Here is a 72,089-nt window from a genome sequence, read left to right on the forward strand (position 1 = left end):
TTATGTCCTACCATGGTTACGCCTTTGGATAAGGCAATTGAAAGATACATCGATGGCCTTCCTGATCCAGTTCAGGATATTGTTACTGGTAGCAACCCTACTACCGTCAGACAAGCCATTGAACTATCTGCCACCCTGACTGAATCTCAAATCAGGAAGGGTAAGCTTTTCCGAAAAGGCGATCCAAGACCATCTGACAAGATAGCACAAGATAAACCAAAGGATAAACAGACCGAGTCCTCTAAGAAGTCGAAGAAGCGTAAGGCTTCACAAAACTTCGCAGTGGTCGCTCAGAATGATCAGGTTGCACCAAATCAATTAGCACAGCCTCGTGCTAGGAAGAACTATATTGGTACTGCACCTTTGTGCAACAAATGCAACCGTCATCATGTGAATCAGACACCGTGTCAGAAGTGTACCCACTGTGGGCGTTTGGGACACTTGGTCAATACATGTCGCCATGTTATCCAAAACCAAAATGCTGCAAATCCTGCTGTTGTTCGAGCACAGTTTCCACCTGGATCGTGCTATAACTGTGGTGATCTTACTCACTACCGGAACAATTGCCCGAGACTTATTAATGCAAATCCAGCGCGCGGACGAGCATTTAACATAAACGAGGCAAATGCAAATGACAATGCAGCAGTGAACAATTAGTCTTTTGTATTTCCTTTGTTTGTTATCTTTTGACATTTGAGACAATTCAGTTATTATAAATAAAATGGTTGTTCCAATTTTATTTCCAAAACTGATACGATTGTGTGTATGTGTCGACATACCCCTACAATACCGACACCAAAGAACCATGTTCTTTCCAGAACAAACTTCTCGTGTGATTCCTTTATTCTATGATCATTTGTAATCTCCCCAAAAATCCTAAGTACTAGTTTCTTTTAAGAAACAAAGTACAGGTGCAATTCTTAATCAGATACTTGAAGTACCATTTCAAATCTTTGATTTGATAAAGGTGCTATCGTAAATCCTTAATTGGATTCTTTATTTATCCTAATACGAATGTTATAACATGACAGAAACAAATTCCAAATCCTTATAAGATCTTCCTATCTTCATAGTTAGATTCTTGAGGACATTTTAAAGTACTAATTGAAGTCCGTGATTGGATTTCTAGTGTACTTCAAATTCACAAACGAGCTAATAACTAAATTAATGAATACACAATTTGGTGATTTTGTGTTTATGTGTAACTCCAAAGCTTGTTATCTAAGTCCTGGTGGAATCTTCCGTATTTTCATATGTTAGATTCTCAGAAGGATACTCAAAGTACTGTCTTAAATCCTTAAGGGGCTTCTATGCAAATAGTAAGAACCTTGGATTCCAAAGTACTGATTCAAAACGATTATTTGGTTCCGAGTTATAAAGATCCCTTAAATGGTCTATTTAAAAAGATCATACGACGATCTAGATAAGAAGATCATGTGTTGATCTGGTTAAAAGGATCGTTCATTGATCTAGTTAAAAAGATCCTTTGGTGGTCTAGTCAAGTCATTTCATGGTTTTTTGATTGATTTTACCCTACACATTATGAGATGAACTGTGCGGACTGTGCAAGGAATTACGTAATTATGGATGCATACGTAATTATGGAATTCAGTGCACAGAAACCACAGCAAGTTTTGTCATGTGTTAAGACCTATAGTGATAAGAATAACGAGACGGGAACAATGTAAAAAGGGCATGGTGGATACGCCGCTGGTACTTCCTATATATAAGTGTTCCTTATTACATTGCGAAAGTAGCGTTATATAAATTACTAGAAGTCCTGGACCTTGACCAATGTCAATCTTATTTTGCATTCTCCGACTCTGATTTCGAGCACACACAAGTTTCCTATAATAGTCTTCATAGGAAACATCCTCCTATCCGTCATTCGAAACCCCATGTGTTTGTTACTGCAACATTTTGGAAGTTAACAGATTCGCTAATAATCCAAACGTGACCTAGAGTTCTACTCGGGAAACGAAGGATTCACTTGAAAGCAAAACGATCACAGTTACCTTCACAAGTTTCCTCTAGAATTAAATTTCGGGACGAAATTTCCTAAAGTAGGGGAGACTGTGACACCTGTGTCACCACGAACACCAAACAAATGCCAAACCTATGAAACATTGTGTTTCATACCTGGGATTTGTATAAATATGTGTATCCTTTGCACATATCAATTCTTGTTCAATTCCGAGCTTTAAATCGCTTTCTGGAAAGTTATATGCGCACTGGTGCGTAAACGTAATCAGTTTAGCGCGACAAACACTCCGGAATAGTGAAATAGGCTTAACATACCTTAAATGACCTTTACATAACTTAGAAATAAGTTTTGGAAGGTTTGGTATGGCAAAAACAAGTTTATTCGATCGCAGGGACTATTTGCGTCAAACTGCGAAACTATACCGATTCGTAAGGTAACGAATAGTCCGGAACTTGATCATAAGTTAAACATACCATATATAACCTAATCATAGCTTAGAAACAAGCTTTGAGTGGTTCGGTGTGCGAAAACATGCTTATGTGATCTTTCAGGGACTAAAAGTGTCAAAAACGGCGTAAGTTTGCATTTTCGCGCATATCTTACGTTCTGGACACATCTGGACATCCAAAATTTTTGTACACACTAAAATATTTTTATTTTAGTGATCGCCATGCAAAAATTCCATTCGTCGCTTAATTTGGATCGATTTTTGCGTTCGTTACGACTTCCGTCGTAATTAACCGAACAACGCGATCGTACGACCAAACGAACCGACATCCGAGATATTTTTGAACATGTTTTGAGTCCCCTATGCTTTAACTTCATTTTAGAGCCTTGAAATGAGGTTAACGGGGTTTAAACGCATCGAAAAAGGCTTTAAACGCGTGCAGGGACCATTTCTGTCAATTTTGAAACTTTGCTGAACCTGATACACGCTAGCGTAGCGCGAGCCCTAAGGCCTATGCCCTAGCGCTACGCGAGTGCCTCATCTGGGCAGAAACATCATTTTCAGCAACAGTTTGCAAATTCAGGGGCTGTTTGTGCAATTTCTTTGTGTGGTGAGCAAGTTTGTGTGTTCACCAAGGCTTCTAATCAGCTTGTAACACTTGTATGGCTAGGATTTATGCTTAATGACTAAGAAAAACACATGTCTTGATCTTGTTCTTCATCAACAAGTATAAATAGCTAGCTAAACCTCCTCATTCTTTGCTCATTTCCTCTTATTCTCTTCTCTAACCTGCTTTGGGGAGCTTTCTCATCTGATTGGGAGCTTGTTTTCTTGTAGAAAAGATAGCAAGGACTTTAGTGAGCCTTCTTTCATTCTTTTATTTGCTTTTTCCTTATGTAGTGCAGAAAGTCAAACGTTTGGCCAACAGTTTGACTTTCGGTTTTGACCATCAATTGGTCAAGTCAAGGTTCAATTGAACTTTGAAACGTGATTGTAATCACGATAGTTATAATCCTTCGTGATTATAGCCGCTGATTACCACGTTAACTAGTTGTAGTGTCGAGTCAAAGTTTCGGTCAAAATGCGTTTTAGCACGCATTTTGCAACGGAACTACTTTAGGGTATCAAAACGCTTTGTTTTGATACCAAATCAGTAGGTTAGACATGTTTTGACATGTCTAACTCGACACTATTAGTTTGTGCTTGTTTAGGGTCGTAAGATAAGCGGTCTAAACAACCGCTTATACTTCCGAACCCGACCCGTTTGGTCGATCTTTGGATCCGACCAAGCTTAGTTAGTAATCATAAATTCATAGGGAATAACCACTGAGGTTATAACCTTATGATCACATAGGATTGGTTAGTCGTATGCTAGTTAGCTTGTATGCCCATAAGAAATGACCAAAATGCCCTTTTGAAGCTAAAATCCGTATTTTGATTATGTGAACATATTTTCAACATATGATCTGAATTAGTAACATGTTTAGGGATAATTGGGCATGTAAGACTTGACATAGCACATAGTTAACCATCCGAACCTAGTTTTACGCAAACGACGCATTATAGTGGCTTATGTTACCATAATGTGTCGAAACGGGTCAAAAGCACTTAGGTAGGCCTTCCAATCAGAATGTTAGGTCTATTAAATCATGCCATATGAGTTGCAATACTCATTTGATTTATAGAACGTCATTCTATCCTATCTTCCGATTTAGGATCCGATTGTTTAACATAGTGATCCATACTAGGTGCCACTTGATTCCTTGATTTCCCGAGCTTTGTTAGGACACTTAATCAAGGATACTTGCAATCTCAAGTGAGTACATAGTCCCCTCTTTTACTGTTTTCAATTGTTTTGGGGTGAAACATATATGCCTATTTGTTATTTTCCTGATTTTAAACTATATGATTACACATGCTTAATACATATTCTTTTGACAAATTAAACAATTACCTATGGTTTAAACACTGATTTTCCAAAACTTAATAAACAAATTGTTGGATTGTACCATTTTTATACATTCACCCAGCCGATTGGTAGTATGATATAGCGCTATAGGACTAGACACCCCATTCCTGTTGTATGGAATGTCAGAAACCAAATTTAAACCAAATAGAAATTGCCTTCGTGGTATTTCTATAGTCTCCAAAGTGTAGTTTGATACACTAAGGCTTTGTTGAATACCAAATCACACTCTCTTTGTATATGTTGATATACTACAAAAGTACAGTTTGATGTGCTCTCAAATGTGATCTACCAAAGTATATTTTGATATACTAAGTACAAAATCCAACATATGTTTTAACATACTACTTTGTTATTTACCAAAGCATAGTTTGATATGCTACTGTTTACCAAAGTATAGTTTGATATACTACCAACCTTGTTATTTTTAAACCAAAGTATATTTTGATATACTATCCAAAGCATAGTTTGATATGCTACTGTTTACCAAAGTATAGTTTGATATACTACCAACTTTGTTATTTTAAACTGAAGTATATTTTGATATACTATCTAAAGCATAGTTGATATGCTACTTTTAACCAAAGCATAGTTGATATGCTATTTACAAACTAAAGTATAATTTGATATACTACCAATACTTTTATTCTTAAACCAAAGTATATTTGAGATATACTACCGAAACTATTATTTTAATTACTAAAGTATATTTTGATATACTATCCATTTAACTATTTCAAAACTAAAGTATACTATGATATACTATTTGTACAAACTTTTCAAAACCAAAGTATATTTTTGTCTATACTATAAACCCGTTTTCCAAAAACGACACATTTTCAGAAACAAAACTTTTACATTAGATTCATGGCTATTTTGAAAAACATAAAACTTTTTTTTCATATTATCTAAAGCCATGAATCTAATACACAAAATCCTATGTTACTCACAGGCATTTTTATGCTGACGTACCATATTTTCATATATGTTTCAGGTACTGCTATGTGATGATTGTTGATGCACGCTACATAGGATGGACTTGTGCCTTAGCGACTTAAAACTGAGAAACAATTATTTGTTTTATTTTAAATTGTACCAAAACATTGAACTCAATAATTCAATAAAACAAAACTATTTGATCCATGGTTGTGAAACAATGATTCTGTTACAACACTCCCCGACGTTTCCGCCACGTTTTGTTGTTTTACGTGGTCGGGGTGTGACAAATTAGCTAATACCCTAACAGATGAGTTGGTACGAACAAGAGAGGAAGATCGCAAGAAGGAATTAGCTCAAAAGATTACCCAAGGATTTCGTGCGGGTAATACCAAGAAAAGAGGAACAGGGCAATCCTCATCATCTCCTTTCTGCAAAATTTGCAAAAAGAAGCATTATGGACAATGCAACATGGTTTGCAATTTTTGCAAAATGAAAGGACATCAGGAAGAAGACTGCAGGAAGAAAACAAGAGTTTGTTATAATTGCAGAGAAAGGGGACATTTTCAATTTGAATGTCCTAAGTTAGCTAAACCTGTAGTTAACCAAGCCAAACCCGCTGAAGGAGCAACCAAGAGAAATGCGCGAGCATTCCAGCTGACCACTCAAGAGGCCGAACTCATTCCAGATGTGATAGCCGGTACGTTCCTAGTACATGACGTATTTGCAAAAGTATTATTTGACTCTGGTGCGAACCAAAGTTTTATTAATACTTCATTTTGTCAAGCTCTTAAGTTACCGTTAACCACTCTTAGGCAAATTTTCACAGTTGAAACTGCAGAAGGAAATTCTGTGAACATAGATAAAATCTGGCAAGAAGGAAAAATAGAACTATTAGGCCATAAGTTTTCTGCAAATTTGTTACCAATGAATTTAGCAGGATTCGATGTAGTATTAGGAATGGATTGGTTAGTAGCCAACCATGCACGAATCATATGTGACAAAAATGTTGTAGAAATTCAAACCTCTACAGGAGAAGTAATTTTGATTACTGGAGATAAACCTCGAAAGCCACTGAAATTTATCTTAGTAATGAAATTGGCTAGTTATTCGAGAAAACAGGAAATGGTGTATATGATTTCCGCAATCATTAACACTAAAGATAAGGAACTCCAGGACATCCCCGTAGTCTCAGAATACCCAGACGTTTTTCCAGAAGAATTACCCGGATTACCACCTGATAGAGAAGTAGAATTTAGAATTCATTTACTTCCAGGTATTGCACCAATAGCCAAAGCACCATATAGATTAGCACCTACCGAAATGCTAGAATTGAAAAAGCAATTAGATGAATTACTAAGCAAAGGATTCATACAACCGAGTTCATCCCCTTGGGGTGCACCGGTACTGTTTGTGAAGAAGAAAGATGGATCGATGAGAATGTGTATCGATTATAGAGAATTGAATAAGGTTACGATTAAGAATCGATACCCACTACCTAGGATTGATGATCTTTTTGATTAATTACAAGGAGCTAGGTATTTCTCTAAGATAGATTTAAGATCTGGATACCATCAGTTGAAAGTACAAGAAGAAGACATACCTAAAACTGCTTTCAGAACTAGGTATGGGCATTATGAGTTTACAGTCATGCCCTTTGGATTAACGAATGCCCCAGCAGCATTCATGGACATGATGAATCGCATCTGTAAACCATATTTGGATAAATTTGTAATCGTTTTCATCGACGATATACTTATTTATTCCAAAAGCCAAAAAGAACATTGTGAGCATTTACACGTTCTCTTAACTCTGTTAAGAAAAGAAAGGCTTTATGCCAAATTCTCAAAGTGTGAATTTTGGCTACAAGAAGTACAATTCTTAGGTCATGTGGTAAATCATGAAGGTATCCATGTAGATCCTGCTAAGATAGAAGCCATTACGAAATGGAAAGTTCCACAAACAGCAATGGAGATAAGAAGTTTTCTAGGCTTAGCTGGATACTATAGACGATTTATCAAAGATTTTTCTAAGATAGCCGTACCTTTAACTAAGTTAACCTGTAAAGCCGCTAAGTTTGAATGGGGACCTAGACAAGAAGAAGCCTTTAAGATTTTAAAGCATAGGTTGACGAATGCACCAATCTTAGCTTTACCCGAAGGAACAGAAAATTTTGAAGTATATTGTGATGCTTCAAAATTAGGCTATGGATGTGTGTTAATGCAACGCAAGAAGGTAATTGCGTATGCTTCTAGACAATTGAAAAAGCACGAAGAAAATTTTACGACTCATGATTTAGAATTAGGAGCCATAATCTTTGCCCTTAAAATCTGGAGACATTATCTGTATGGAAGCAAGTTTACTGTCTATACAGATCATAAGAGTTTAAGATATATATTTGGGCAAAAAGAGTTAAACATGAGATAAAGAAGATGGATGGAGATGTTAAGTGATTACGACTGTGATATCCAATATCACGAAGGAAAGGCAAATGTAGTGGCAGATGCCTTAAGTCGTAAGTACCATGAGAAACAGAAACGAGTCCGTGCTCTGAGGTTGAATCTACAAGTAGATTTAATGGCACACATTAAAGAAGTTCAGAAAACAGCAATCCAAGACGATGCTGAAGGAATGAAAGGTTACCTAAAAGAATTAGAACAAGGAAATGATGGAATTTGGAAATTCCATAAGAAATGAATTTGGGTACCTAAGCAAGGAGAGTTAAGAAATAAGATTTTAGAAGAAGCTCATAAATCTAGGTATACTATGCATCCAGGAAACAATAAGATGTACCAAGATTTAAGAAATAATTTTTGGTGGATAGGAATGAAAAAGGATATAGCCGAATACGTATCCAAGTGTTTAACTTGTTCACAAGTTAAGGCAGAACACCAGAAACCTTCAGGATTACTTCAACAATTAGAAATGTCTGTATGGAAATGGGAACTCATAACAATGGATTTTGTTACTAAGTTACCCAGAACCAAAAGAGGTAATGATGCAATTTGGGTAATTGTAGACCGATTAACCAAATCAGCTCATTTCTTACCAATGAAAGAAACCTTTAGCATGGAAAGGTTAGCACAACTGTACGTGGACGAAGTAGTATCCCTACATGGAGTCCCACTCTCCATTGTATCGGATAGAGATAGTCGTTTTACTTCTCATTTCTGGAAAAGTTTTCAGAAAGCAATGGGAACTCGACTAAATCTAAGTACTGCTTATCATCCACAAACAGACGGACAGAGTGAAAGGACAATACAAACTCTAGAAGACATGCTCCGAGCATGTGTAATTGACTTTGGTGGTAATTGGGATAGCCAATTGCCATTAATTGAATTCTCCTATAACAATAGTTATCATTCAAGTATCGAAGCTGCACCATTCGAAGCACTGTACGGACGTAAGTGCAGAACTCCAGTATGTTGGGCAGAAATCGGAGAAAGTCAATTATCAGGACCTGAAATTGTACAAGAAACTACTGACAAAATAACTCAGATCAAGGAAAGACTGAAAACAGCTCGAGATCATCAGAAAAGCTATGCAGACAATCGTCGCAAGCCGCTTGAATTCCAAGTAGGAGATAAGGTACTTTTAAAGGTTTCTCCTTGGAAAGGGGTAGTACGATTCGGTAAGAAAGGAAAGTTGAGTCCCAGATACGTAGGACCATTTCCAATAAGCCAACGAATAGGACCAGTTGCTTATCGTTTACAACTACCAGAAGAACTAGCCGGAGTACATGATGTATTTCATGTATCCAATCTCAAGAAATGTCTATCTGATGAGTCCCTGGTAGTACCTCTTCAAGATATAGAGGTAAATGAAAATTTGAAATTCGTAGAGAAACCATTAGCGATCGAAGATCGAAAAGTCAAATTCCTCAAGCATAAAAGACTGGTATTGGTCAAAGTCAAGTGGAATTCAAGGAGAGGACCAGAGTATACTTGGGAACTGGAATCAGAAATGAAGCGAAAGTACCCTCATCTATTTCAGTAAATCTCGAGGACGAGATTTTTCTTAAGGTGGGGAGGATGTAACAACTGTCACAAAAATCCATAATTAGGATGGTAATTAGCTATTAAGGAAACCCTAATTGAGAAACCCAAGTGATTCCGCATAAACCCTAAAATTTTCGTAACAATCGGAATCAGGATCAGGGCCCCTAAAACTCAGGGGGGGTTAAACCCTAGTGATGTTTATCTTCTAAATTGGCTGTAGAAACGAAATTTATTCGTTTAACTTACTCACCAAGGCTAGTTTGGACACAAAACAACCTAGGCTAAGAAATAGACCCGTCGCGCCACGCAACGGGTACACCCGTCTCTCTCGCGTGGCGCGAGGGAGTGCGTTTTTCAGATATAAATAGATGGGATTGGCACTCGAAGTTCGGTGTTAATTCGACGTCCCAACTCTTAATACTCTCTGAGTTATAGACGAAATAGTTCACAAACACACACGATTATCGAAACGCTGCCGCAATCAGGGTAATAACTCGATCGCTATTACGATTCAACGTCCGATTGATTATAACTATCCAACGATAGTCTAGGTGCTGCTCAATTGAGCTTGTACTTTGATTATTCGTCGTGATTTCGACTTGAATATTAGAGTGCTGTTCGAATTCGGACTATGCTCTGTTATTCGTTGTGAATCCGATTGAATTATCGAGTATTGCACTGATTAATCGTTGTGAAGGTTTAATCTCGTGAATTGACGTAACTACTGTATTAGTTACTAACCTGCCTGTGTGTGCATTGTGTTAAACTAGGTGTAATCAAGGCTAATCAGTAGGCTTATATCTATTGCTCGTTAATCTGCAATGTGAGTCATTCTTCTTTTTAAATTGTTTTCTCACAGTTTGTGAGTAAGTATTACAATACCTCAAATTATTTTCAAGGTTATAATTACAGGGATTAAGTCTTTGTAATCACCAAATTACAGCTGGTATGTGGGGTATTGTGCACATTACTATTATTATCACTCTATGTGAGTGAATATTACTCTATGTGAGTGATTATTACTCTGTGTTAGTAAACCGTCACTATTAGGGCAACGGGACCAATAGTGATATGACCACAGTCACAGATCCGGTCGAGTGACAAATACCCATTCTTGATAATTGGTTGATAGAAACATTGTAATCGCTCTTAATACTGTAAATTAATAACTAACGGGTCGTTTTAGAAAACAGAATGATTCACTCAGTATTTCCCCGCTGACAAAACCTTTTTCAAACATGTTTCAGGTGATCTATGTGATCCAGGAAAAGTGCAGTAAAGCACTATCAAGCTCAGAGAAGTGGCTCAGTGTAAATAAATGAATAAAACATGTCTTGAAAAATAAAGATTTCTGTGTGAAATCAACTTATTGTAAATTATGGGATTTATCCCTTAAACTTTGTGTAATATATTAAACGAGCATTTTCCGGTGAAAAGATCCTGTTGTAAAAAGACTTCCGCTGTCGCATAAATTAAGTACCACGGGTACCACTGAAATCTGCATCGCGGGCCCCGACTCCGTCCAGGGTGGGTCGGGGGCCGCGACACGCAAAATATCTAACTCATCAAAGAAATCTTCTTCTTCTTGTTGTTCTTCCATCATGTCAAACGAATCCCACAACTTGTCGTAATGATAACGCCATGAATCTCCAGGATTTTGTGGCGGCATTGTATAACCTTGACATTCAACATTTGGAGCTTCAATAATCCACTTCAAGCTTGGAACGAAGACACGTCGTAATGGACTTGCATAACCAATGAATATCCCTTCAATACTCTTCGGACCAAACTTTCCAAAAGGCTCTAGAACTGTACAGGGTGACCCGAACGGTTCAAGATACTTCAGATTCGGTTTGCGGTTATTGATCAACTCAAAGCACGTTTTGTTGAATTTCTTGACAGTGAGAACTCTGTTGAGCGTACAACATGCGGCGGAAACTGCTTCTGCCCAAAAATTTATCGGTAGCTTTGAATCAGCAAGCATTGTTCTAGCCGTTTCGATTAGCATCCTGTTTTTGCGTATCTGTTGAGTTGCTTTTACAAAGACAGTGGGTTAGTTATTATTTGTTCTCACATAACCCAAACCCTCTCCTTTGTTCTTTGGAGTGGACTCTAAGAAATTTATGAATTCTTTTGCTTCTTGAAAACCTCTTACATTAATTTCTTTATCATTGATTTTCTTGTAAAGATCTCTTCTTTCATTTTCATAGAACTCAATTTTAGCTCTTTGATCTAAACTTTGTTCTATAAGTAATTGATTTTCAAGAATGATTTTATTCAAGGTCCTCTGCAACTCATCAGATTTTTTACCATCTGATTGATGTTTAACTTGCAAGTTTAAAAAATCTGACATGAGCTCATTTAGCTTGTGTTCAAGATCAAGATTGTCTAAACTTACCTGTTGTCCTGAAGTCTCTGGTATGTTATCAGAAAGTGCCATGAGACAGAAGTTGGCCATTTCTTCTTCTTCTTCATCAGAAGAACCATCAGATAGCCATGTATCTGTCCCAGCAATTAAGCTGACTTGCTTTTGTTGCTTCTTAGCGTCCTCAAGCTTCTTTTCATAGTAAGCAACATCTTTCAGCTTCTTGGTCTTACACTCAGATGCATAATGACCTTTTTGCTTGCACTTGTAACACACCACCTCAGCCTTTCCTTTATCCTTAGATCTAACTTCTTCTTTAGATCTATCATCCATCCTCCTTCTATCACTCCTCTGGTACCTCTGGCCTCCTCCTCTCAACCTCTGCTCAAATGTTTTGGTGAGCAGTGCTATTGCATCAGCAAAAGCTGAAAAATCTGATGATGAATCAGAAGTTTCAAAACCCTAGCTGTTTGACGGTTGTGGATCATTGGAGGTTGTTTGTCTTTGTGAGTTTGAGATAAGAGCTAAAGATCCCCCTCTTTGAATGGTTTCTTCAAATATTTCTTCCTCTCTGGGAATCAAGATGCTATATAAGTCATGAAGACTCATGTTTCCTAGTTTTAAGGTTGAGGACAAAGTCATTGTGAGACTTCTCCATTCTCTAGGCAAAGCATCAAGAAATTTTATGTTTCTTTCATCATTTGATTTAGTTATTCCAAATTTCTTTAACTCGTTTAAAAGTTTTGTGAACCTTTGATATGTGTCATTTAACTTTTCATTAGGTAAACTTTTAAACCTTTCATAGGATGAGACGTTGTTTGTTCTCATATTTCTTTTCATCCTCTCTCCTCCTTCACAAAGATTTTCCAATTGATCCCATATTTCCTTGGCTGATGCACAAGCATCAACTTGTGAAAATATGTCATTGGGGATGGCCATTATTAAGAGTGATTTTGCTCTTTCATCCCCTGCTACCAGTTCCTTGTCTTCCTCACTCCAAAGTATTTCACTTTTGGGAGCTCGGGAGGCAGGGATAGCATGTAGTTGGTCAGTTGCTGGAATTGCTGGTATTTCAGTCATTGGTATATGTGGACCCCTTTCAATGGATCGAAACAGAGCTCGGTCATGACCATTAAGGAAATTGACCATCCTGATTTTCCATTGGGGGTATTCCTCTCTGACCAAAGTCGGAGGTTTGGACATAGAACCAATATTGAAAGCATTATTCCAGGTTTGAAAGCTGGCCATATTTAGAAAAAAGAAGAAGAGCGATTGATCGTTTGAAAATAATTTGTTCAATCTGCTCTGATACCAATTGTTGGACCCAGTATGGCCTTAACAACTTCTTTTTACGTAATATGGCAAGTGATTTCAGTATATGTGAAAAAGATGTGCGGAAATGGAAATCAGACTTTCAAGAAACAAGACCTACAGAATTATCAAGTTTATATCACTTTGAAACAAATTAGTTTAACAAGGTGATTGTAAGATTATTATCTAATACAGATGAATCTTGATTTCTGTGGGTGAGAAGAGCAGTGGAGTTTGGGTGTTTGTATATGAATGCTAAGCTTCAAACTCAAGTATCTTCTGCCTCTCGAGCCTTCTATTTATAGACGGCTGTGGACATGAATAAACAATTGTTTTTTCATGCAATAAGTCCTGCGTAAAGTAGCAATTTGACATATTCATTGAATCCATCATTCAAGTTGCATTTGTAATCATGATAACCAATAATGTCATGCTTCGGTCATGGGTGGCAGGATAGAGTTGTGATTTTTAGACAAGTGGGGCTTTCATAAGAATTTCTGATAAACCACTTCATCAGAAATTCTAGTGAACAAATCATCAGAAAGTCTGATGATCAGAATTGTCAGAGACTGATGATATTTCATCAGAAATATCATCAGATCCATCAGAAATGACCTTCTCTGATAATCCAAATCAACTCTTGATCAACTTCTGATTCTTTATAGTAGATACTTTGCATTTCAGTTGTCCTATCTGATTTTCTTCATCTTGTTGTGATCTTCAGGACTGTTATCTTCTTCAGATATCCAGTTGATTGAGATTTTCTTCAATACTTACAAATAAAGTTTCCTAACATCGAGCATATCTTCAAGTAGAAGGAATTAAACATGCGACAACGACGATGGGTCGAACTCTTGAATGATTACGAATGTGCGATCAAGTATCATCCGGGCAAGGCCAATGTTGTGGTTGACGCCCTCAGTCGAAAGGACACTATACCTAAGCGTGTACGAGCGTTACAGCTCACCATTCACTCTAGTCTTCCAGCCCAAATACGAGATGCTCAGGTTGAAGCATTGAAAGCAGAAAACATCAGGGCTGAGTCCTTACGAGGATCGAGGCAGCGGCTAGAACAGAAGGAAGACGGTGCCGACTATGTTAACGGACGCATCTGGGTTCCACTTTACGGAGACTTACGCGAGCTTGTGATGGATGAAGCACATAAGTCTCGTTACTCAGTACATCCTGGTTCGGATAAGATGTACCACGACCTAAAGTCTATATACTGGTGGCCTGGTATGAAAGCCAGCATAGCAACCTACGTCAGCAAATGTTTGACTTGTGCGAGAGTCAAGACTGAATATCAGAAACCATCAGGCCTCCCCTGAAGTCTTCCTCGAAGACTAGCCAGAATTATCTCCTCAACGACAAGTCGAATTTTTGCATCGATTTGATTCCAGGCGTCGCGCCTGTAGTCAATGCACCCTGAGCGACTTACACCTTCGGAAATGCAAGGATTGACAGTGAAGTTTTAGCAGTGGATAGAGAAGGAAGATAAGAGACCAAGATGTCCCTTTTGGGTAACCCCATTTCTGCTCGTCAATAAGAAGGATGATGATTTTCAAATAAACATCAACTACCAGGAGCCGAACGAGCTAACGCACGAGTGTCGGTGACTCTTACTAAGGGTTAACGAACCTCTTACATAACTGACTATGAGGACCCAACTACTACTATACGACTGGTCGACGATCGAGCGTCGTTAGCGGTGAAATTCAGGAAGAAAGTATACCAGGGCGAAATTGTGGGACAATGACTTGTTCTAGACGTAGACAAAATGGTGCTTCCTACACAATGTACAAACCGGATCCACACGGGATACAAAATCTTGAGAATCTAGAAAACTTATATCTAGGACCTTTGGGAACCCAGGACCAAACTCGTAAGGGTTTTACTTAGGAACCGCATCTGTCAACTCAATCAAACATCATTAACTTGACAAACTTGTCATATTAGTTAACAAAACCGAAAGTACTTAAATTTTCTTCCGTTGAAGTCTTCACTTTTACTTCTAACGAGTAGATATTTGCATTTCTACTCCCCTCAAAGTAGTTGCATCACGTTGATTCCTTCGCTGAGAGCGAACACACGTTTGCTTCGAATACTTGGTCACTTCTCCCTGTTGGTAGAAACACATTGCTTCATCACTTGAAAACTTATATATAACCATGCACCTTTTGCTACGCATGCGGTTTCATTTCGAATAAACGCTTCATTAAAGTTCAAATATTGCGTTGCTAAATAAAATTACTGCTTTGTGATTCGAGTAACCTACGTTATTGAAATAATTGGCTCTTTTGCTATCAAGTCAACACACTCTCTTGAAACTTCTTTTATTACAAATTACATTCATGGTTTATTTTGTACCATGCCGATACTTCCTTTGTTGATATGTATGTTTATTGCCGGGCTACACTGAGATTAAGTTTGATTGCTTGAACTTATCCACTTCGCATGTCTAGTTTCAGACTTTATATGATGTATTGAGAGCATCATATTCGAATATTTTCGCAAAGATCTTTTCATTTTGAGTCATAGTAGATTCGGTTGGTCTATGACTCCACTAAATCATTGATTGATTTCGATATCTTGCACTGATACTTTCACAGAATTGAAGCTTGCGCTAATTGGGTTACTCATTTCATACACGGATTAATTGCCTATTTATTTGTTAACAATCTATTTTGATATCCACGATCGAAGCAGTCTTAACACAATTGTGTGTTGAGGCAATGGTACATATATTCATTTCATAAGCACAAAGTACCTCCTAACGATTCTTTCGTTGTCAATCAAATGCCTTATAATACTTAATACTTTTTCATCTTCGATCAAACAGTGGCCCTTTGATGATTCCATATTCAACCGAAAACTTTTTGACATGGTGTAAATCAAATCTTCCGGCTTGTTTCGGTACACTTTCATCTGGTCTCAAACATGGTGAACTTGTTCAGTCACCGCTATTATGGAATTATGTCATTGTTACACATTGTGATGTCATTACAAACTTGTAGCTTGTGCTAATCATGGTCAACCGTTTCACACAGGACTACATATACTTTTGCTTAACTCATCATTCAAACATTTCTGATGCAACTACTAATTAAGGCAAGGATACACTAGATTCGCTTGTTTTTCACTCGGCGTATTCTCACAATTCAAAATTTTCAACACACTAAACTTTACCATTCATCTACTCGGGAGTTGACAGATCATTTTACTATTTCATTTGAGTTGTTAATTTTGAATTCATATTGCGGATGCAATGTTTCGTGAAAACTCGCTTGAATATTGGGATCGACCGTTTGAGAGTCTTATTAGTCAGATCTCCTCTTTTTCTGAAACCCCTGCTAGCTGGATCACACTAGACTATACGTCAAATACGACTTGTACCTTTGACAACAAATGCTAAAAGCACACACCTTTTAACCCTAGGATTCGGGTTGATATATATTCTTAGACTCGCCAAATGTGAGTAAGGTTCGATTCGGTTTGAAGATTATCTACCTTGATATTATTCATATGCATACACGTGTGACGAAACCATAAGGGGTTAAGGTAGTACAAATTTCGAGGACGAAATTTTCTTAATGGGGGGAGAATGTGAGAACCCTAAAAATTACAGGTATCCGTACAATTAATTTATATTTAATTTGTGCTTAATGATTGTGCTGATTACAACTGTTGATTTAACTGCTTACTGATTTCTGTTACATACATACACATGCATCACCTTCATACTGTCACTCCATTTACTATATACAAACTTTATTGACAAACTTGATGCACAAAGCACAGTTAGCACACTGAGCGGATAACCCAGAAAACATGCTGACAATGCCAGCACCTAAACAGACAATGTTTTTGAGGCCAGTATGAGCCGGGAATAGATTACTACACTAGTAGGGAGTGTAGGGAGGTGAGGATTGTAAAACTGCGCACTAGGTGATAGTTATAGTGACTTGATGTGCCTAAAACATGCTTTAATTAAAAAATTCTGCACTTTGTGCAAAAAAATCAGCATTTAACATAACTAGTAAAGTGCAAAAACATGCAAAAATAATACTAGACACTTTCCAAAGTGTCGGGAATTTATTGTGTCACTAAAAACAATATAAGAGACACTTTAAAGCTTTACTTGATACTTTAACGGATCAATATCCAACCTAACAACCGGACTTTACCCGGAACATAAAAATATTGTCAATGACATTGTTGTTGGATCGTCGTTGACCCTGAATGAGTCGATCAGAAGAGTCGTTTATCTAATTCAAAGGCGGAATCGATGAATCAGACGCTCAAACTAAATATAATGCTTCTTATATTGATTCTTGACAATGTTTACAACCTGGAAGCAATTTGGCAGCACTTCGTTACACTTTCAGATCTGTTGCCAAATGAACTAACTTGTGCACTATTTATAGTGATTGTGGTTCGCTTATGTGGACGACCATATAAGCGGACCTGCTTGATTGATACTGGTTCGCTTATATGGTCAATGTCTATATAAGCGGACCTACATGCTATTCCACCATATTTCAGTTCTCGAACCTCGTGCACTGGATATTCTATCCTATCCTATTCTATTACATGATACAAGACGAAGTCAATAGACGTAGTGCACTAACAATTGTTTATACTTTTCTGAGCTAGTTAGGGACCCCGAACACCCTAACACCCTTTATATTTCATAACACACTAAAATACACTAACTTAATCATTCTAAGCTAACTAATTAGTAACTAAGGAATTGAAATCCAACCCTTACCCCCCCCCATCCGAACGGTTCCCATGAGTGGGGACACACCGCACAATTCTTTGATTAATTAAATCAAACATGTTGGATATCTTGAAAGCATATTATATGATGGATAATACACTAGTTTGGATTATAAATTTACATACAAGACCACTAGTCTCTCACTTCAAACACAACACCAAACAAACTTTCTCCTTCCCTCTTGCTTGAGTTCGGCCGATCACCAACCACCATACATCCACCATTTTCGTTTCATGTTCAACCATTTCCTACATATACAAAGGTGCAAGGTGACATACAAGGAGGCCCGGTGCAATCGGAAGCTCAAGAACCTCTCTATATTTCTTTTATCCACCTTGTTTACGCCTTGTTTCTTTCCTAGCCTTGTGCTAGTAGTAAGTGCTTCTAATCAGCATCTTGATCTTGTTTTTAGGGGATAATAGGTGATTTAATGGTTAAAACTTAAGAACACTCATGAACATAAACTAAAGGTTTGAACATAATGAATAAAAAGTGGATAAAGAGAAGCTATGTGGGTAAATCATGTAAATCTTGTTTAGTTGTGATCATTTGATGTTGTTTGATGTTAGAAGCAAGATGGATCATCATCTAACCATATTAGTTCATGTTTGAGAATATGAACTAGAAGATGTAAAAGATAGAAAGTTGAAAGATGATGAAGCCTTCCATCCATGAAACATGAACTTGTGTAAATATAAATTTTCTTATAAAATAAGGTTCTAAACTAGTAGATCTAAAGAACTACAAGTGGTTTTTCGGAAGAACCAAGTGGAAAATGTTAGTCTTGTTAAAAACCCAGATCTTACAGAAACTAAAATGGAATTTCATAAAGAAATATTTTTGTAAACCTTGACTAGAAGTTGTAAAACTTCAAGTTCCTCAAAAATAAAGTTTATAAGGAACTAATTTTATTTTTAAAGATAACAAGATCTATTAAATATGTTGGAAAGCTACTACATATATTACACAACTTTCAAGTTCATGAGTTTGCGATTTAGACTTATTTTGACAAGTTTGATGCTTAAATAATATTGGTTGTTGATTGGTAAATTGTTTGATTGAATTTTTAAAAGAAAATGATATGCTTGTAAGCGTGGACACCTCTAGTTACAGAGGAAACTCTGGCGAAATTTTTCTAGAAATATAACACTTAGAAATATTTTTGGTGACAAGTGTTTACAAATATATTTTTAACTTGTTTTCAAAATATAAATTTTTCCATGATTTTTATTACAAAATAACCAAGTGTCGGAGGTGGATTTTCGTAAATGAAAACTTGTTAAATATATATTGAGAATATATATTTCATAATAAAACGCTTGTGTGCTTACGTGATTATTTTGTGAACTAGAGATATATTATTTTTAGGGTAAAAATAATATTACTTGGAAATATCATGAAAATACGACTCCAAAATAATACCAACGCCCTCACAAATAAATATTTAAGTTACATTGGTATTGTTTTTACGACGCGAACTCTAAATGTAACTTGCGTATTTTCGGAAAATACTCTTAAATGTGTATCTTGATAAAGTATTATTTTGGAAAAACTGTATGAGGTAAAATATAATATTTTTGGGAAAAATATGTATATTTTGGAATTAAAATATTTTAGACTATTGATCAAAATATATTTTTCAAGTGAGACTTAAAAATATATTTTCCGGAATTATAACGTATACGTATATTTTGGTAAAATATTATTTTGGAAACTGTAGAAATAAAAATATGTTATTTTTGGGAAAAATACATATATTTTGGAAATACGTTATTTTTGGACAAATGAGTTGAACATATTTTCCAAGTGGGAGATAAAAATATGTTTTCCTAGTATATTTAGAAGATATATAATTTTTGAGAAAAATATATATTTTCTGGAACGATACATGATTAAACAAAATAAGGTTTATTTATATATTTAAGTGAGACTTGAAATAGATGGTTTTGGAAATATATATATATTGGGAATATATTATCATATCTTTATTTAAAAACCATACACCGAAATACAGCGCCATTACGTGCCAAGATATACAAATACGAATACTTGAAAACTATTAATACAGAAGCACTGTATAAACAATTATTCCAAAACTAAATACAATTATTATAACTTGGAATAATACCAGAATCGTAACTCAAAAACATACATACTAAGACAAGGCACGACCCGTTCGTCTAATAGGCTTTAGACCATTGTAGGTAGTCGTGTTTGCCGCGGAGATTTGGGTTACAAGTACGAAGACGCAATACTGTGAGTTCATGTCCCCCTTTTCTCTTAACTGTTTTCAGTTTTTATACTTCAGGGGTGAAATACATGTTACAATGATTACGGATACTTTTATACATGGTATGGTTAGCTTAAGGAGGGTTACTACTTAGATCATGTGAGTGGGTAGGCGGAAACTAGCGGCCATTAATCCTCGTCATAGGACCGAGGGACATTAGTGATAGATCTATTTGGGTGTAGCGAGCCCCACTCCTGAGTCCGCTGAGTGAACCAGGTGGTGACTAAGTGCCCGACGCACAAATTCGCTAGGTTTGAGTCTTCCTGCATCACTTCACACATATCATTGGCTTTGCAACCCAATGGTGATCTCTTTTTCGTTAATTGCTACATACCAGGGATTTTCATACATACAGACATTTTTACAAAGGTCTATACATACTCACTTACACATGAACTCGCTCAACTTTATGTTGACTTTTCAAACTACATGTATTTCAGGGAACTAACGGATCTGGCACGGTATGCACGTATTTTCAAGCTGCGTTTGAATAAAGAAGTCATCCAGGGTTTAGAAGGTGTAACCTCTTCCTGGACGGGTTACATATCTCTAAACCTAGTATTGTTTAAAGTCTTTTGCTATGTTTTTACGAACTCATTAAATCAAGTCAAGGTTTGTAACTTATTTTGTGATTGATGTTTTAAGACAAGTATAATATGGTATTTTTCTAAACTCTATTAACAGGTGAATATCTCATGTTTTTATCATATAGCATTGTTATGATTGTTGCTATGGTATTAAGAAATCACACCAAATAAACCCGCGCTTCCGCAAAGCCAGGGTGTGACAAATAGGATTTGCACCAGGTACGAGATCAATACGGAACTCGACTTGGCGTGCTGGGGGTAAACCAGGTAACTCTTCAGGAAACAACTCATGATAATCCCAACAACAGGCATATCTTGAATAGACTTACCTTTGCCTTTATCTGCTACAATATGCGCCAAGAAGGCCATATAATTCTTTCACAGATATTTCCGAGCTTGAAAACAAGACATGAGCTTGAGACTACTAGCAGGTTTCTCACCACGAACCTGTAGGATTTCACTTGACGAAAGCGGCACACGAACGATCTTCTCAAAAAAAACTACCTCTGCGTGATGCTTGGCTAACCAATCCATACCCACTATAATGTCGAAACTTCCAAGTTGCATTGGCGTGAGGTTGATAGGAAAAAGATGGTTGTTAAGGTTCAGCTGGAAGTTACGAAGAACAGAATCGAGAACAATGGGACCACCACTAGCAACTTCTACTGTCAAAGGCTTACCTAGTTTCGTTCTAGACACGCGAAGCAATGGCTCAAAAGACAATGACACAAAACTCTTATCGGCACCTGAATCAAAAAGAACAGAAGCAGACTGATTGTTAACAAAGAACGTACCGTTCACCATCTCGTTGTCTACTCGCGCCTCATTGGCATTCATGTTGAAGACTCGACCTCGAGCCTGAGCCTGATTCAGATTCTGGTTCGCATTGGCCAGTCTTGGACATGGTTTCTGTAGTGGGTTAGATCCCCACAGTTATAGCAAGAACCAATCGGGTAGTGAGGTCGTGCAGCTTGAGCCTGTTGCTGAGCAGGAGGCTGAGCAACTTGTTGAGCTGGGTTCTGAGCTGCCCGATTCTGATTAGCAGGAAAACGGCATTTGGCAGCGAGATGACTAGATCTTCCACAATTAATACAATAACAACACTGGAGGTGCGGCTGATGATGACCGTTACACCTGTTGCATAGAGGTGCATTTCCAAGGTATGGTTTCTTGGCAAGGGGTTGCGCAGGCTGATTTGGAGCAGCTTGATTGACCTGTGCGGTAACGACGAATTTTTGGGAAGCCTTGCGCTTCCTAGACTTCTTTGATCCAGCTTCCTTATCCTTCTTGTTCTTACCCTTCTTGCTTTCACCCTTGTCAGACGCTTGTTTCTTACCCTTGTCACCCTTCCTGTGTAGCTTTCCCTTTCTGACCTGCGACTCAGTTAATTTCGCAGCTAACTCGATTGCCTGATGAACTACGGTAGGGTTACTACCAGTGACGATGTCTTGTACAGAGTCAGGTAAGCCATCAATATACCTCTCGATAGCTTTTTCGAGTGGGGTAACCATTGTAGGGCAAAGTAAGCTCAACTCTTCATACCTATCGATGTATGCCCGGTGCTCACTACTATCCTGTTTCAAGTCATCAAATTCCCTTTGCAAAGCCCTCAGTTCATGAAGAGGACAAAACTCCCTCATCATAAGAGCCCTAAGTTAAGCCAAAGCTTTTGCTAAAGCAACCTCAGCACCACGGTCTCTCATAACCCCGTTCCACCATGAAAGAGACCTCTTCTGAAACACACTGGAAGCAAACTCGATTTTCTGATTTTCAGGACACTGAACATGACGAAACGTACTCTCAATGCTCTCGAACCACTGTAGGAGCCCAGTTGCCCCTTCAGAACCACTGAACTTGAGTGGTTTAGCCGAATTGAAACTCTTGAAATTGCATGGAGCATTTTGGTTATTGTTGGCTTGGTTCACTTGAGCAATAATGTCTGGGAGTACAGCAGCCATATGCTGCGCCATGATATTTGCCATTTCGGCATTAGATAGCGTATTTTCGCGTCAAGGAGGCATTCTAAAAGAGGAAACTTGAGAGGAAACGAGTGAGATGATTAGATGAAAAGAATGCGATGAAACAAAATTGATAAAAGCAAAGATGGTGGTCATTTGTCCGTATCACAAAGCAAACAAACGACACACAGTGACTAATCAAAGTAAATGGGTCAAAAATAATGTATCGCGAAGACATGCTCGCCTATAAGTGAACACTCACCCCAAGAGTTCCCAGGTAAGAGTGACTGGTCCGATTATGTGGATTTGTACGAACACTCTATCCTTATACAGAAAACCCAGGGTACAGGCATTCACTCTTCCAGTTTGCACATGTTCACACTATTTAGAACCAAAACTTTGACGAGATTTTGAAAAATTGGAAGGCACAAGGCAAAAAGAATCATTCAAAAAATGTATGATTAAATTTTCAAAATCATTCTGAAAAATCAAAGGGTTCAAAACCTTATAATAATTCATTTAAAAACAGATGATTGATTTTCAAAAAGGCGTTTCGGAAAAATTGGGTTCTTGTTTTGGTAATCACCTAAGGATAGGTGAAGTGCATGTTTTAAGATCTAAACACAAGACAACTTGTGTTTGTGTCACACCCCGGCCGCGTATAACATGCAACCGCGGCGGAAACGCCGGGGAGTGTTGGGACAGAATTAAATTGTTTCATAACAATGGCATACAAAGTTGTATTTTATTTATAAACAAGAGTGTTATATTGTCTTAAACAGGAATGCAAAGAGTTCAGAACATAATTCAACTAGTCTATCTTCATTTTTATTCTCTAAGGCACAGGTCCGCCCTAGTGTCATGATCATCATCCTATGGAATAGCTCCTGAAAACACATGTGAAAGTAGGTACGTCAGCATAAAAATGTCTGTGAGATACATAGGTTTTGTGAAAATGGGATTCATGACTTGGGTTTAAAGAAAACGTTTAATAACAGTCAGTCATGAACCTTGTAATTTGTTTTGTTTTGTAAGTCGTATGAAAAATGATAAGCTCAGATGATATGTATAAATAAAGTGTAAGGTTAAATGGATAACCTAGTAAAATGAGTTTGTATAAGATAAGGGTTCGTAACACTACGTCAAAAAAGGTTTTATGGTCACACAAAAAAAGTGTGACCATACACCTTTCGCCACACTTTTTTTTTTCAGCTCAAGTGTGACCAAAGGTCGAGTCATCGTAAGTATCATATAGTCACATTCACGTTTAGTGGCTTTAGCAACTTAAAAGTGTGGCTAAAGGGTACCACTATTTCTTGCTAGAATCAAGCATTATGTACAATAAGTGTGGCTAAAGGGTTGCAACAGCCACATGAATTTATTGTAAGTGTGGTCATTTCTATTATATAGTCACATAAAAGTTTGTTTTAGCCACATTAATTTAAAAAAAATGTGACAAACAAAGTTGTTGTAATCAAGCATTCCATCCATTAAGTGTGACTAAATGGTATCAACAGTCACATGAACTCACTGTAAGTGTGGTTGTTTTATTATTTAGTCACATGAGTTTTCTATAAATGTGGCTAAAAACTATTTCTAGACACACTAAACAACTTTGTACTTTTAAATGTGACTATTGTCTAACATTTAGTCACACATAAAGTTTTGTAATTTTAAATGTGGCTATTGTTTAACCTTTGGTCACACATTCTTTTTTTTTTTTTACACCTGACGTTTGCTATCATTCCGTCCCACAAAAAAAAGTTATCATAGTTTGGCTAATGTTTATGTAAAGCCACATGAAGTTTTGTATTTTTAAGTGTGGCTAATGGCTAACCTTTGGTAACATATATTTTACTTTTCTCATGACATTTACTATCATCCCGTCACATAAAAAAACAAAGTAATGATAATGTGGCTAATGGTTATGTAAAGCCACATCAACCTTTATAATTTTAAGTGGCTATTATCTAACATTTGGTCACACGTATTAATTTTGCCCATTACGTATGTTATTATTCTGTCACATAGAAAGGATAAAATAAGGAAGGTGTGGCTAAAAGATATGTAAAGCCACATGAATTTATTTTTTATTTTTAAGTGTGGCTATTGTATAACATTTAGTCACACATAACTTTTTTTCCCATGACGCTTGGTATCATTCACTCACACAAACAAGAAACAAAGTGATTATGGTGTGGCTAATGGTTATATAGAACCACACAAAATTTTGTAATATTAAGTGTGGCTATTGTCTCACCTTCAGTCACTCGCAACTATTTTCTCATGACGTTCACTATCATTTCGTCCAACAGATAAAAAACAAAGTGACAATAGTGTGGCTAATAGTTACGTAAAGTCACATGATGTAATTTTAAGCGTGACTATTATTTAACCTTTGGTCACACGTATTTTTATGGTTGTGGCCATTTTCATGTAATTATTTATTTTATTTTCATTTTTTTTGTAAAATAAAAACTGAAGTAAACATGAGATAATCTAGAATACAGATGATATTAACAATAATATCCTAAAATCCATACATAAGTTTTCAATTTAAATACCAACTAAAACCAAACTTCTAATCAAAATCTATAGATAAAAGTTTAAAAGGGAAACAAATATACACAAAAACTAAGAGCTATTTCTAGGTTGTTTTCTTCAAGCCCACATACTCACTCACTGCTTAATACGAGCAGCACTGTTGCCTTTGCTTCTTCACACTTCTTTCTCTCTTCTTCCTTCTGTGCAGCAGCCATTTCCCTTTGCCTCTTCAGCTCACTAGTTATTAAATATGATCCATTTGAGCATGAAAATATAAGTTCAGCTCAGCTCAGTAGTAATTAAACATGATCCATTTGACGTTCATCAATAACAATATAGTCAACTGTGCTAATAATCAAAACTAGCTACCTATGGTTAACATGGAATAACAATTGCAAAATATTAGACACATAACCAATCTGAAAATTGAGCTTGAACTCGGCTTGGCTCAGTTTTTAAGTTAGAAGTTAACATAGCAGAAGCAATTCTTATTGGCAGCAGCTCAACAAACATAAATTGTACAAAAAAATGCAAGTTACATAATCTTACATCATAATCCCAAGATGGGGATCCCTTTCTCTCTGTCACATCATTTGCATCCTTCAGCTCCTTAATGACAGGCAAAGGTCTCGGGCGGTCTCCATTTTCATCGCTGCAAAATTATGATCCAACGCATATGATTAGAATCCATTTTACAAATTTCATATGCTAAAACTATAACAATCATGAGAGCAATGCAGACCTAGTCCAAGGAGCAGGACCATTATCACAACGAACAAAAAGATACCAGCATACCTTAAATCCCTATTTATATTAAAAGTCAACGAGTTTTTTAGTATAGGGAAACCAAACATCCATTTAATAGTGAGATGTCATACTTAAATTCCGGGCTTCCTCCAGCATTTCTCGATCCTGTATATCCCAAAATTAATGCATATGATTGTGTCAGAAAACACCTGTAATTAGTTTGATGATTGGGATCATATACAGATTTATATTTTCTCTATACAGATTTGTATACCAGAATGTCTATAAAAAGCATATACAGCTTGATCATATAACGATTGCCAAAATTATTATTTGTATAAAAGGTACCTGAAATGGAACTCATAAGGGCTAACCCGTACATGATCTGAAAGTGTTTCACTCGTTTGTCTTTCAAGACACTTCATTGCTTCTTTCCCAACTTCACCATGCAATTGTAGGCATACCCAGTGAAGAAAAGACTCCATGTCTTTAGCAAAATCAAACATATACCAATCCAACAGTTTTGGTATCATTAGCAGATGCTTTGTGGTTGAAATCCCAACTGCAGCCTGTAAATACTCATTTTTTGCAACTTCAAGTTCATTTTCAACTTCTGAAGTTGTGTACACTCTTACCTTAATTCCAAAAGATATCAAATTATTATATGAAGTGATTCAGAAAGAAAGTAATATTATAAATCTATCTTTTCTAGTAAATCTAACGGGTCGTATAGTGTTTAAAGGTGTAAATGACCTGGGCCGCTTGTAGGATACTCACGATGGGCTCGAAAAATGTTTGAATTGAGGAGAGCATAAATTAAACAAGCTCGAGTATAAGGCGAAGCTCATTTGGTAAACAAGCTCGAGATAGAGATTCCTATACTGAGCTTGACTAGGTTTGCGAGCCCAAACAAGTTTAGCATTCATACAAATATAATATTTTTATTAGAAAAATACAATTACATAATTAATGTTATTATGAACAAATTTAAGTAAAATAGTGAAGTAATATGATGTTGTTATACATTAATTTATATATTTATATAAATATATAAAAACAAATACTGGATGACCTGAGCTCGAGCTTGAAAAATTATTAATTAGCCAAGCTCGAGTTTGAAATATTATTAATGAGCCAAGCTCAAGACAATAGAACTGGAGCTATGTTAAATTAAACGAGCCGAGCTCGAGTTTATGTGTGCTCGGGCTCATCTCAGCTCGTTTACAACCCTTATAGTGGTAATCAAGTAACAAATTCATGAGTTCAGAATAGGGTATGCAGTAACATAGTATTCTTTTCATTCAGGAAATTCACTAACTAGTTTTTTTTTTCTTTTAACATGTGGATAGGTAACTTACAGCAGGAGAAGACCAGCTTCCGCATGATAATGCAAATTTTACTAGTGGTTCAGACAACTCCAACCCAAATATGCTTCTTGCGGTTAATTCATCGTTCTTGAAACCCTTTAGCGAAGTCTGAAGCATTAAGAACAAATCATGTAACTGATATTATATACCATAGTTTGTGGGTTAAGGAAATAGAAGAGTATGAGGGGTTCACTTACATATTTTGCGTGACAGGGGAGTCTCAATGTGAAATGCTCAATGCTAAATGCATTTAAAAGATGACCCCCAACATTTATTTTTGCCTGATGAGTAAGAGTAAGGCTTCAATCATTATACATCGTTACTTAGAGCAAGGCGACAATTTCAGCCCATTTACTTCATGGGTCTTTTTAGGGGTTGTGTTTTTATCTCAAACAGGTCAAATTTGAAATATATAGATCAAACAAAATGGGTCAAACACTCAAATGGGTTAAAAGTTATTCAAATGCTACTATTCATACATACACATTCTTAAACTAGTTTATTGTTTTTGTAACCATAATAAAAACATTAAGATTGTTTTACAATCATATTACAAGCATAAGGTACTTTAAATTTTCTGAAATGGGAAAAATGTGTTTGTTGGACGACCCATCCCTATTCATACTAAAAATGACCCATTTATCATGAACCTGATTTGACATCTTTCCACCTCTAAATTCATACTCATTCAAAACTAGAAGTGTGTGGCATTACCTCTTGCATTAGTTCAACGACTCTCTCAGGTGTCTCTGGTATTCCATGTTCAAGAAGCGCCTGATACCGTCACACGAGATAACAAGATCAGCTTAAACTAACACATATCCAATAAACGAACAAATGACACAGAAAGTTAATCAAATACATTCATCATGCACGAATTATATATGTTAATCCAGAAAGCAAGCTTCTCTTGATGTGTGAGGCTTGTTAAGTTGACCAATGCAAGTTTTTCTAGTAGGATCCTGAAAGATCAAGAAACAACATCACTTATGTCAACTAATGAAATGAGATAAAAAAAAATCTGTTATACAAATTAACATCCAGCAAGCTTTTAAACATCCAGTTACCCTTTGCCTTCATAGTTTCACAAGAATCTGTTATACAAATTAACATCCAGCAAGCTTTTAATAATCTGTTATACAAATTAACATCCAGCAAGCTTTTACCTTCATAGTTTCACAAGACTTAATATCAGAGTTCCATTTCACTTGAATTACTTCAATGAAAATTGTGTAGTAGGACTTCCGACTTATTATTAATTTCAGACCGATGAAGTTTGACCTTTTCTTTTGTAAATTTCAGGCATTCACAAGATGTATTCGACGAGAATGTATTTGCTTGTCATTAACAGGCACATTATCTTGTTTCATATCCTGGTGTCAACATTTGACTTTGGGATATTTAAGGTGAAAAGTTGTTTTTGTAAACCATTTCTATTATTACTAGTACTCTCTGTGTGGTTGTTTGTTTCGATTCCCTTAGCCACACTTTATGTTACCTCATTTATTAAACCTCGATCACTATCACAATTTCAAATGATTCTCAGAAACAATCACACAACCAAAAGATTGAAACAATGTTAGATGGGTGAATTTATCTTTAGGAGTCTTGAAGATCAATAAATACACTAGTGATATATTCACATCAAATTCACAATTCGAAAGATCATAAACAACTGTTCCAGTTATAACTCATGTCAAACATATTCACATATAACTTGAATTTTTCACCTAATCAACTAACTAGAACTAAAATTAACAACAAACGAGCATTAAGAATCACTATAAATCTGAAACTAACTAAAAATTTTTACCTAATTAGCTACCAAGAACTAAAATTAACAAAAACCGATCATAACGAATCACTACGAATCAACAATCAAACACATGAACTTCGGGACGAATGTCATAGTTTTCACGAAATTGTGGAGTTTTATCAACAAAGTTTAAATCTTGAAGCATTTTCAGTTTATTATATCCACAAAAAAACATGAACTACTTCTAACAGGGTCTGGGTCTGAATAAACAACCACAAAACACGTTTTGAATAAATGCGAAGAAAATAGGGTTCTTGCACTTACCTTAGTCACGTCAGTCCTTAATTGGTTTTCAGAGCTCCGATTAAGGTCTTGAATCAGATGGCTTCCGAATTATGATCCTCTTCCTTCGGTTCGCGTTCAATCAGAGAAGATATTAGACAAAAAGAGAAGAGGGGGTATCAGTACGAGATCGAGATCGAGATCTGGGGATGAATTTTGGGAGGAGAATCCATTTAGGGTTAAAGGAAAATAGGGGGAAAGTAAAAATTAACGTGTTTCAGGAGGGAGACACAAGAGAAAAGGGGAGGGAAATTATAAATTTTTAGGGGAGGTAGTGGGAAACGAAAATTTTTTTCATATATTATAAAAAATAATAATAAATATGATATTATTATATATATTTATGTTTTTTAAGTAAATTTTAATATATTAATTTCAGAAAAAAATTAAAAATTTCGGGTTAAACGAGTAGTGTTCGGGTCGTGTTCGGGTTCATATGTATGATACGATTTTCGCGTTCGGGTAGGATTTGTGTAAAATTTTCTGGTTCGCGTCGGGTTGAACCCGCCAACCCGCTAAAACAACCCGTTTAGCACCCCTAAATAACTATCACTGGGGCTAACTGACAATCGTTAGGCCTAGTTGACCTTTGGAGCCTAATTAGCCACCACTGAGATCAACCCTAACTGACTTTCATTAGGTTCGTGTTATTTTTCGGTCGTGTTATAGCTCAACAACCTAACTGACCTTCATTAGGTTCGTGTTATTTTTCGGTCATGTTAGAGCTCAACAACCCTAACTGACCTTCATTAGGTTCGTGTTATTTTTCGGTCGTGTTAGAATTTACACTATACTCACTAGAGCATTCTAACAACTAATTCACCTTTATTGGCCCTGATTAATCGCCATTAGGCCTAATTGACCTTTATTAAGCTCAACTAACTATCATTGAAGCTAACTGACGATCATCAGACCTAGTTGACTTTCATTGGGCCTAATTGACCATCATTTAGCTAAAAAACCGTAATTAATCATCATTTGGCCTAAATGACCATCATTGGGTCTATTTGATCACCACTGGGCTTAATTGGCCATCACTGGGCCTCAACAACTCCAAATGACCTTCATTGAACCTAGTTTACCATCGTTGGGTCTAACTGACCGTCATTGGGCCTAATTGACCATCATTGAGCTTAACAACCCTAACTAGCCTTCATTAATTTACCTTTATTAAGCTCAACTAACAATCATTGAAGCTAACTGATAATCATTATACCTAGTTGACTTTCATTGGGCCTAATGGGCCATCATTGAGCTCATAAACCGTAATTAACCATCATTTGGCGTAATGAGCATCATTGGGTCTACTTGATCACCACTAGGCTTAATTGGCCATCACTGAGCTTCAACAACTCTAAATGACCTTCATTGAACCTAGTTTACCATCATTGGGTCTAATTGACCGTCATTGGGCCTAATTGACCATCATTGAGCTTAACAACCCTAACTAGCCTTCATTAGGCCTAACTGACCTTTATTAAGCTAAATTAACTATCATTGAAGCTAACTGACAATCACTAGACCTAGTTGACTTTCATTGGGCCTAATGGGCCATCATTGAGTTCAAAAACCGTAGTTAACCATCATTTGGCCTAAACGAGCATCATTGGGTCTATTTGACCACCACTTGGCTTAATTGGCCATCACTGAGCCTCAACAACTCTAACTGACCATCATTAAATCTAGTTTACCATCGTTGGGTCTAATTAAACGTCATTGGGCCTAATTGACAATCATTTAGCTCAACAACCCTAACTGACCTTCATTAGGCCTAATTGACATTTAAGAACCCAAATAACCGTCATTGGGCCTAAATGACTGGTTCTAATTGACCGGTTATACCGATTAAACCGAACCATCATTGGTGTAGTTATTTATATGTAATAATTTTTCTTAATAATTTGTTATTTATCTATGATTAGATTTAAATTTTTAATTATATAAAAAAAAGAAAAAGAATTAATTGTTATAGATTATATAAAAAAGAAAAAGATTCATATATATATTTATATGAATTAAACTTGACAGAAAAAGATTTATAATTTGTTATATATGTTTATGTAAAAAAGAAAAAGATTTATATATATATTTAAAAATAAAGGAATTAAAATTTCAAAAATATTGGCCCTAATTTTATGTATATTTGGGCAGTTCGTATATTATCAGAGACCATGGACTTTTATGCAACCAATCCTGGACCTATCGATGGTTCTGTATTGTATTGTATGATCAAGAAAAGCATGTTTCATCAGCAATTTGGGAGGGTCAGGTAAATTTTTACTGGCTCCAAGGTTCTTGTTTTACTTCATAGCAAAGGTGGCAATGTTTTTTTTGTGTGTGTGGGTGGGGGGGGTCAAAATGGTTTGTTTTACTTGCACCTTAAGCCATTTTATCATCAAACAAGGATGCCAGAAACCAAATCAGCCAATCTGTTCAATTGTTGTAGCTGCACCGATTGTGGAAGTTGCTCCAGCTGCCGCTGCGGCACCTGCAGAGACGAAAAAGGAAGAGCCAAAAGAGGAATCTGATGATGAAGACTTTGGTATCAGTTTGTTTGATTAAATGATTTAAGGGATCTTTTTATCGACTTCAGACATTTTGCTTGGTGTTCTTTTGAGAAGTTTGGTTGTTTTTGTTTTGTTTTGGAACAATACTTGGCCGTGTTTGGATATGGATATTTACTTTTGAGAAGCTAAGTCGGTGTTTTGTTAATTTTGTTTCGACGCGAACCGTTTCAACTCGTATTGTTCCCACCCGAACTGCTTTAACGGGTCAAAATAAAGCAAACTTAACACGTCAAAATACAACAATTTAAAAATGAAACGCGTCAAACGCGCCAAATCCAAATCAAACAAAATGTAACAATTCATGTTGAGCCTACAAATCCAAATCAAACAAAAGTAACAATTCATATAGTATTCCACTCGAGTCTTGACCAACCCTACTTGTTTGGACGGCATGAGACACTTTGCTGAACTTCTCCGACCCGCTCATGTATTGATGAAGATCCAAGATATCTCGGGTCCGAAACACAAATACGGACTGCACCTTGCACTACTGAGACACCCATTGCCACACCAACTGAGAAAACCCGCAACTGACAAAGATCTGTGATCGGTTGATTCTGGATCTTTGCCAAAAACCTACAAATTATGAAACATGCTCTAAAAGTTGGAATACAATAATGAAGTTTCATAAGAATTATGCTTTCTTTGATTATGGATGCTCATCATATCACATCATTTACTAAAAAAAACAAAAATATGTCTTTAAACTAGAGCTGGCAAAATCGGCCGGTTGAATTAGGTTGGTTGTCGAGTCAGGAGGGGTCAGGTGGTTCGAATCAAGATGAGCTAAAAAATTATATACTATGTGGGGTCTAATTGTCTAAATTCTATTAAAAGTCAACGCTTTCATCTAGTTTGATACTCCAATATTTATTCTACAAAACTAGGTTTGGCAAACGGGTCGGGTCAGGCGGGTTTGAATTGCTGGTTAAAACGAGTTGATTCAATAAAGGGTTATTTTGGTTCAGGTCGGAGCGAATTTCTTGTCAGAATGGTTTGATTTATAAAATGGTTATTTTGAAATTACTGTACAGCTTATAGGTTCTGACTTTCTGGTTTTTGGCACCAGTTACACGCGATCATGCCTCGGTTTACACATGTTTAAAAGCCGGATATGCATGTAGAGCCGATTACATGTACCAGAGCCGGGAAATGCCCGTCTGGTGACACGTTACTCGGCCCCGGCACACAATTAACCAGCCGCTCGACATGTAACTGAGTCTGTCGTTTAGGCATAATGCGGCGTCTGTTAGGCGTTTTTCTCGGGCATGTGTAACAGAGATGGAAAACACGTGTTCGATACCATGTAACGGGAGTAACCTGGCACCGGTAAGGCTTAACGCAGCGCTTGACGCGAAACCGGCTTTGGACGAGTAGCGCCGGTTACCAGCATTCAATCGATGATTCACGCGCGCACCGTTGGTTACGCGTGTTTAATGCAGGTTACACGCATTCCTGTGTTGTTCAGCGTGTTCATACAAGAAAAAAAACACTCAAAAGTATCTAAACTGTGACTTGGGTAAATCACCATGTGCATAGCAATGGTCCTTATTGTCACTCTCAGGTGAAGATACCTCTGAATCACTCGATCCACCAGCCCTATCTTCGATTTCCATGATTAAACTGTTTTTCTGTAAATTAAAAAAATATCACTAAAACTTTAAAGCAGACAACGATTTCCATGATTAAACTGTTTTTTTTTTTACGAAAAGAAATCAACTTCAAAGCAAGCAAATGATCTTTAAAACATTAAGCTTCTAGTTTGATTTATACTATTCAGTACACATGTTAACTGATGCAATAAAAGAGTAGTAACAATGCTCTCAAATGACCATAGAATTAACAAGTTCATCATTATAAAAAGTGAATATAAAGCTCTATGTTTTCATTTGTATATAGTAGAAAAAATATATACAGTCAAAGAATCAGAATTTTAACATGATGAGTTGGGCAAAACACAACAAATGATGATAAAAATTATCAAACAATTAAGCAAAAATTATCATAAACAATACACATCAGTGTGCTAAAAAATACTAATCAAAATATGCTACTGCAGTACTGCTCACTCATCCTTTAAAACTCACTCATCCTTTCAAAATGCAGCCCTTAATAATAATGACTAGTAATCACACTTCAAACATGTGACCAAACAAGAATCCATAAACATCAACTAATAAGTAAATTAGCTTGTTTACTTGAGAAAAATTTATCTAACTAAAAATAAAATATTCTAAAATGAAATTGAAGTACTTATTTAGATAGTTTAGATTTAGATTATATCTCCAATCTTCAAATATAAAGCATAACTCAAACCTAGTTTTGCTAACAACATACATTACAAACTTGCATTCAACAAATGTGAAGTATATGATTGATCCAAACATACAGACCACCACAATCATAATCAAATACAAATCTAAGTTCCCTCTCTATCAAATTACATCAACATCTATAGCCAATTTAATCAAATCACACACAATCACAAACAGATATATACAAAAAGACTTACACTTTCTAACACGAGCAGGATACTCACACGTAGAGCATCGGCTCTTCTGCAAATGTCACGTAGCAGGATAAGTAAGAAATTTTTTGAATCAGTGTGAGAAATTGAGAGGACTTACGGTGGTGGTTGTTGCGAGCGGTAGTGGTGGTTACGAACGGCGGTGGTGGCTGCAATTGGGGTCTTCGTCTCTCCGGTGAAACGACGATTGCGGTGGACTGGAGGTCGACGGAGGTGGGACGGAGATGAAGTGGACTGGAGAACTTAACTTGAAACCCTAGATATTAGCATAAAGTATACGCAGTGAGTGAAGGTGAATGTATGGAAGCAGGTGATGGATTAAGGTTTCAATTGGGAGGTGGAGGATGGTTGGTCACATGAAGGAATTAATGTGTGACCATATATGGGTAATAGTCATATGTTTTGTTTTGTCGTCATGGTTCATAATTTTAGCCACACGTTTAAAAAATTAAGTGACTAATAAACAATATGCTTCGGTCACACAAACTTAATATAAGTGGCCATATAAATTAGCCTTTAGCCACATTATTAAAAAGTATTATGGCCGTAGATTATATTTGGTCACACTTTTTCTAACGTGGCTAATATGTGTCACATTTTTTCTTTAAAGTGTGGCTAAAGATTTCGAATTGATGTGTTTTTTGTCACATGAATAAAAAATCTAACAAATACTATAACCGTTTGTCACATTTGGCCACATTTTTTCGAGTGTGGCTAGTAATGTCACATTTTTTTGTTTAAATGTAGCTATAGGTTTTAAGTTGTTATACAATGGTCACATGAAAAATAAAATACGTGACAAAAAGTGTTTCCAATGACCATTAGCCACACATTTATTCAAATGTGTACGGGCCGGTTTTGAAAAAAATGTGGCTAAAGCCCATTTTTGGCGTAGTGTAAAAATAATGTCTTGTGAAGAATATGTTATTTATGTAAAACGTAATATGTCTAAACTGAAATGATTTAGATAATGCTGAGATATGTAATATTATACAATCATTTATATATAGGAAGTACCAGCGGCATATCCACCATGTTTGTACCATATTACATACGCCACGTTATTCAAACCATTTACCCAAACCAACCACCATGTAAATTGTTCATGTATAAACCAATTGTCAAGTGTTTATTGTGTAAACCATATCGAAATGTCTATGTTCAATGTAAACCACCAAGTCTGTACATCAAAGTCAAAATGTTTATGTTTAATGTAGATCATGTAATGTGTACCCAAAATATATCTTGTATGGTAAGTGAGATGTATCAACTAAACCATATGTAAAATGCACAAAACAAGGTATTGAAGTAAAACATGGTTTAAATCAACGTTATGTTTTGTGGAACAATGCATGCTACGCTGATACAGACATTTATGCGGTATTGTGAAAATGCATACATTCAAGCCTTGAGACTGTGGCGATAAACCCTTAAACAAATTAAAGGTTTATCTAAGTTATGTATATCGAATTCGGCCATTCCTTCCAATCCAAACAAACCCAGGATTTCAGGAACGGGAGTTGTCAATTCCTATGGTACCACTACCTACTAACAAATGGCGTGATCAATGTTAATGAATGTATTGTTCCATGTTAAACAAACCAAATGTCATACTAAAATGAAGGCATGTGATGTAAACAATTGTACTAAGTATGCACACAATGGGCATAAGTAGCATGAAAGGCAATGTGAAACAACGTACTAAGTGCGCACACAATGGGCATACATAGCATGAAATGTAATCTAAAACAATGTACTAAGTACGCACACAATGGGTATACATAGCATGAAACGTAGTGTAAAGCAATGTACTAAGTACGCACACAATGGGCATACATAGCATGAAATGTAATGTAAAACAATGTACTAAGTACGCACACAATGGGCATACATAGCATGAAATGTAATGTAATCATGTACTATAATGTACTAGCGAACATAGCAGGTATATGATGTGAAAACATGGAACGCATGAAAGTAACAAGTAGGCACATGTGTTTCACCCCAAAACAGTTTGGAAAATAGTAAAAGAGGGTTCAATGCACTCACCTGAGATTGCTTTGAAGTTCTTGTGTAATAACCAAATAATGCTAGAGATCACGGAATATCAAACGGCACCTAATAGGTAGCTATATTAATATACCGGACCAAAATCAGAAGGATCAGATAGTATGCGGGTTCGTAAACCAAAGGAGTATGGAGACTCATGTAATATGGTTTAACACAGCCTACATACTAAAATGAAACCTAACCTAAGTGCTTGCGGCCCATTACGACCCGTTTAGGTAGCTTATGCTACCTTAATGCGTCGTTCGCGTAGAACGCGTTTGGAACGCCTAACATCGTGACCACAAGGTATAACCTCGGAAGGTTACAGCTATGGTCACCTAAAGTGTTTGGTCGGATCCTAATGATCGATCAAATGGGTCGGGTTCGAAAGTATAAGCGATGGTTTAGATCGCTTACCTTACGACCATATATAAGCACTATACTAAAAGTGACGAGCTAAGCATGTTAACACATGCTTAACTAAGTTTAGAAAACAGGTTTGGCATCAAAACAAACGGCTTTGATGCTCACGAGTAGTTTGGTTACAAAATACGCAAGAATGCGCATTTTGGCCGAAACTATGACTCGTCACTGAGCCTTGATAACGTGGTAATCAGTAGGTATAGTCACTACGGACTATAACCATCGTGACCACGCTCACGATATGAAGTTCCAACGAACTTCGTGTTGACCATAAGCTGGCCAACGCAGAAAGTCACACAAAGTCTGACTTTAGCACTAGAAAGTGATTAAAAGAACGAAAGAACACTTACCAAGGGTCCCCGAATGCTAATCTAGATCAAAATAGCTCAGGTATGAAACAAAGGTTCCAACTTAGAGCATTAGATCAGATTTTTGTGGGTTTTAACCAAAAGGGGGGGGGGTATTTATAGGAAAAGTAAAGCCGTTAGGATCGTTTCTTAAATATCGTGCCATGATCCAAGCCGTACACTTGTCAAGATGTTGTGGTGGCTTAATGTGACCTTAACCCCAAAGATGGTGAAAGGGCATTGCCCTTTGGAGTGTTTGAAAGGCCAATTTTAGCAAGAAAACAAAGTTTCTGCAACTGAAGGGGCCATGCGGCCCGCATCAGGATTAGACAAAACTCAGGCGGGCCACCTGGGCATGTCTGATCTGCACATACTTTCAGAAATGGCAGTTTTGGTCCCTGTTGCATGTTTAAGCCATTTTCGACACTTCTAAGGCCCATAAAGCCAACTTTAAGGTCCTAAAATGATGCCTAAACATTGTGGATATGAAACATGCTCAAAAATATGTCAGATGTTGGTTCGTTTGGCCGTACGATCGCGATGTTCGGTTAATTACGACGGAATGCGCATAAGCAGGAAAAATGATCCAAATGACGCGACGAATGGATTTTTCTCATGCCAAACACTAAGGCATAATATTAGGATGCTTACATAAATTTTTGGATGTCCGGATGTATTCAGAACGTAAGTTATGCGCGAAAGTGCAAACTTGTGCACTTTTTAACACTTTTAGCCCCTGAATGATCCAAAAGTTTGTTTTAGCATACCAAACCCCTCAAAGCCTATTTCTAAGCTATGTAAAGGATATTTATGGTATGTTTAACTTATGGACATGTTCCGGAATGTTTGTTACAGTTCAAATTGGCATACTTTCGCAGTTTGTCAAGTTTAGTCCCTCTAAGCGAATTAACTTGTTTTTGCCATACCAAAGCCTTCAAAACTTATTTCTATGTTATGTAAAGGTTATTTAAGGTATGTTGAGTATATGTTGATGTTCCGGAGTATTTTTTGCATTAAACTGAGTACGTTTATGCACCAGTTTGCGTATAATTCTCTAGAAAGCGATGTAGAGTTTAAAATCGAACAAAAGTCAAAACATGAAAAATGTAAAACACAACCAAACAAACATTGGGATCAAATAACATTGTTTTATTGATAATTGAACTGTTCATAATGATTACAAGCACAAATGTTACAGTCTCCCCTACTTGTGGAAATTTCGTCCCGAAATTTATTTAGAGGAAACTCGTGGAAAAAGATGTGGATACTTTGCCCTCATTTGATCTTCGCATTCCCAAGTAAACTCAGGTCCACGCTTAGATTCCCAACGAACCTTGACCAAAGGAATGCGCTTGCGTTTAAGCCACTTGACTTCACGTTCCATGATTACTACCGGTTTTTCAACAAATTTTAGTGTTTTTTCAACACGAATTTCGTCAAGCGGTATGTGGAGGTTTTCATTAGCTAAATGTCACACCCCCAAAATCCACACGCGGAGTATCACCGCTTGGGAGCGTGACTGACCAGGATCAAGCCATCAATCATATTGAACACAGTATATAATAATCAAAGTAATTCGTAAAAACCCAACTCAATACAATTGATGTTCAAACCAAACATAGTTTAAGTAGCGGAAGCATAATATGAAAACCCAATGTATGTAATAAGTTCAATCAAAGCGTTCACGATCCTTGTTCCACAACGACCGCGCCTCCCTGTGCAAGCTCCATATGTACCTAAGGTCCTGCAAAGCATGCAGCAGAGAGTCAACAACTAGTTGAGCGAGTTCACAGTTTATAGTTCAGTAATTGTAATAGTATAGTAAGCCTTGTGTTCGTTCATTAAGTCATGTATCGTATTAGTTCGTATCGCGGCCCTCTAGGCATGTATGCGAAGATTAGGGAAAGTTTCCAAGTATTCTAGACTAGGTATATTTGTATCGCGGCCACCCGGCACATGTGCGAAGTTTAGTGTATAGTTCGCAGCCTTCCTAGGCATGTATGCGAAGATTAGTCATAATATCGCGGCCAACCCCGGCGTGTGTGCGAAGATCAGTTCTATAAGTATCACTAGTCTAGTCGTATCTTATCAATAACCCATCCTCACCCGAGGACCATATAACTAAGTTCCATAAGCTAGATAAGTACAAGTAAATAATCAAAACCCATTCCCACCCTGGGAACCCCATGCCTTGGCTGTGTGAACTCACCTTGGTTTGCTCGGTATGCTAAGTTAAGTGCTCACAAGGAATCAATCAAAGCCTAGAGTATGCATGCATTCACAGTCAGTACATGTTTGTAAGGTTTTGCATGCAAAGTTCGTCACATAGTGTGTGTAGCAGTTAACATCAGGCATTACAACCAGTTAATCATCTTCATACAATTCATGCTTGATAGGAATAACAGGCAGTTAACATATTTCACCAAGTTAACACACTTAACAGGATTTACATACTAACCGAGTTTACTGAAGTTAATAACTTAACAGGTTAACAATTACATGTGAATTTCGGACAATACATCACAAAACTCGGACACATATGCATATGTTACAAAAGTCGGATCCCCATGCATTATGTAAAACTCGGACTTATCAAGCATCCTTGTAAAATTCGGACATCATCCTATGTTACAACAAAACTCGGACAAGGGTATCCAAGTCAAAACTCGGACCCCAAGTCCCTTGCAAAAGCTCGGACTACACACCCCCCTGAAGTTCGGACCATGAGCATGTATTAAAAGTCGGATCCCCCCCTTACATACAAAGAAACTCGGACTTCATGTCCTTTTAAAAACTCGGACAGGATATCATTATCACAAGGTCGGATAAGGGCAACCACATTGAAAACTCGGACCCCCTAGTTTCCTATTAAAAGTCGGACCAATGTAATCAAAAGTCAGACCAACATTATCACACAACTATTCAAAGTTCGGACTATGGTAACATCTAAAATGGTCGGACTAATGTAATATCATTTTTAAAAGTCGGACAGCTTCATGTATTGATTCAAAAGTTACCATCAATCGTGCGAATGGAACAGTTATGTTTCACTATCAAGAAAACACTAATTTCATTGCATCTGTATAGCAGTAATCCAATTATCAAATCAATCATTCTACATATCATGTATCTTAATAATCAGGCAATCGATTATACGACAAATCAACATCATTATCACAATAATCAGAATCCAATCAATTAATCACAGAATATCATATGGAGAACTAGGGTTTAGCATGAATCAATCAATCAACAACTAACAATAAACAATGATTTCACAATTACCTTGAATTGATTCTAGACAAAGAGAGGAAATCAAGAGTGATGAAGAACTTGTGCCAATGATGATGATGATGATGATTGCCAGAGAAAATCAGAGAATATGCAAGTAAGTGTTTTTGTTTTTGTGTGAGGTTTAGTGAATGATTAGGGTTAAGAATGATTAGAGTTTCACTAATTACTCTATACATCCCTAAGTATCATCTTTTACATAAGTACACCATCTCAAAATAATTCACAGTTTCACCACCAAGTTCATACATTTGACAACACTTAACACATAACCATGCACAATCACACAATACACTTCATTGTATCAAAACGTATACAATTTCATAGCAAACCAATTGTGCAAATAAACGATTAAACAAACAGTGAACGTGCAATAATTGCGAAGTGGAATCTCGGAAACTCGAGTTGTCACATTATCCCCAACTTGAAAGAAATTTCGTCCTGACATTTAGCATGCGGTTACTGAGGAAGCTAGGTAAGTTGTATCGTTTACTGGTTTTCCTGGGGTGTCACATCATCCCCCCGTTGATTTGGAATTTCGTCCCGAAATTCTGTAGTAGTAGCTTCAGCCTCAGTAGTGGTTGCACGGTTTTTGAATAACTGGGGATACTTGAGTTCCATTTGATCTTCTCGTTCCCAGGTATACTCTGGGCCACGACGGGAGTTCCAACGAACCCGAAAAAGAGGTATTCTAGTGTTCTTGAGGACCTTGACATCCCGGTCTGTGATTTCAACTGGTTCCTCGACGAACTGCATGTCACACCCCCAAAAATTACCACCTAGGGAGTGTCCCTGCTAGGCGTGTGACGACTAGCAATGAGCCACCAATTACATTGAATCACAAGTTTGAAATAAAACTTCATTGTTTAAAGATACTGAAATCCCAACATAAGTTATTCAAAAACCATAAGTTTAGCGGAAGCGTTAATGTATCGTAATATAATGTTATCCAATCAATCATAGTAAATAAATGTCTAATAATAAATCCATCAAGCAACCATGACCACTCGCGCCCTCCAGCCAGCAAGTTCCTGCTTTCCAAGTACCTAAGGACCTGCGAGCATGTAACACGTGTATCAGACAAAGCTGGCGAGTTCACAGTTTTAGAAAACGTTTGATCACCCGTTATATATAAAATAGTTCAATAACCAATGCAAGTAATATTGTTAATATCTCATTTCCAAACACGGACGACTCCTGAAATACATGACTGCCCTTCCCACGTACTCCTATCTAGTACTGGGCCAGACTGGGTCATTAGTTCACCTCCGTCCTCTACAGGCACGGGGTGAGGGTGCCAAACCTAAGTAGCGCTACTAACTAATACCCGATGAGGGACTTACAAATGATGATAGGTGAGATCATTAACCAATATACTCGTTTTTACCCAATGACTCATTCCCCCCATGGAATACCCACTGACTGTCCCCAACCACTGGGACGCATGCTCGAATGTAGTGAACTCACCTGGGATTGCTCGGTAGAATTAATTATTCATTTAACCACGGTGATTTACCAAGCCCTATGATATTTACATTTAACAGTCAGTTTGCATACAAGCACATCACGTAACTTTTCTCATTTAATCATGTACACGATCACCAACGTTCACATTCATCACTAAGCATGTTAGGAAACTAATTCAGGTACAACATCTTTCGACACATTATCTTTCGGTTCACAGTTATCATCTTTCGATTCATAGTTATTGTTCGACATATCAGTTATGTTTCGACACATCTTCCGACACATCAACTATCTTTCGGTCAACAGTTATCTTTCGGTCAACAACAATGTTTCGATCAACAGTTATCTTTCGATCAACAACAATGTTTCGATCTACTGTTATCTTTCGATACTACGGTTATCATTCGATCACAGCAGTTTTCATTCAACAAACAGTTACGGCACAAACCCTAGTTGAGCATCAAGCATCACCGTAAACATGTATCCAGATCTAACCCGTTTAACCCAGCAGTTTATGTTATACCGTCTAACAAAACGAGACCTTAATCGAAACCAACATCCATGCTAACTAGTCACCAAGATTTTACGCATAATGTCTAACGATCTAATCCACATACACATTCATCATATCAGAATTATTCACTAAAGTCATCGGCACAAGACATATCGGTTCATCATCATCATCGTAATAAACAATAATCAAAATTGAACGCCAAATACAATCACATGCATAATCAGTCATGACTTAATCGCGCATATATTCGATTCATGAACAAAATTGTTACTACATACAATCAAGCAAATAGTCATAATTGTTTTTAATTCACTAGACGAACAAGAATCTCACTAACCGAAAGACAGGATCAACAGGTCGGTGCTCCGAGAGGGGAAAACCTATCTTCTGCCGTCGTACAATAAGGGGAGTCTAGGGTTTGTAACTGTTCGTATCACACACGTATGATCTAATTATAACCTTAATTTTGTGGGCCGAAGGACTGGGCCGAAAGATTGGGCCGTGATCGAAGGATCTGCCTCGAAGGATCCGAATGATTTTCGAAGGATCTGATCCTTCGAACATGTGATTGAAAGATCATCCTTCGAAAGGTTCTGGATCGCAGGATAGCTCTTATGTTTCGAAGGTTCTAGGTCGAAGGATATGTCTTATCCAACAAGTTTGCAACGTAACCCGACTAGTATAATACTCGTTTAAGATTTCAAGAATATGTAAATACAGCAAAAGAGTTCGGGAAATAGGATAATACTAACCTCAAGAAGTCGGGTTGTCACATCATCCCCAACTTGAAGGAAATTTCGTCCCGAAATTTAGCAAGTAGGTACGGAGAGTGGAGTGACAATTCAAGATTGTTGCGGATTTTCCTCAGGTGTTACATCATCCCCAACTTGAAGGGGAATCTCGTCCCGAGATTCACTAGTTTTGCTTGACTCTGCCTTGTCTTTGGGAAAGAGGTGAGGGTACTTTAGTTTCATCTGATCCTCGCGTTCCCACGTGAACTCCGGTCCACGCCTTGAATTCCAACGAACCCGAACAATCGGAATTCTACTGTGTTTACGCACCTTGACCTCCCGATCCATGATTTCAATAGGCTCTTCAACAAACTGCAGCTTGTCATCCAACCGGAGCTCTTGAAATGGCACAACCAGTGTCTCATCAACCAGACACTTCTTTAGTTGCGAAATGTGAAAGACATTGTGAACATTACCTAATTCCGCAGGTAACTCGAGTCTGTAAGCGACTTTACCGATCCGCTCAAGAATTTTGAATGGCCCAATGTAACGTGGATTAAGCTTGCCACGCTTCCCGAAGCGTACAACGCCCTTCCACGGTGAAACTTTCAACATAACCCGATCATTAACTTCGAACTCCAAAGGCTTTCTACGCTTGTTAGCATAACTTTTCTGACGATCACGCGCTGCTGCCATACGATCCCTTATCCGAGCTATATTTTGTGAGGTTTCCAGAATGAGTTCAGGACCTGTGAGTTGACTGTCACCTACCTCTGCCCAACAGAGAGGGGAACGACATTTCCGTCCATACAATGCTTCGAACGGAGCTGCCTGAATACTCGTGTGGTAGCTGTTGTTGTAGGAGAACTCTATTAACGGCAAGTGTCTTTCCCATCCCTTCCCAAAATCGATCACACATGCCCGCAACATGTCTTCAAGTGTCTGAATAGTGCGCTCACTTTGACCATCCGTCTGTGGGTGGTAAGCGGTGCTCATATCAAGTTTCGAACCGAACAATTTGTGCATAGACTGCCATAATTCAGAAGTAAAGCGCGGATCTCGATCTGAGATGATAGAGGTTGGCACTCCGTGCCGAGCAACTACCTCCTTAAGATATACTGCTGCAAGCTGCGAAAACTTATCTGTTTCCTTGATTGCTAGAAAATGTGCCGATTTCGTGAGTCGATCAACAATCACCCATATAGTGTCGTTTCCAGCCTGAGTTCTTGGTAATCCAGTAACGAAATCCATAGCGATCTGTTCCCACTTCCACTTAGGTATTTCTGGCTGCTGTAGTAGACCCGAAGGCTTCTGGTGTTCCGCTTTAACTCTAGCACAAGTTAAGCATTTACTCACGTACGTGGCGATGAGGGCTTTCATATTCGGCCACCAATACATAATCTTAAGATCGTGATACATCTTGTCCGATCCCGGGTGAATAGAATATCGTGACTTGTGTGCTTCATCCATTACAAGTTCTCTAAGATCACCAAACAGAGGAACCCATACTCTTCCCATGATGTAGTAGATACCGTCAGATCTCTGCTCAAACTGTTTTTCCATACCGCGCAAACCCTCAGTTTTAATGTTCTCTTCTTTCAATGCCTCAGTCTGGGCCGCACGAATCCTATCAGGAAGGCTGGAATGGATAGTGAGCTGTAATGCGCGAACGCGTTTTGGTTTCGTTTCTTTGCGGCTAAGTGCATCCGCCACAACGTTAGCTTTACCTGGGTGATATTTGATGGCACACTCGTAATCATTGAACAATTCCACCCAACGACGCTGTCGCATATTCAATTCTCTTTGGTCGAAGATATGCTGAAGGCTCTTGTGGTCGGTGTAGATTGTGCATTTCGTACCGTATAAATAGTGCCTCCAAATCTTTAGCGCAAACACTACTGCTCCTAACTCCAAGTCATGTGTCGTGTAGTTCCTCTCGTGAACCTTCAATTGACGAGAGGCATAAGCTATCACTTTCTCGCGTTGCATCAACACGCAACCGAGACCCTGAATCGAAGCATCACAATAAACTACGAAATCCTCAGTGCCATCTGGTAGAGATAAGATTGGTGCGCTGCATAACCTTTGTTTCAAAAGCTGGAAAGCATCCTCCTGTTTCGTCCCCCAAGAGTAAATTACTTTCTTCTGTGTTAACGAGGTGAGTGGCTGTGCAATCTTTGAGAAGTTCTGAATGAAACGGCGATAATACCCTGCTAGACCGAGAAATTGCCGCACCTCCGAAGGGTTCTTTGGTGCCGCCCAATTTCTAATGGCGTCAACTTTGGCAGGATCCACATGTATGCCTACCTCATTGACTATATGCCCCAGAAAATGTACCTCCCGTATCCAAAAATCACACTTAGAAAACTTTGCGTACAACTGCTCCCTCCTCAGGAGTTCTAGGATAAGGCGTAGGTGCCGCTCGTGATCCTCCTTGTTCTTGGAGTAAATTAGAATGTCGTCAATAAAAACGATAACGAAGTCGTCAAGGTATGGCTTGCACACGCGGTTCATGAGGTCCATGAAAACCGCGGGTGCGTTGGTTAACCCGAATGGCATAACCAAGAATTCATAGTGACCGTATCGCGTCCGAAACGCGGTTTTGGGAACGTCTTCCTCTCTGACTCGTACTTGATGATAACCAGACCTTAAGTCGATCTTAGAGTAAAAGCTCGACCCTTGTAACTGGTCAAACAGGTCGTCAATACGAGGCAAAGGATAACGGTTTTTGATCGTCATCTTGTTGAGCTCGCGGTAATCTATACACATTCGTAAGGACCCATCCTTCTTCTTCACAAATAAGACTGGGGCTCCCCAGGGGGAAGAGCTAGGTCGGATGAAACCCCTATCCAACAGCTCTTGGAGTTGGTTTGATAATTCCTGCAGTTCTCCTGGCGCAAGACGATAAGGAGCACGAGCAACTGGGGCTGCCGCTGGGGCGAGGTCAATCTGGAATTCCACCTGACGATGTGGAGGTAAACCAGGGAGTTCCTCAGGGAATACGTCAGGATATTCACGAACAACTGGAAGATCCTCAATCTTCCTTTCGTCAGACGGTGAATCGGTGACAAGAGCTAATATAGCAGGATAGCCCTTACGTAAATACTTCTGAGCCTTCATTGCCGAAACAATGCTAACTGGGGTCCCGCTGCGATGACCTTGAACTGATAGAAATTCCCCACTGGGAAGGGGAACACGTATGATCTTCTCCTTACAGAGAATCTCTGCTTGATACTTGGACAACCAGTCCATACCAACGATCACGTCGAAGCTTCCAAGAGTAATAGGAATCAAGTCAATGTCGAAAACTTGACCCAGGAGATCGATTTTACACCCAATTAGAACATGTGTAGCTTCGATTGTTTTACCATTTGCGATTTCTACTAAGTGTTTCATTACAAGAAGTGTAGGACTTAACCCTAATTGGGAGCTAAACTCTAAAGACACGTAACTCCAGTCGGCACCAGAATCAAATAAAATAGAAGCAATAACACCGTTTACTGAAAATGTACCAGTAACCACGTTGCCGTCGTTCCGCGCTTCCCCAGCTCCCAGCACAAACCCGCGCCCACGCGCAACATTACCCCCGTTGTTCCCTGCATTGTTATTCCCGTTACCACCCCCTGTGTTCTGTCTCAGCTGAGGGCAGTCTCGCTTGAAGTGCCCCTCGGCCCCACACTGATAACACCCTTTCTGATTACCCTGAGTTTGCTGAGGCTGTTGCCTACCCGCCTGCTGCGCTGGCTGCTGCTGAGCTGGAAGTGTGGTCCTACAATCCCTGGCCTTGTGCCCCGGTCGATTACACCGATAACAAACTCGAGTACACTGCCCCTTGTGATGAAGATCACACTTGCTGCACAAGGGTAGCTTCCCCGCATATGATCCCTGCCCTGATCTGTTACTCGAGTTCTGATTTACTGATGCTGTCTGGCTGAAACTGCGGGTGCTGCCAGTATCCGTCTTCTTCTGAGGCTGTGTAGAGTTGGACCCCTTGTCCGTATCGTTCCACTTACGTTTGCCATCTGCAGCAGATGCAGTGGAAGTAGTGGCAACTGTGGTAGTGCTAGAAATACGAGGTGGCAATGAGTCGCTCTCCACCTCCTGGTCAACGATTTTATGTGCCAATCTAACAATCTGGGTTAGGTTATTGAGGTTCGCTGCTGTAACTAAACCCTTCACCCGTGGAGGTAACCCCTTAATAAACAACTCGATTCTTCGGGGCATGGGTCGGGACAAGTTCGGACACAAATCAGCTAACTCATACGACCGCTTCACATACGCCTCGATTTCAGACCCCACCATTGTCAGATGATAGTACTCATTCTCTAACTTCGCTATTTCATCTCGAGGACAGTATTCCTCTCTCATCAGTTCTTTAAAATCATCCCACGTAGTGGCGTTCGCCGCCTCAATACCTAGCAGTTGGACCTGGGCATTCCACCAGGTCAAGGCACCATCTTGAAGCGTGCCTGCTGCAAACTTTACCCTATCCCCAACTGGGCAGTTACATATCGCAAATACTGACTCCGCCTTTTCGAACCAGCGTATAAGTCCTACAGCCCCTTCAGTGCCACTGAAGGTCTGTGGCTTGCAATCCATGAAAGTTTTAAAAGTGCAGACCGGTGGGTGAGGCTGGTTTTGTGGCGCCGGCTGACCTATTAACGAGAGAAAATAAACCAACAAGTAAGACTCAAGTTCACGATTCAAAGGAAGGAATGTCTGGTACATGTCATACCAGCCTGATAAGCTGCCAAGGCTGCAGCCACCTGGGCATTGAGTAATGCCTCTAGCTCAGCTTGAGTCATATGGATTTCGCCCTGTCCGCCACCGCGGCCTCCACCACGTCCACCGTGTCCACCACGACGACCTCCACCACGTCCGTTCATGATTCTATAAGTATGGGAAGAAGTAACAAATTAACAGACCATTTCAAGCGGATGTCAAGTATTGCTATAGTATTCACAGTTTTCGAAGTTCTAATACAACACTGACTAACAACGCGGGATTCCTTTTTCACACTAGTCGAGATTTACTGGGACTCACATGCACCTCACGTTGTTATTATGTGTGCACCCATAATAATAACCTGATTTGCATGCCTATCTCAGTTCCTCCCTACTCATGTTAAAAAAAAGTTTCCCAAATTCATACAGTACGACCGTCGATATCACAACATAGAGCACGTAAACCCAAGAAGAGTTCCACTCTTAAAACACGTAGTATAGACAGATAGCATAGTAATTCGTATTGTAGTATCATGCGTGCGTTCGAGTGTGATATTAATCATGAGTATGTACTAGCTATGCTATGCAATAGTAAACAAGAGACGAACCTTGCTGCCTGGAGCTGAGTGTCATGGTCCATGTCGTATCAGTATGTCGTATCAGTTCAGTTATAGTCTGGTTTTATAAAACATTTTTAAAACCAATTCACTATAACCAGTGGCTCTGATACCAAACTGTCACACCCCCAAAAATTACCACCTAGGGAGTGTCCCTGCTAGGCGTGTGACGACTAGCAATGAGCCACCAATTACATTGAATCACAAGTTTGAAATAAAACTTCATTGTTTAAAGATACTGAAATCCCAACATAAGTTATTCAAAAACCATAAGTTTAGCGGAAGCGTTAATGTATCGTAATATAATGTTATCCAATCAATCATAGTAAATAAATGTCTAATAATAAATCCATCAAGCAACCATGACCACTCGCGCGCTCCAGCCAGCAAGTTCCTGCTTTCCAAGTACCTAAGGACCTACGAGCATGTAACACGTGTATCAGACAAAGCTGGCGAGTTCACAGTTTTAGAAAACGTTTGATCACCCGTTATATATAAAATAGTTCAATAACCAATGCAAGTAATATTGTTAATATCTCATTTCCAAACACGGACGGCTCCTGAAATACATGACTGCCCTTCCCACGTACTCCTATCTAGTACTGGGCCAGACTGGGTCATTAGTTCACCTCCGTCCTCTACAGGCACGGGGTGAGGGTGCCAAACCTAAGTAGCGCTACTAACTAATACCCGATGAGGGACTTACAAATGATGATAGGTGAGATCATTAACCAATATACTCGTTTTTACCCAATGACTCATTCCCCCCATGGAATACCCACTGACTGTCCCCAACCACTGGGACGCATGCTCGAATGTAGTGAACTCACCTGGGATTGCTCGGTAGAATTAATTATTCGTTTAACCACGGTGATTTACCAAGCCCTATGATATTTACATTTAACAGTCAGTTTGCATACAAGCACATCACGTAACTTTTCTCATTTAATCATGTACACGATCACCAACGTTCACATTCATCACTAAGCATGTTAGGAAACTAATTCAGGTACAACATCTTTCGACACATTATCTTTCGGTTCACAGTTATCATCTTTCGATTCATAGTTATTGTTCGACATATCAGTTATGTTTCGACACATCTTTCGACACATCAACTATCTTTCGGTCAACAGTTATCTTTCGGTCAACAACAATGTTTCGATCAACAGTTATCTTTCGATCAACAACAATGTTTCGATCTACTGTTATCTTTCGATACTACGGTTATCATTCGATCACAGCAGTTTTCATTCAACAAACAGTTACGGCACAAACCCTAGTTGAGCATCAAGCATCACCGTAAACATGTATCCAGATCTAACCCGTTTAACCCAGCAGTTTATGTTATACCGTCTAACAAAACGAGACCTTAATCGAAACCAACATCCATGCTAACTAGTCACCAAGATTTTACGCATAATGTCTAACGATCTAATCCACATACACATTCATCATATCAGAATTATTCACTAAAGTCATCGGCACAAGACATATCGGTTCATCATCATCATCGTAATAAACAATAATCAAAATTGAACGCCAAATACAATCACATGCATAATCAGTCATGACTTAATCGCGCATATATTCGATTCATGAACAAAATTGTTACTACATACAATCAAGCAAATAGTCATAATTGTTTTTAATTCACTAGACGAACAAGAATCTCACTAACCGAAAGACAGGATCAACAGGTCGGTGCTCCGAGAGGGGAAAACCTATCTTCTGCCGTCGTACAATAAGGGGAGTCTAGGGTTTGTAACTGTTCGTATCACACACGTATGATCTAATTATAACCTTAATTTTGTGGGCCGAAGGACTGGGCCGAAAGATTGGGCCGTGATCGAAGGATCTGCCTCGAAGGATCCGAATGATTTTCGAAGGATCTGATCCTTCGAACATGTGATTGAAAGATCATCCTTCGAAAGGTTCTGGATCGCAGGATAGCTCTTATGTTTCGAAGGTTCTAGGTCGAAGGATATGTCTTATCCAACAAGTTTGCAACGTAACCCGACTAGTATAATACTCGTTTAAGATTTCAAGAATATGTAAATACAGCAAAAGAGTTCGGGAAATAGGATAATACTAACCTCAAGAAGTCGGGTTGTCACACTGCAACCGCTCGTCGATAGTGAGTTCCTTAAAAGGAACTATGAGGGTCTCATCTGACAGACACTTTTTCAGATTCGACACGTGGAATACGTTGTGAACTGCACCGAGTTCAGCTGGTAGGTTTAGTCTGTAGGCTACTTGGCCTATTCTTTCAGTGATTTCGAACGGTCCAACATACCGTGGATTCAGCTTGCCTCGTTTACGAAAACGAACCACACCCTTCCAGGGTGAGACTTTGAGTAGCACTCGATCCCCAACTTGGAATTCGAGCGGTTTTCTGCGTTTATTAGCGTAGCTTTTCTGGCGATCACGAGCCGCCGCCATGCGTTGTCGTATCTGTGTAATTCGTTCAGTAGCGTCAACTACCATTTCTGGACCTGTAATCTGACTATCCCCCACCTCTGCCCAACAGAAAGGAGACCGGCATTTACGTCCGTACAATGCCTCGAATGGAGCGGCTTGTATGCTGGTGTGGTAACTGTTGTTGTATGAAAACTCCACTAAAGGGAGATGTTTTTCCCAGCTGTTGCCGAAATCAATAACACACGCCCGAAGCATGTCTTCTAGTGTTTGGATCGTGCGCTCAGACTGCCCATCCGTCTGAGGGTGATATGCTGTGCTCATGTCTAATCGAGAGCAAAAAGCCTTGTGCATTGTCTGTTTCTTTGATTGCCAGGAAATGAGCAGACTTGGTGAGTCGGTCCACGATCACCCAAATAGTATCGTTCCCACGCTGGGATTTAGGTAGGCTTGTAACAAAATCCATGGAAATTTCCTCCCATTTCCACTGTGGTATCTTTGGTTGCTGAAGTAAGCCTGCTGGTTTCTGATACTCTGCCTTGACCCTTGCACAAGTCAAGCACTTGCTGACATAGGTAGCGATGTGGGCCTTCATACTAGGCCACCAATACGTTGTTCTGATGTCGTTGTACATTTTATCTGACCCTGGATGTACCGAGTAGCGAGACTTATGAGCTTCATCCATCACAAGTTCTCGTAAACCGCCATAAAGTGGGACCCAAATACGCCCTGTTACATAGTAGGCGTCGTCTTCCTTCTGTTCCAACCGCTGCCTTGAGCCGCGTAGGGCTTCAGCCCTGACGTTTTCCGTTTTCAATGCTTCTACCTGAGCATCTCGTATCTGTGCAGGAAGACTGGACTGGATTGTGAGTTGCAATGCTCGTACGCGCTTAGGTGTAGTGTCTTTCCGACTGAGAGTGTCAGCCACAACATTGGCTTTGCCTGGATGGTACTTGATGGCGCATTTGTAATCATTAAGCAGCTCGACCCATCATCGTTGACGCATCTTCAACTCCTTCTGCTTGAAGATATGCTCGAGACTCCTGTGATCGGTGTAAATAGTGCACTTGGTACCGTACAGGTAGTGTCGCCATGTCTTAAGCGCAAAAACAACAGCTCCCAGCTCTAAATCGTGCGTCGTGTAATTCCGTTCATGAACTTTGAGTTGCCGCGAAGCGTAGGCAATAACTTTATCCCGCTGCATCAATACACAACCAAGCCCCTGTATCGATGCGTCACAATAAACCACAAAATCATCCGTGCCCTCTGGCAATGATAGAATAGGTGCGCTACATATTCTATCCTTCAGGTACTGAAAAGCCGTTTCTTGTGTATTACCCCAACGATAGGTAACACCTTTCTGTGTCAACATTGTAAGCGGCTGTGCGATCTTTGAGAAGTCTTTGATGAATCGTCTGTAGTAACCCGCCAAACCTAAGAATTGGCGTATTTCCGTTGGTGTACGCGGTGCAGGCCAGTTCCTGATCGAATCTACCTTGGACGGATCAACATGAATCCCATCCCTGTTCACCACATGGCCTAAGAAGTGGACTTCACGAAGCCAGAAGTCGCATATTGAAAACTTGGCGTACAGTTGTTCCTTTCGAAGAAGTTCCAAGATAAGACGTAAGTGTTGCTCGTGTTCCTCCTGACTCTTGGAGTAGATTAGGATGTCGTCGATGAAAACGATGACGAACTTGTCTAGATAGGGTTTGCACACCCTGTTCATTAGATCCATGAAGACTGCAGGCGCGTTCGTAAGCCCGAATGGCATGACTAGAAACTCGTAATGGCCATAGCGAGTTCTAAAAGCTGTCTTAGTGACGTCCTCATCCCGGACTCTTAGCTGATGGTAACTGGACCTTAGATCAATCTTGGAGTAGTAACTCGACCCTTGCAACTCGTCGAATAAGTCGTCGATACGAGGAAGAGGATAGCGGTTCTTCACTGTGACCTTGTTCAGTTCGCGGTAGTCTATGCACATCCTGAAAGTGCCATCCTTCTTCTTCACAAATAGTACTGGAGCTCCCCAAGGCGAAGAGCTTGGACGAATGAAGCCCTTATCCAAGAGCTCTTGAAGTTGCTTTGACAGTTCCTCCAGTTCAGTTGGAGCTAAACGATACGGTGCGCGAGCTATAGGTGCTGCTCCTGGAGCGAGCTCGATTTGAAACTCGACCTCGCGATGAGGCGGTAGACCAGGTAAATCTTCAGGAAGCACTTGAGTAAATTCGCGTACAACAGGAATATCCTCTATCCTTTTCTCTTTCGTCGATGCATCAGTAACTAGTGCCAAAATGGCAGTGTGCCCCTTTCGTAAACATTTCTGAGCCTTGAGAAAGGAGATGATGCCAACCACTGCACCACTCTTGTCGCCTTGAACTTCAAGAGGTTCTTTATCTGAACGAGGAATACGAATGATCTTCTCCTTACATAGGATCTCTGCTTGCTGTTTGGACAACCAATCCATGCCAACGACAATGTCAAAACTACCCAGAACTATAGGAATGAGGTCGATGGAGAAAGTCTGACCAGCGAGGATAAGGTTACAACCCTGAACTATATGTGTGGCCTCTAGACTTTTACCATTAGCTAACTCTACGACATGTTTGGTATTTAGGGGAGTTGGAACACGTTTTAACATTTGGCTAACTTTCAAAGACACATAACTTGTATCCGCACCCGAAAAAGGTTACAACTGTCACACCCCCAAAATCCATACGCGGAGTACCGCTTGGGAAGGTGACTGACCAGGCATCAATCATATTGAACACAGTATATAATAATCGAAGTAATTCGTAAAAACCCAACTCAATACAATTGATGTTCAAACCAAACATAGTTTAAGTAGCGGAAGCATAATATGAAAACCCAATGTATGTAATAAGTTCAATCAAAGCGTTCACGATCCTTGTTCCACAACGACCGCGCCTCCCTGTGCAAGCTCCATATGTACCTAAGGTCCTGCAAGGCATGCAGCAGAGAGTCAACAACTAGTTGAGCGAGTTCACAGTTTATAGTTCAGTAATTGTAATAGTATAGTAAGCCTTGTGTTCGTTCATTAAGTCATGTATCGTATTAGTTCGTATCGCGACCCTCTAGGCATGTATGCGAAGATTAGGGAAAGTTTCCAAGTATTCTAGACTAGGTATATTTGTATCGCGGCCACCCGGCACATGTGCGAAGTTTAGTGTATAGTTCGCAGCCTTCCTAGGCATGTATGCGAAGATTTGTCATAATATCGCGGCCAACCCCGGCGTGTGTGCGAAGATCAGTTCTATAAGTATCACTAGTCTAGTCGTATCTTATCAATAACCCATCCTCACCCGAGGACCATATAACTAAGTTCCATAAGCTAGGTAAGTACAAGTAAATAATCAAAACCCATTCCCACCCTGGGAACCCCATGCCTTGGCTGTGTGAACTCACCTTGGTTTGCTCGGTATGCTAAGTTAAGTGCTCACAAGGAATCAATCAAAGCCTAGAGTATGCATGCATTCACAGTCAGTACATGTTTGTAAGGTTTTGCATGCAAAGTTCGTCACATAGTGTGTGTAGCAGTTAACATCAGGCATTACAACCAGTTAATCATCTTCATACAATTCATGCTTGATAGGAATAACAGGCAGTTAACATATTTCACCAAGTTAACACACTTAACAGGATTTACATACTAACCGAGTTTACTTAAGTTAATAACTTAACAGGTTAACAATTACATGTGAATTTCGGACAATACATCACAAAGCTCGGACACATATGCATATGTTACAAAAGTCGGATCCTTTCATAAAAGTCGGATCCCCATGCATTATGTAAAACTCAGACTTATCAAGCATCCTTGTAAAATTCGGACATCATCCTATGTTACAACAAAACTCGGACAAGGGTATCCAAGTCAAAACTCGGACCCCAAGTCCCTTGCAAAAGCTCGGACTACACACCCCCCCTGAAGTTCGGACCATGAGCATGTATTAAAAGTCGGACACCCCCCCCCCTTACATACAAAGAAACTCAGACTTCATGTCCTTTTAAAAACTCGGACAGGATATCATTATCACAAGGTCGGACAAGGGCCACCACATTGAAAACTCGGACCCCCTAGTTTCCTATTAAAAGTCGGACCAATGTAATCAATAGTCGGACCAACATTATCACACAACTATTCAAAGTTCGGACTATGGTAACATCTAAAAAGGTCGGACTAATGTAATATCATTTTTAAAAGTTGGACAGCTTCATGTATTGATTCAAAAGTTACCATCAATCGTGCGAATGGAACAATTACGTTTCACTATCAAGAAAACCCTAATTTCATTGCATCTGTATAGCAGTAATCCAATTATCAAATCAATCATTCTACATATCATGTATCTTAATCATCAGGCAATCGATTATACGACTAATCAACATCATTATCACAATAATCAGAATCCAATCAATTAATCACAGAATATCATATGGAGAACTAGGGTTTAGCATGAATCAATCAATCAACAACTAACAATAAACAATGATTTCACAATTACCTTGAATTGATTCTAGACAAAGAGAGGAAATCAAGAGTGATGAAGAACTTGTGCCAATGATGATGATGATGATTGCAAGAGAAAATCGGAGAATATGCAAGTACGTGTTTTTGTTTTTGTGTGAGGTTTAGTGACTGATTAGGGTTAAGAATGATTAGAGTTTCACTAATTACTCTATACATCCCTAAGTATCATCTTTTACATAAGTACACCATCTCAAAATAATTCACAGTTTCACCACCAAGTTCATACATTTGACAACACTTAACACATAACCATGCACAATCACACAATACACTTCATTGTATCAAAACGTATACAATTTCATAGCAAACCAATTGTGCAAATAAACGATTAAATAAACAGTGAACGTGCAATAATGCGAAGTGGAATCTCGAAAACTCGAGTTGTCACACTAAACACCTCTTGAGATTGGACACGTGAAAGGTTGGATGAACATTTCCAAGTTCAGGAGGTAACTCAAGTCTGTAGGCTACTTTACCGATTCTTTCGACGATCTTGAATGGTCCAACGTATCTAGGAGCAAGTTTTCCTTTCTTTCCGAATCTGATCACACCTTTCCAAGGTGAGACCTTAAGTGATACACGTTTACCGACTTGAAAATCCAAGGGCTTGCGTTTTAGGTCCGCGTAACTCTTTTGACGGCTTCTAGCTGTCTGAAGGTTATCACGAACTTAAGAAAAGAATGGGGGGCTCTGGGCGATTCTGGGCGATTCTAGGCGATCCTACTCAACTCTAGGTTTTCAATCTCTACCTGATCTTCATCTGAAGGATCGGCTTAGGGTTTCTTCGCTAGTGTTGCTGTTCTCGTGTTCTTGATCCGATCAGGTTAATTACTTTTGATTTCGGTTTGCTGCCCATTGTTAATAGTATTATTGATCAGATTAAGGTGTTAGTTCCGGCAATTGTGGGAATCAAGCTGCTGTTCGATTTACTTAATCATTCAGTTTTAGGGTTTGTCTTTTTGCTGTTCGTTGAAGGGGTTTTGGCGGCCGCGAGCATTTGAAGTTAGGTTTTTGGATTTGGCAGAAGCTCTCTAATCGGTCATCTGATTTGTCCGATTCCGATTGTGTTTCAATTGCTGTTCAACAGCACTTCAATTTCAGCGAACTCTTTTTCAGCCGTCACTAGGGTTTGACCGATTTAATTGCAGTTTTTTCTTTGATATGGCTGTTGAAAAGGAGAATCAAACTGAGGATAATTCAAACGTTTTTGCGAGGAAAATCCGAAGTATCGATGGGAAACCTTTTGAGCCAAAACAGAATTCACAAATCCCTACGGTTTCAGAAGTGGGTAATAAGAAGGTTCGGTTCATGGTACCGTTGAATGATACTGATTATGTTCTTGGCTGTTCGGATTCACCGGATGAGGATTATGCAATGGTTTTCGATAAGCGGAAGGTATCGTTTGTGCTACCGCTAAATGATGTCAGTCCTGCTCGTGTCCGAAAGCAGGAACAGGGTGATAATGCTCGAGTCCAACAACAATTGTATGCTGATGTGTTACTAAACAAGCAGGGTGAGCAGAGTGGTCCTAAGCGGGTTGGTAATCAGAATCAAAGTGAGGAGGAAAGTGCTGGGAAGTCCAATGATACGGCTAACCAAGTACCGAAAGTAAATTTTCGAAAGCTAATATCAGATACCTCTTTGGATGGTGTGGATGTAGTGCTTCCGATTGACTCAGTTCGCCAAGTTAACAACAGGTTAGCTAATACTCTTTATGGTTACTTCCTGGGGGATAGAATTGCATATCCGGTAGTTGATTACTTTGTGAGAACAAACTGGAAGAAACATGGTCTTGTGAAGACCATGATGAATTCAAATGGGTTCTTCTTCTTCAAGTTTGAAGATAGGAAGGGAATGGACGCTGTTCTTGAAGGGGGTCCTTGGATGATCCGTAACAAACCCTTGTTTCTCAACATTTGGTCCCCTACAAACAGCCTTAAAAAAGAAGAGTTTAAAAACGTCGCGGTTTGGGTGAAATTGCATGACGTCCCTCTAGTGGCATATTCTGATGAGGGGTTAAGCATGCTGGCTTCAAAAATTGGTTCTCCTGTGCGGCTGGATTCGTATACTGTTGATATGTGTAATGATGCTTGGGGTCGGAGCAGCTATGCTAGGGCTCTCATTGAAATACCAGCTGATCAAGAGTTGAAAAGTAATATAACCATGGCTATTCCTGATTTGGATGGGAACAATTATGTTACGGTTACTATTCGGGTGGAGTATGAATGGGAACCTCCGAGATGTGCTCACTGCTGTGTGTTTGGGCATGACTCTGTGGAATGTCCTACTCGTATTGGCACAACATCGAGGCCAACAGTAGACGAGGATGGTTTCACTGATGTTCCGGTTAAGAAAAGTGCAAAGAAGAATGGCTTTCAAGTTAATAACCAAAGGCCAAAATTTGAATACAGACCGGTGGATAGGAAGAAAAAGGCCGTTGCGCCTCAGCAGGTTTCTACTTCCCATAAAGTCCAAACTCATAATCCGTTTTCTGCTCTTGAGTGTGTTGGAGAACGTGGGGCCGCAACGCACGAGAGAGCCAAAAGGGGTAGTCAGACTCATGTGGATTTAGATGAGGACGGGGTTGAAGTTGTTTATGATGAAACCAAAGATGCGGGTACATATACTTCGTCTTCTAGAACAGGGGCAAGCACCTCTTCGACAAAGAAATTCAATGGTTAGTTTGCATTCGGTTCGTTTAAAGGGGCTGCCCTTTTGTGGGAACTTCATTTTCGATGATGGCGGTTGAAGATTTTGGTTATGTTTTGTTTTGTCTACTAGATATCTTGCATGATGTGTAGTAGGCTAGGTTTGATGTGAATGTCTTGGGTGTTTTTTATTTGTTGGCTTACATATACGGGGCATGTCCTGTATATGAACTAGTGTGGAATTCATCCTCACTACTTGTACTTATTTGCGGTTTATAATAGATTCACCGGGGTAACCCTTTACCCAAAAAAAAGGTTATCACGAACTTTCTTAACCTTATCTGTTGTCTCTAAAATGAGGGCAGGTCCAGTAAGTTGAGCCTCGCCAATCTCATTCCAGCAGACTGGTGAACGACATTTTCGACCATACAGAGCCTCGAAAGGAGCCATGTTGATGCTGGAGTGATAACTGTTGTTGTAGGAGAATTCAATCAACGGAAGATGTGAATCCCAACTACCACCAAAATCGATCACACAAGCTCTAAGCATATCCTCTAGTGTCTGGATTGTTCTTTCAGATTGACCATCCGTTTGCGGATGATAAGCTGTGCTCAGATTAAGTTGGGACCCCATAGCCGATTGCATGGTTCTCCAAAAATGAGAAGTGAAACGAGCATCTCTGTCAGAAATGATGTTCAAAGGAACACCATGTCGAGCTACAATTTCATCCACGTAGATTTGAGCAAGTTTGTCAGCCGAAAAATCCTCACGGATTGGCAAGAAATGCGCTGATTTAGTAAGACAATCGACAATTACCCAGATGGCATCGTGACCTTTCTTTGTGCGTGGAAGTTTAGTAATGAGATCCATGGTAATGTTTTCCCATTCCCAAACTGGGATCTCTGGTTGTTCCAATAAACCAGAAGGACGCTGATGTTCAGCCTTAACCTTAAGACAAGTAAGGCATTTTGATACATATAAGGCAATGTCTTTCTTCATACCGGGCCACCAATACTGAATACGAAGATCCTTATACATCTTATCTGAGCCAGGATGAATGGAATAACGAGACTTATGGGCTTCATCCATAAGCAAGGTACGAAAATTATCTTGGCTTGGGACCCATAAACGGTCCATGAAGTAATACAATCCATTGTCTTTCAGTTCAAGAGCAGGTGTTATGTGATAAGGAAATTCCTTATCCATCAAACCTTGTGAAACACAAGATTGTTGAGCCTGAGAAATACGGGCTTGGATATCGGATTGAGCTTGAATAAAAGATTGGACACGAACACAATGAAGCTTAGTACATTCCTTGCGACTCAAAGCATCAGCTACGACATTCGCCTTACCAGGATGGTAGTGAATTTCGCAGTCATAGTCGTTTAGAAGTTCAACCCAACGTCGTTGCCTCATGTTGAGCTCTTTCTGATTGAAGATATGTTGAAGACTTTTGTGGTCTGTGAAAACCACACATTTTGTACCGTACAAATAGTGTCTCCAGATCTTAAGAGCGAAGACAACTGCACCCAACTCAAGATCATGAGTGGTGTAGTTTTTCTCATGTATCTTCAACTGCCTTGATGCGTATGCTATGACTTTGTTTCTTTGCATCAGGACGCAGCCAAGACCTAATTTAGATGCGTCGCAATAAACGACGAAATCATCATTGCCCTCAGGCAATGTTAGGACAGGCGCTTCGCAAAGCTTTTGTTTCAAAGTCAGAAATGCTTCCTCTTGTTTGAATCCCCAATCAAATGGCTTGTTCTTCTGTGTTAGAGCAGTTAGAGGAACTGCAATTTTCGAGAAATTTTCAATGAAGCGGCGATAATAACCCGCTAGACCAAGAAAAGAACGAACTTCAGTAGGAGTAGTAGGCGTATCCCAATCCTTAATCGCACTGACCTTGGAGGGATCTACATGAATACCTTGTTCATTGACAATATGTCCTAAGAATTGAACTTCTTTAAGCCAGAATTCACACTTGGAGAATTTGGCGAAAAGTTGCTCTTTCTTTAGGAGTTCCAAAGTAAGACGAAGATGTTGCTCATGATCAGCTCGCGTCTTAGAATAAATCAAGATGTCATCAATGAAAACGAGGATGAACTTATCCAAATAAGGCTTGCAGACCCTATTCATCAAGTCCATGAAAACAGCAGGAGCATTAGTCAAACCGAATGGCATGACTGTGAACTCATAATGTCCATAACGAGTGCGGAACGCTGTCTTGGGAATGTCTTCTTCATGCACATGAAGCTGATGATATCCAGATCGTAGATCAATCTTTGAAAAATAAGAAGCGCCTTGCAATTGATCAAAGAGATCATCAATGCGGGGTAGGGGATATCGATTCTTGATGGTGAGCTTGTTAAGCTCACGATAATCGATACACATCCTAAAAGATCCATCCTTTTTCTTGACAAAAAGAACGGGAGCACCCCAAGGTGAAAAGCTAGGACGGATAAAACCTTTGTCAGAGAGCTCCTGAAGCTGCTTAGATAATTCTTGCATCTCAGACGGTGCAAGACGGTATGGAGCTCTGGCAATGGGATTTGCACCAGGTACGAGATCAATACGGAACTCGACTTGGCGTGCTGGAGGTAGGCCAGGTAACTCTTCAGGGAAAACCTCTGAATAATCCCGAACGACAGGAATATCTGAAATAGACTTACCCTTGCCTTTATCTGCTGTAACATGTGCTAAGAAAGCCACATAGTTCTTCCGTAGATACTTCCGTACTTTAAAACAAGACATGAGTTTGAGACCACCGGCGGGCTTCTCACCACGAACCTGTAGGATCTCGCCTGTCGACAGCGGCACACGAACAATCTTCTCAAAACAAACTATCTCTGCGCGATGCTTAGATAACCAATCCATACCCACAATAACGTCGAAGCTTCCAAGTTGCATTGGCGTGAGGTCAATAGGAAAAATATGGTCGTTAAGGTTCAACTGGCAGTTGCGTAGAACAGAATTAAGAACAACTGGTTCACCACTGGCAACCTCTACTGTCAAAGGTTTACTTAGTTTCGTTCTGGACACGCGAAGCATTGGCTCAAAAGACAATGACACAAAACTCTTGTCGGCACCTGAATCAAAAAGAACAGATGCAGGCTGATTATTAATAAAGAACGTACCGTTCACCACTTCATTGTCTGCTTGTGCCTCTTGAGCATTCATGTTGAAGACTCGCCCTCGAGCCTGACCCTGATTCTGGATTGCATTCTGGTTCTGGTTGGCTAGTCTTGGGCACCAGTTTCTGTAATGGGTCAGATCCCCACAGTTATAACAAGCACCTGGTGGGTAGTATGGTCGTGCAGCTTGACCCTGTTGCTGAGCAGGAGGCTGAGCAACTTGTTGAGCCGGGTTTAGAACTGCGCGATTTTGAGCAAACCGACAGACATCGGCAAGATGACCTGACTTCCCACAGTTAGTACAGAAACGACACTGATGTTGCGGCTGATGGTGGCTGTTGCATCGATTGCACAAAGGTGCACTTCCTGAATAGGGCTTCTTTGCTGGAGGCTGTGCAGGTTGGTTGGGAGCTGCCTGGTTAGCTTGGGCAGTGACAGCAAAATTTTGGGAAGCCTTAAGCTTCCTTGACCCCCTTGAGGAACCATAATCCTTTCCCTACTTGTTTTGACCTTTCTTGCTATCATCCTTGTCAGACGACTGTTTCTTGCCCTTGTCACCCTTCCTGTGTAATTTATTCTTTCGAATCTGCGACTCAGTCAGTGTCGCTGATAACTCGATTTCCTGACGGAGTGTGGTAGGGTTGCTACCAGTAATAATGTCTTGTACCGAGTCAGGCAGGTCGTCGATGTATCTTTCGATGGCCTTGTCGAGTGGGGCAACCATAGTCGGGCAAAGCAGACTTAACTCCTCAAACCTATCAGTATATGCCCTGTGCTCACCACTATCTTGTTTCAAATCATCAAACTCTTTCTCCAACGCTCGTTGCTCATGACGAGGACAAAACTCCCTCATCATAAGAGCTCTTAGTTCAGCCCATGTCTGTGCTAGAGCAACCTCTGCACCACGGTCTCTCATTACCCCGTTCAACCATGTAAGAGCCCTCTTCTGAAACACGCTCGAAGAAAACTCGACCTTGCGATTATCCAGACACTGAACGTGGCGAAAAGTATTCTCAATGCTTTCGAACCATTGAAGAAGCCCAGTTGCTCCCTCAGAACCACTAAACTTGAGTGGTTTAGCCGAGTTAAAATTCTTGAAATTGCATGTACCATTGTTGTTGTTGTTGGCCTGGTTCCATTGAGCAAAGAGATTTGGGAATTGAGCAGCCATCTGCTGCGCAATAATTTCTGCCAGCTCGGCAGTTGCTATCTGGTGTTCGCGTCGAGGAGGCATTCTAGAAGAGGAAAAACATGAAAGGAAACGAGTGAGATGATTGGATGAATAGAATGAGATGAAGCAAAATCAACAAAAGCAAAGATGGTGGTTACGCATCGCAAAGCAAACAAGCGACACGAAATGTCTAGTCAAAGTAAGCGGGTCAAAAATAATGTATCGCGAAGACATGTTCGCCTATAAGTGAACACTCGCCCCAAGAGTTCCTAGGTAAGAGTGACTGGTCCGATTATGTGGATTTGTACGAACACTCTAGCCTTAGACAGAAAACCCAGGGTACAGGCATTCACCCTTCTAGTTTGCACATGTTCACACTATTAAAACCCGAAATTTTGACGAGACTTTTGAAAATTAAAAAGGGTTCAAAACCATATAACAGAGGGTTCAAAACCTAGTAATCAATCATCCTAGAACAGATGATTAATTTTCAAAGCGGATTCGGAACCGAAGTTCCCGTTATGGTTATCACCTAAGGATAGGTGAAGTGCATGTTTTAAAATCTAAACACAAGATAACTTGTGTTAGGGTCCTAGAAAGTTATAGTCTAGGTCAAAGCATTACTAATAACCTAATTCCCTATAACCATTGGCTCTGATACCAACTCTTCTGTCACACCCGGGCCGCGTATAACATGCAACCGCGGCGGAAACGCAGGGGAGTGTTGGGACAGAATTAAATTGTTTCATAACCATGGCATACAAAGTTGTATTTTATTTATAAACAAGAGTGTTATATTGTCTTAAACAGGAATACAAAGAGTTCAGAACATAATTCAACTAGTCTATCTTCATTTTTATTCTCTAAGGCACAGGTCCGCCCTAGTGTCATGATCATCATCCTATGGAATAGCTCCTGAAAACACATGTGAAAGTAGGTACGTCAGCATAAAAATGCCTGTGAGATACATAGGTTTTGTGAAAATGGGATTCATGACTTGGGTTTAAAGAAAACGTTTAATAACAGTCAGTCATGAACCTTGTAATTTGTTTTGTTTTGTAAGTCGTATGAAAAACGATAAGCTCAGATGATATGTATTAATAAAGTGTAAGGTTAAATGGATAACCTAGTAAAATGAGTTTGTATAAGATAAGTTGTTCGTAAAAATAATGTCTTGTGAAGAATATGTTATTTATGTAAAACGTAATATGTCTAAACTGAAATGATTTAGATAACGCTGAGATATGTAATATTATACAAGCATTTATATATACGAAGTACCAGCGGCGTATCCACCATGTTTGTACCATATTACATACGCCACGTTATTCAAACCATTTACCCAAACCAACCACCATGTAAATTGTTCATGTATAAACTAATTGTCAAGTGTTTATTGTGTAAACCATATCGAAATGTCTATGTTCAATGTAAACCACCAAGTCTGTACATCAAAGTCAAAATGTTTATGTTTAATGTAGATCATGTAATGTGTACCCAAAATATATCTTGTATGGTAAGTGAGATGTATCAACTAAACCATATGTAAAATGCACAAAACAAGGTATTGAAGTAAAACATGGTTTAAATCAACGTTATGTTTTGTGGAACAATGCATGCTATACTGATACAGACATTTATGCGGTATTGTGAAAATGCATACATTCAAGCCTTGAGACTGTGGCGATAAACCCTTAAACAAATTAAAGGTTTATCTAAGTTATGTATATCGAATTCGGTCATTCCTTCCAATCCAAACAAACCCAGGATTTCAGGAACGGGAGTTGTCAATTCCTATGGTACCACTACCTACTAACGAATGGCGTGATCAATGTTAATGAATGTATTGTTCCATGTTAAACAAACCAAATGTCAAACCAAAATGAAGGCATGTGATGTAAACAATTGTACTAAGTATGCACACAATGGGCATAAGTAGCATGAAAGGTAATGTGAAACAATGTACTAAGTACGCACACAATGGGCATACATAGCATGAAATGTAATGTAAAACAATGTACTAAGTACGCACACAATGGGCATACATAGCATGAAATGTAGTGTAAAGCAATGTACTAAGTACGCACACAATGGGCATACATAGCATCAAATGTAATGTAAAACAATGTACTAAGTACGCACACTGTCACACCCCCAAAATCCACCTGCGGAGTATCACCGCTTGGGAGCGTGACTGACCAGGATCAAGCCACCAATCATATTGAACATGTAATTAATGTCAAGTATAATAAATGTAAACAACCCATTCAATACGATTGATGTTTCAACAAAACATAATTTAAGTTGCGGAAGCATAGTAAATAATCCAACAATAGTTAATAGTTTAAATATCATAATAGCTCAACGTAGAAACCACGATCCTTGTCCACAACGACCCGCTTCTCCAGTGCAAGCTCCAAGTACCTAACGATCTGCAAGGCATGTAACAGAATGATCAACAAACTAGTTGAGCGAGTTCACAGAAAGTAAATGCGTAATAGTAAGTTCGTTTGTAACAGGTGGCTCTACTGGGCCGTTTGTATGTTCTATTGGTGGTGGTGTTCCACGTTCTTGGTGGTGGTGTTCCACGTTACTGGTGGTGGTGTTCCACGTTACTGGTGGTGGTGTTCCACGTTACTGGTGGTGGTGTTCCACGTTACTGGTGGTGGTGTTCCACGTTACTGGTGGTGGTGTTCCACGTTACTGGTGGTGGTGTTCCACGTTACTGGTGGTGGTGTTCCACGTTGTATAACCACTAGACTACTCGTAACTATAGGTATCCTTCACAACCGAGGATAGTAAAGTGGTAGTCTAGTCATCGTGTCAATAGAGTATCTAATCAACCTTTCAATCCCATTCCCAACACCCCGGGAATCCCATGCCTTGGTAAGAGTGTGAACTCACCTTGGGTTGCTCGGCAGATACACAAGGAGGGTTTCTTGAACTAACAGTGATCAATCACGTCCTAACAGGGTTATCACACTAGTCAGGTTCGGTTCAAGTATTGCACGTATGAATTTCATGAGTTAACATATTGCAAGCACGTATCGATCATGGCAACCACATAACAGATAAACATACATTCTCACTTGTGCGAGTCGGACGGTTGGGCCATCAAGCTTGTGCGAGCCCAACCGCCTTGTGCGACGTTAGTGTCTAAGCCCGATGATTCCCGGCCCACAAACAAGTAAACAATCCAAACTTATGCGGCCCAAAACCAATTAAACAAGCATTCTTGTGTGACCCGGACGGGTTGTGCGACCCAGATTGGGCTTAAGGCCCAATAAATAAACAGTTAGCAAGCAAATGCATCCTTGTGCGATCATACAAGTTGTGCGATTAATATTGGGCTTGTGCGGTCGAGGTACTTTGTGCGACCGGAGACCCTTGTGCGGCCAGGACTGTTTGTACGACCGGGCTGGGTTGTGCGACCCCAACCGGCCCAAACTACCTGGTACATCGGCCCAAACATGACAGCTTGTCCGATCCAGCATGTCTTGTACGATTTTGGACCATCTTGTGCGATCCGGCTTGTGTGATTTTGTTAAATTTCCGGATATCATGTTATTTCAGTTACAATATCAATTATAATCAACAGTTTCCATATTATGAAATCAATTAACACCAAATCATTTTCACATCATCTAACTACTCGATCAAACAAGCAATCATATCACTTAATTCGTATAAACCCTAACATGAACAAGCATCATACCCGAATCACAAGATGTGGTAACATGCAATTCATACATACCCTAAACATGATTCCAAACATAAACAGCAACCAATCAAACCAACAATTCAATCCGATTACATTCATTCCAAATCTGAAATCGTCACACAAGCAATCCGAAAACAGAACCTAATATCATCAATCGGTTTAAGCTTATCATCATGCAAAACGAACTACAAGATCATTACACACGATTCCCAGCTTATCATCACATACACAACCTTACCGGTTTAATCTAAGCATGGAAATCATGACATCAATTAATAAGAAAATCACAAACCAAAACACTAACCGAAAGATAGCGAGTGATTCAATTCTAGGAGTGATCTTCGAGAGAGGAGTGCTTGCCGTCGGGTTCGAAGAAGAGAGAAAGATAGCTAGGGTTTCGAGAACTTGTGTGTGTGTGATATGTTTGTAACCACAATGAGAAACAAAACCCCCTTACCCTTTGTTTGTTCACGTGAAAGGGAGATGGGCCGAATCCCTTATGGACCGCCCTATGGGTCCGTGTACAAGAATGAGGCCCAAACGGCCTTGTGCGAGTGGTGTGTATGATGTGCGGTTCGAGTTATTAACATGTATATATATATACAAAGCACACAATAACAAAACGTTTATTAAATCCAAACATATAATCCAGTTCACATATGCACGTAGCGTTACACAAAGCGAGTCTAAAGTTCGAGTCGTCACATTATCCCCAACTAATTGGAAATTTCGTCCCGAAATTTGGTATGCACTCACTGAGGAAGCTAGGTAAACTGTACTGTTCACTGGTTTTCCTGGGGTGTCACATCCTCCCCCCGTTGATCTGGAATTTCGTCCCGAAATTCCGAAGTAGTAGCTTCAGCCTCAGTAGTGGTTGCCTGGTTCCCGAATAAATGGGGGTACTTTTCTGTCATCCTGTCTTCGCGTTCCCAGGTGTACTCTGGGCCACGTTTGGAGTTCCAACGAACTCGAACAAGAGGGATTCTCTTGTGTTTGAGGACCTTCACATCCCGGTCCGTGATTTCTACTGGTTCCTCAACGAACTGCAACCGCTCGTCGATAGTGAGTTCCTTAAAAGGAATGATGAGGTTTTCATCTGATAGACACTTCTTTAAGTTCGATACATGAAAGACATTGTGAACTGCCCCGAGTTCAGCTGGTAGTTTCAACTTGTAGGCTACTTTGCCAATCTTTTCTATAATTTCGAATGGTCCGACGTATCGCGGATTCAGTTTACCCCGTTTGCCAAAACGAACCACACCCTTCCAGGGCGAGACTTTCAATAAAACCCGGTCCCCGACCTCAAATTCCAATGGCTTTCTACGCTTATCCGCGTAGGCTTTCTGACGGTCGCGTGCTGCCGCCATGCGTTGTCGTATTTGTGCAATCTTTTCTGTGGCGTCCACTACAATCTCTGGACCCGTAATCTGACTATCTCCCACCTCTGCCCAACAGAGAGGTGACCGGCATTTACGCCCGTACAATGCCTCGAATGGAGCGGCTTGAATGCTGGTGTGATAACTGTTATTGTAAGAAAACTCCACCAAAGGAAGATGTTTTTCCCAGCCGTTGCCGAAATCAATAACGCATGCCCGAAGCATGTCTTCAAGTGTTTGGATCGTTCGCTCAGACTGCCCATCCGTCTGAGGGTGATATGCTGTGCTCATGTCTAATCGTGATCCAAAGGATTTATGCATCGCTTGCCAAAGTTCTGACGTGAATCGTGCGTCGCGATCCGAAATGATAGATGTGGGCACCCCGTGCCTCGAAACAACTTCTTTTAGATATACGTCTGCGAGAGTGGAGAACTTATCCGTTTCCTTTATAGGTAGGAAGTGTGCAGACTTGGTGAGTCGATCCACGATGACCCATATCGTATCGTTTCCACGCTGGGATCTAGGTAGGCCTGTAACGAAATCCATGGAAATTTCTTCCCATTTCCATTGAGGTATCTTAGGCTGCTGGAGTAGGCCAGCTGGTTTCTGATATTCGACCTTGACTCTCGCACAGGTCAAGCACTTTCCAACGTACGTAGCAATGTGGGCCTTCATACTAGGCCACCAATAAGTAGTACTGATATCGTGGTACATTTTATCCGACCCTGGATGTACCGAATAGCGAGACTTGTGAGCTTCATCCATCACAAGTTCGCGTAGACCGCCATAAAGTGGGACCCAAATCCGGCCCGTTACATAGTAGGCACCGTCTGCCTTCTGTTCCATTTGTTGTCGTGAGCCGCGTAAGGCTTCAGCCTTGACGTTTTCGGGCTTCAATGCTTCTACCTGAGCATTTCGTATCTGTGCAGGAAGACTAAACTGAATCGTAAGCTGTAGCGCTCGCACGCGCCGTGGTAGAGTGTCTTTCCGACTGAGGGCATCAGCCACAACATTGGCTTTGCCTGGATGGTACTTGATAGCACATTCGTAGTCGTTAAGTAACTCGACCCATCGTCGTTGACGCATATTCAAATCCTTCTGCTTAAGGATATGCTCGAGACTCCTGTGATCGGTGTAAATCGTGCACCTGGTACCGTACAGGTAGTGTCGCCATATCTTAAGCGCGACAACAACAGCTCCCAGCTCCAAATCGTGCGTCGTATAGTTGCGCTCATGAACCTTGAGTTGACGAGAGGCGTAAGCGATAACCTTGTCGCGCTGCATTAACACACATCCAAGTCCCCGAATGGATGCATCACAATATACTACGAAGTCTTCTGTGCCCTCTGGCAATGAGAGGATAGGCGCACTGCAAAGTCTATCCTTTAGATACTGAAAAGCAGTTTCCTGCGTGTTGCCCCAACGGTAGGTGACACCCTTCTGTGTCAGTAGTGTGAGTGGCTGCGCAATCTTCGAGAAATCCTTAATAAACCGTCTGTAATAACCTGCCAGACCCAAGAATTGGCGTATTTCTGTCGGCGTACGCGGTGCAGGCCAGTTTCTGATCGAGTCTACCTTGGATGGATCGACATGGATCCCATCCCTGTTCACTACATGGCCTAAGAAGTGGACTTCACGAAGCCAGAAGTCACATTTAGAAAGCTTGGCGTACAACTGTTCCTTTCGAAGGAGTTCCAATATCAAGCGAAGATGCTGCTCGTGTTCCTCCTGACTCTTGGAGTAAATCAGAATGTCGTCGATGAAAACAATGACGAACTTGTCAAGGTAGGGTTTGCACACCCTGTTCATAAGATCCATAAATACAGCAGGCGCGTTCGTTAACCCGAATGGCATGACGAGAAACTCGTAGTGACCGTAACGAGTTCTGAATGCAGTCTTGGAGACGTCCTCATCCCGGACTCTCAGCTGATGATAACCCGACCTCAAGTCTATCTTCGAGTAGTAACACGACCCTTGCAACTGGTCGAATAAGTCGTCGATGCGTGGAAGAGGATAACGGTTCTTCACCGTCACCTTATTGAGTTCACGGTAGTCAATGCACATCCTGAACGTACCGTCTTTCTTTTTCACAAAAAGCACTGGAGCTCCCCAAGGCGAAGAGCTTGGTCGTATGAAACCCTTTTCCAAGAGTTCCTGCAGTTGCTTAGACAGTTCCTCCAATTCTGATGGAGCTAGACGATATGGTGCGCGAGCTATGGGTGCTGCTCCTGGAGCGAGTTCGATCTGAAATTCGACCTGACGATGAGGCGGTAAGCCAGGTAAGTCTTCAGGAAACACCTGAGGGTAATCACGTACAACTGGTATATCTTCCAGTTTCCTTTCCTTTGCTGAAGCGTCTGTAACAAGAGCCAGAATGGCTGTGTGACCCTTACGTAAGCATTTCTGAGCCTTCAAGAAAGAGATGATGCCAACCACTGCACCACTCTTGTCGCCTTGAACTTCTAGAGGTTCCTGACCCAAACGAGGAATGCGAATAACCTTTTCGCTGCATAAGATTTCTGCCTGGTGTTGGGATAACCAATCCATCCCAATCACGACGTCGAAACTACCCAAAACTATGGGAATGAGATCGATAGAGAAGGCTTGACCAGCTAAGATAAGATTACAACCCTGAACTACGTGCGTGGCTTCTAAACTTTTACCGTTAGCTAACTCGACTACATGTTTGGTGGGTAAAAGTGTTGGTGCACGTTTTAGCAGTTGACACATTTTCACAGACATATAGCTTGTATCCGCACCCGAATCAAATAAAACAGTAACGTAAATATTGTCGAGGAGAATCTTACCCATAACCACATTGGGATCGTTCACTGCGTCGCCCCGACCTAGCACGAACATACGACCACGAGCTTCGTTGCCGTTGTTGTTGTTATTGTTCCCGTTGCCCTGATTGTTGTTGTGATTGTTGTTGTTCTGGTTCCTGTTCAACTGAGGGCAATGCCTTTTGAAGTGACCCTCTGCACCGCATTGAAAACACCCTTTGTTACCCTGCTGCTGATTCTGCTGTGCCTGGGGTTGCTGCTGATTCTGGTTTGCAGGACGAGCGCTTCTACAATCTTTAGCCTCGTGACCCATCTTGAGGCATCTTTGACAACGGACCTTATTACACTGGCCACTGTGATGTTTGTTGCAGGTGTTACACTTTGGAAGGTTTCCCCGATACCCTCCCTGTCTGTGGCTGCTAGAGGAGTGCTGACTGGGACTCTGGTAACTGTCTGTCTTTCGTTGCTGAGCTTGTGACTGTACTGAAGCTGACCCCTTGCTAGAATCCCCATCCCATTTCCTTTTACCTTCACTGGGAGTAGCAAGTGTAGTAGAAGCAGTAGCGGTAGCAGTAGCGGTAGCGCTGACACGCTTTGGCAGTTTGTTCTGATCCACTGCCTGGTCGGTGATGCGATGAGCGAGACGCTGGATTTCCTGGATGTTGTTGAGGTTAGCCGACGTCACGTGGCTCTGGATCTCTGGCGCAAGCCCCTTGAGATACAACTCAATACGCTTGTATGGAGGGTCCACCATAGTTGGACATAACACAGCCAACTCATTCGATCTCTTGGTGTAAGCTTCGATTTCCGAACCAACCATTTTTAAGTTATACAACTCGTCCTCCAACTTGTGAATGTCTTCTCTAGTGCAGTATTCCCTCTTGATCAGTTCCTTGAATTCATTCCAGGGTGTGGCGTTAGCAGCTGCCAACCCTAAGATTTGCACTTGTGCGTTCCACCAAGTGAGCGCAATCCCTTCAAGTGTGCCAGTGGCGAACTTCACCCTGCGAGCCTCAGGGCATTCACACATTTCGAAAACCGACTCGAGCTTTTCAAACCAGTGGAGGAGTCCAACTGCCCCCTCCGTGCCACTGAACGAGCTAGGACGACAGTCCATGAAAGTCTTGAAGGTACACGCAGGTTGTTGCTGAGCGGGTTGACCTGCTTGGGCGGCTGCAACTGCCGCAGCAACGAGAGCCTCTAGCTGGGCTTGAGTCATGTTAATTCGTGCGGCCATTGATCTTCACATCAAGGCAATATAAGTGAGAAAAGTTCGCGAATAGTACGATGACAGAAAAGTATAGGCATATAGGCGTTCTCATATAACAAGGGCATGTGTATCTAAGCAAAATGCGAGCAATGTTCTAAGCAATTCTAGCAAACAGGCAATAAACATAAACCTTATTACCTAGGATGTCGAGTCTTGCACGTGGAGCGAAGCGTCGTTGTGGATCGTCGAGAGCACTGTTCTGGTTATAGTCCGGTTTTAATAAAAACGTTTACCCATATTAAAACCAAGTTCTCTATAACCAATGGCTCTGATACCAATCTGTCACACCCCCAAAATCCACCTGCGGAGTATCACCGCTTGGGAGCGTGACTGACCAGGATCAAGCCACCAATCATATTGAACATGTAATTAATGTCAAG

At 39.8% G+C, this 72,089-nt stretch overlaps 1 protein-coding gene and 1 long non-coding RNA gene across 12 annotated transcripts; both read right to left on the reverse strand.

Moving 5' to 3' along the window:
* Nucleotides 1–25,151: 25,151 nt before the first annotated feature.
* On the reverse strand, nt 25,152–29,636 carry LOC110917089. Of its 10 annotated transcripts, none has more exons than XR_002580322.2 (10): nt 29,362–29,633; nt 28,144–28,243; nt 27,996–28,055; nt 27,479–27,562; nt 27,273–27,389; nt 26,263–26,549; nt 26,046–26,123; nt 25,910–25,971; nt 25,717–25,819; nt 25,152–25,404 (listed from the first exon to the last, which is right to left on the reverse strand). XR_002580322.2 is itself a non-coding variant. In XM_022161702.2 (10 exons), exons 2-10 carry the CDS (start codon nt 28,150–28,152, stop codon nt 25,402–25,404), a joined length of 750 nt encoding a protein of 249 aa, XP_022017394.1. In that variant the 5' UTR covers nt 28,153–28,243; nt 29,362–29,633; the 3' UTR covers nt 25,152–25,401. The 10 variants fall into 10 exon arrangements, 7 of the variants coding, with proteins under 7 accessions (XP_022017394.1, XP_022017395.1, XP_035842005.1 ...); XM_022161702.2 differs by having other exon boundaries at nt 25,963–25,971; XR_002580323.2 differs by lacking the exon at nt 25,152–25,404 and adding an exon at nt 25,411–25,536 and having other exon boundaries at nt 29,362–29,634.
* A 2,535-nt stretch (nt 29,637–32,171) lies between these two features.
* On the reverse strand, nt 32,172–34,854 carry LOC110917585. Of its 2 annotated transcripts, none has more exons than XR_002580674.2 (4): nt 34,574–34,854; nt 34,459–34,504; nt 33,475–33,577; nt 32,172–32,522 (listed from the first exon to the last, which is right to left on the reverse strand). It is a non-coding gene; the product is annotated as an uncharacterized LOC110917585 (long non-coding RNA). The 2 variants fall into 2 exon arrangements; XR_002580673.2 differs by having other exon boundaries at nt 33,521–33,577; nt 34,574–34,853.
* Nucleotides 34,855–72,089: the final 37,235 nt, after the last annotated feature.

This window comes from Helianthus annuus, chromosome 16 (assembly GCF_002127325.2).
Source record: "Helianthus annuus cultivar XRQ/B chromosome 16, HanXRQr2.0-SUNRISE, whole genome shotgun sequence".
Lineage (NCBI taxonomy): Eukaryota > Viridiplantae > Streptophyta > Magnoliopsida > Asterales > Asteraceae > Helianthus > Helianthus annuus.

What these genes read in the sequence shown, in the direction of transcription:
- LOC110917089 (XM_022161700.2), bottom strand. An exon ending in TCCCCTGTCACGCAAAATAT is followed by an intron (nt 27,390 to 27,478) that starts GTAAGTGAACCC and finishes TTAATGCTTCAG; the next exon opens with ACTTCGCTAAAGGGTTTCAA. An exon ending in GAAGCTGGTCTTCTCCTGCT is followed by an intron (nt 26,550 to 27,272) that starts GTAAGTTACCTA and finishes TTTGGAATTAAG; the next exon opens with GTAAGAGTGTACACAACTTC.